Source organism: Polyodon spathula, chromosome 19 (genome assembly GCF_017654505.1).
Source record: "Polyodon spathula isolate WHYD16114869_AA chromosome 19, ASM1765450v1, whole genome shotgun sequence".
Lineage (NCBI taxonomy): Eukaryota > Metazoa > Chordata > Actinopteri > Acipenseriformes > Polyodontidae > Polyodon > Polyodon spathula.
In genome coordinates this window covers 4,386,952-4,449,720 of record NC_054552.1, presented here as the reverse complement: position 1 = coordinate 4,449,720, position 62,769 = coordinate 4,386,952, and the positions used below count along the sequence as shown (strand labels likewise).

At 37.0% G+C, this 62,769-nt stretch overlaps 4 protein-coding genes across 6 annotated transcripts; 1 reads left to right on the top strand and 3 right to left on the bottom strand.

The window, feature by feature from the left end:
- Positions 1 to 11,517: 11,517 nt before the first annotated feature.
- On the bottom strand, positions 11,518 to 17,342 carry LOC121294678 (L-lactate dehydrogenase A chain-like). Of its 2 annotated transcripts, none has more exons than XM_041218649.1 (8): positions 17,176 to 17,342; positions 16,097 to 16,247; positions 15,346 to 15,460; positions 13,732 to 13,905; positions 13,053 to 13,226; positions 12,764 to 12,881; positions 12,395 to 12,518; positions 11,518 to 12,197 (listed from the first exon to the last, which is right to left on the bottom strand). In XM_041218649.1, exons 1-8 carry the CDS (start codon positions 17,325 to 17,327, stop codon positions 12,033 to 12,035), a joined length of 1,173 nt encoding a protein of 390 aa, XP_041074583.1. In that variant the 5' UTR covers positions 17,328 to 17,342; the 3' UTR covers positions 11,518 to 12,032. The 2 variants fall into 2 exon arrangements, with proteins under 2 accessions (XP_041074583.1, XP_041074584.1); XM_041218650.1 differs by having other exon boundaries at positions 17,180 to 17,265.
- A 144-nt stretch (positions 17,343 to 17,486) lies between these two features.
- Positions 17,487 to 30,272, top strand: LOC121294677 (palmitoyltransferase ZDHHC13-like). Its single transcript, XM_041218648.1, has 18 exons — positions 17,487 to 17,970; positions 19,383 to 19,437; positions 19,982 to 20,157; positions 20,314 to 20,436; positions 20,751 to 20,828; positions 21,643 to 21,787; positions 21,941 to 22,005; positions 22,615 to 22,777; positions 23,073 to 23,198; positions 23,859 to 23,992; positions 24,799 to 24,899; positions 26,689 to 26,810; positions 27,151 to 27,213; positions 27,393 to 27,486; positions 27,727 to 27,810; positions 28,398 to 28,555; positions 29,040 to 29,137; positions 29,371 to 30,272. The coding sequence occupies exons 2-18, from the start codon at positions 19,411 to 19,413 to the stop codon at positions 29,513 to 29,515; spliced, it is 1,902 nt and encodes a 633-aa protein (XP_041074582.1). The 5' UTR covers positions 17,487 to 17,970; positions 19,383 to 19,410; the 3' UTR covers positions 29,516 to 30,272.
- An 826-nt stretch (positions 30,273 to 31,098) lies between these two features.
- On the bottom strand, positions 31,099 to 35,935 carry LOC121294679 (cysteine and glycine-rich protein 3-like). The gene is made up of 6 exons (XM_041218651.1): positions 35,830 to 35,935; positions 34,239 to 34,371; positions 33,075 to 33,243; positions 32,484 to 32,613; positions 31,804 to 31,897; positions 31,099 to 31,334 (listed from the first exon to the last, which is right to left on the bottom strand). The coding sequence occupies exons 2-6, from the start codon at positions 34,348 to 34,350 to the stop codon at positions 31,261 to 31,263; spliced, it is 579 nt and encodes a 192-aa protein (XP_041074585.1). The 5' UTR covers positions 34,351 to 34,371; positions 35,830 to 35,935; the 3' UTR covers positions 31,099 to 31,260.
- A 683-nt stretch (positions 35,936 to 36,618) lies between these two features.
- LOC121294446 (transcription factor E2F8-like) lies at positions 36,619 to 44,153 on the bottom strand. 2 transcript variants are annotated; one of them, XM_041218131.1, is made up of 14 exons: positions 43,900 to 44,153; positions 42,518 to 42,611; positions 42,018 to 42,281; positions 41,569 to 41,725; positions 41,006 to 41,323; positions 40,604 to 40,765; positions 40,280 to 40,417; positions 39,929 to 40,138; positions 39,739 to 39,823; positions 39,102 to 39,630; positions 38,645 to 38,935; positions 38,405 to 38,540; positions 37,934 to 38,316; positions 36,619 to 37,585 (listed from the first exon to the last, which is right to left on the bottom strand). In XM_041218131.1, exons 2-14 carry the CDS (start codon positions 42,602 to 42,604, stop codon positions 37,412 to 37,414), a joined length of 2,934 nt encoding a protein of 977 aa, XP_041074065.1. In that variant the 5' UTR covers positions 42,605 to 42,611; positions 43,900 to 44,153; the 3' UTR covers positions 36,619 to 37,411. The 2 variants fall into 2 exon arrangements, with proteins under 2 accessions (XP_041074065.1, XP_041074067.1); XM_041218133.1 differs by lacking the exon at positions 43,900 to 44,153 and adding an exon at positions 42,768 to 42,848.
- Between the last annotated feature and the right edge of the window lie 18,616 nt (positions 44,154 to 62,769).

Genomic DNA, 62,769 nt, shown 5'->3' with positions numbered 1-62,769 from the left:
CTCTGGCTTCTAGAAAAAAAAAACTATTACTGCAAAAGATATCAAAGGGAATGTCCTTTGTAATCCTTTTTTTAAAGACAATGAAACATCACCGTTTTTTTTTTTTTAAAAAGCAGCAAAAGATTACATTACAGAATACGGTTATGTAATGACGCAGCCACGATCTGCAAAATTCTGCACCACTTATTAATCATGTAACATAACATTTAGACAGGTGGAACTAATCTCGAGAAATAATAATGGAACATCCAATGGATAGATTTTTATTTTTATTTTATTTGGTCTGTATTTCTAATTTATCCTTTGAATTTCATTAAAAAAATAATGTGGCCTTCTACTTAAAGAACCATTTGCATAAAAAAATGACTGGTTTCTTCCAAAGCTTTGTGCCTCTATGACAGTTTCTGATGTGCCTCATGAACAAGGAGGAGGTGAAGCTGTCCATTTAAGGCTTCAGACCTTTATTTCTCAGCCAGATTGTGAAGTCTATTAATTATCCTAGCCCTGACATAGCCAAGAATTAATAGGTGCACTTGACAAGGATGGCTATTACCCTATGTTGTCCTGACAGCTGCTATTGATATTGGAGATTTGTCAGCTTACCCTTCATGCAGGCTTGATAGATGTTGTGCGCAGTAAAGTGAAGGCTGAAGGGGGATTGACTTTGATACCTAAATGTCTTTTTGATGTCAGCCATATAAATTCTAGTTAGGACTAATTCAGGTGTTCAAAATCAGATCCAAGATGAAATGTTAAGGTAAGCTGCAGATGCAGTGCAAGGTCATAAAATACCTTTTTACATCCGCATCTTGGCAGAAGACACTTGCCTGTGGAAAATAGCATGCCAGCGTCCATATTCAGAAGGTGTATTGAAGCCCTATGAACACGCCAAAGAAATCAGATAGGGGCGTATGCTTGGATACGGTTTCACACAATTCTTACTGGCTTTAAAGGATACTATTATCTCCAGTCTCAGTGTTGAAAAGAAATTGCATATCTTTTTTACAGGAGAACGAACACACTAACAATAGAATAGTATGGTGACAAACTGGTAGGCTGTCTAAAATGTATCTCTGAGACATATGAACATAAAATATATTATACAATTTCAAGGCATAATACACATTGGCAAAGCTAACACCACTGGAGCTGCCGCTTTTTAATATTTTAGTAGCAAAGCATGTGATGATTTCCATTTTAGACAGTTTTGTTTCATTTCAGAGAACTGCAATTATTGCCTTCAGATTGTTTGAGTTAGGACGGTTTTTCTTATGCACTGTCTACACCTATAGCATGCGCACTAAAAAAAAAAAAAAAAAAAAACCTGTAAGATAAGACAAATTGAAAGAAAAGTGTCAGACAAGGCTGGGTTTGTCCGACTGTTAATGTTACATTTCATAAAGTTTTTCAAATACCTCAGTTTTTATTCATACCAGCCTCAGAGATACGTGACATGATAAACTGAGATCATAATTTGGGAGGAAAAAAAAGAGTTTATCTTCCATTTATAATCTGCCAAAACACAAGTGCATATCCCAGTCATTTATGTGCCTGGAGAAAAGCCCATACATCTATATAAAAGTGCTGTGATGTATTTCGTTGCTAGCCTAATGTGCTACTCTGTGCCCTCAATGTTTTGATTCATCTGAGAGCAGCAATCATGTCGACAGGAGCCGTTCTTCAGTTCCCATCAGCAACAACTTCGGGTCAGTTCAAGGTTGCAGCAGGGTCATGAATCTAACGCAGTCGCTGATAGAAGAATTTCCCTTCCACATAACAATGGCAGTAGCAGCTGACACTCTATAGTGGCATTGCACAGCTGGGACACTGCAATGTGTTTTTTTCTTTTTTTTTTTTTTTTTTTTTTTTTGTCATTCTCACTATGAAGCTTTTTAGCCCAAAGTATGAATAACATTGTTTGTAAATTTTAAAAAAACGCTGCAAATTACACACTTGAAAATTGAATAAGATAACATTGTTTTCTAAGTGTTGCATTTTGAACAGGTACTGGTTTTACCACAATTTTTATAATATATCTAGTGCCCTATGTAAAAAAAAAGGAACTCTGCATAACTGGTCTTTGTTTGCTGTTTTGTCTATCGTGCTGTGAGATGCAGAGTGAGATGTATCTCAAACTTTTCCAGCGTAGCTCAATCCAAAACAGGAATAAAGTCCAAACCAAACAGTTTGTGCAAGGTGCACATATTCAGTTTATTAATGAAACAGTTGCGTTCAAAACAGGTTCCAATACAGACTTTAAACAATAGACAGCCCTTTTGGATCGGATAATGACTGTTCCCAATGTAGAAATAAGCATACTTCATATAACGTTATCTAGATGTGTAGAGACTCAAAAGGCTCAGCACAGTCACAACCTCGCTTCCTCACATGGATGGGAGTCAGAGCTAAGCATGACCACCAAACACTAACTGGTGGATACCCTCTATTAAACGACAGTATAAACCACTTGCAGTGCACCTCTTGTATACTGTATATAACTATCAAAAAATATTACTAAAAAAGTATACTATGAATGTTATTACTATAGTCTACTGAAGACCTTGTGTATTTCTGAGCCTGTAGATATATATATATATATATATATATATATATATATATATATATATATATACTATATATATATACACAAACAATTTGTAAAAGGGTGCAGGTTGTATTTAAAGCATTATGGAACTAGCTTTCACTGGGAATTGCCTTCTTTCCACCCAATTCATTCAGCTGTAAATTCAATGTGGCATCTTGGCTGAGTCCTCCTGTGTGAACAATATGTTTTAAAGGAAGATAAAACGCAGGTATCCTTATGCAAAGAAATTGAGTTTTACAAGAAAGAAAGGATTTTTTTTCCCTGGTGCAGCATCTCTACCATGTGGGCAGCAAACATGTTCAGAAAGGCTTAACAGATCTTGAAACAGAACAATTCTATAGACGCACACTGTACCAGTCAGCATGGTGGTACTTTTTACCAACATTATGCTTTTTGTGTGGGTTTTGTAATGTAAATAATAGATAAATACAGATAAATACAGATAACAGAAACTGAGTGTGTGTGTGTGTGTGTGTGTGTGTGTGTGTGTATATATATATATATATATATATAGAATGCTAGGAACCTTTGTCGAGAAAGAATTAGTCATCCACATAAATATAATGCTATTAAATCATGGTTCTTTTATTACCAGAAATATTGTACCTTTGGAAGGAGAACATAGCTTTTCCTGCTCTAGTGGAATTAAACTGTAGCCAAACCATGCACATTACTGAGCAAAACAACTGGACCACATAGATTCAAAGTACAATTATTGGCACTTTATGCACTGAAAGGCCAGCTTTTTATCCACAGTCTGCCTGGGGCCTCTGTTAAGGGTGTGTCGTCACCTCCAATCGCAGAGTCGATGTTCATAGACAGATGTTCTGCTGCAACTGTAATCTCAGGCATCTATAATCTATAACTTCAAATAAAATAAAAAAAATAAAAAAACAAACTACAAGTTATGTTGTCATCTCACGTGAATTTTAAAGCAAATGACAATCTGCACATAGCAAAGTACTGAATTCTTAAAAATGGTACTATATTAACAAACCATGTTTAGAGAAACGTTTCTGTTTAAAATGAACGTGTTTCTCTGACTATTTAAACGTTTTTGTTTTCACTGAAGAGCTGTGAAGCCTTTGTTCCTGGAGACAGTGCCACACATTAAACTGGGATTTACTACAATCAAACGGTGGAAACAATTCTGTTATGTCTGGCCTTGTATATGCTATGGCTTTGCATAAAGAGATGGATGTTTACCTTTGCAGTTGAGGCTGCATTTATTGAAGGTTACCAGCCAGTTAGAAAAAACCTATGCTAATATGGAAAGAAATGTTAACGAATATAATCAGTTTCTATACCAACTTCACAGCATCCTACAGATAAACCAACTGTTTTATTTTCATATCATTGGTCCGTAACCCTTTGCTCCCCAGTGCTGTTTCTGAAAAGCAGTAATGATCTCCCAGAGGTGGGGGGGTGGCAAGGAAACAATGATCCTGACACCAAGAGCCAAGACCTTGCCAGTCAGACATCGAAATATACAGCTAGTCAGGAACCTTTATACTCTTTAGAAAGCATTCATAAAACAGGTGCTCCCACCACCATATTAAATATGCCAGTGTTACAAAGAGCCACCTCTCTCTGGGAGATACTTGGTAGAGCCATTAAAAGATGTAATTGCCCCTGGATTCAGACACTGTCAGGGTCGAAAGCCATTAATAAGAGGGGAGGGTTATGTAACTGCAGTTCAAAGTGATGATCACAACTACTGCATCTAATTGTTTGTCTCTGCCCAGAACATTGGCTAGCGCAATCTAAAACTATGCATCCAGATCTCACTCTTGTATTAAAACTCCATATCTCCTGGCATGCTAGAGGGCCAGTCTATAAATTAGCCAACATTTGTCTCCAATAAATCATGTTCTATTCAGCAGGATCCAGTTTTTATTAGGGCAAGCCCCTTGTGAGAATATTTATCTAGCTCATGCTGAATCTGTGATTTATTTATTTTTTCTTGTCCAGCTTAAAAGATACAGTCCTGTTCCACCGCACAGCCATCGCTTAATTTCCCTTAGCGGCCTACAATGTCAGCACTGTGCTGGAATCATAACTGAAACCTTTGATGGGAATCTGTAAAACCTTGATCAAAAAGAATTCCCAGTCATAAAATGAACACAGCTTTGTACACCCTTAGTACAGTGCATGATAAGCCAACAAGGAATCTACGAAATTCTATAAAAACTATTTAGTAGTTCAGGACAAACCCCACGACACAATGATAAACAACCTTATTGACAAGGTTTGTGAAGCAAATGAACACATAACAAACAATTTTGCATTACACCTACTTCAATCGAAGATCCCCTACCTAGCTGTTGGACGAGGCAGGAGACTGTACTTTGAAATGTAAAGTAGGAAGGGGGTGGATTGCAAAAGGAAGGGTGAGTAAACATGTTATTTATGCAGCGGTAATTATTCAATTTAGATTTATTAGATGATATGATTAAATTAAGTGATAATTGTGTGGGTTTTCCATCCTCCTGAACCTAAGTTGTAAACTTAAATGTAAATTAATATAGCCCCCACTAAAAGAGGCTTAAAGAAATCAAGGTTCTTATTGACTTTACTGTAGTTCTCTCTTGCAGTTCAAAACTGCTAGCAAGTATCGTTATTACAAAGTGCTACATCTATTTATGTGTGTTATTTGGGCATATTAAAGGAATGAAATTATTACAACATGAAACAATACAGAGCCAAGATACTGAACATCAAATATTCATTTTATTTGACTTTGGCAGTTAAAGGTAAGCTAGGCAAAGATGATGATGATGATGATGATGATGATGATGATGATGATGATTATTATTATTATTATTATTATTATTATTATTATTATTATTATTATTATTTTTAATGTATATATATTATTATTAATGTATATATTAAGATGTGTCCTTATGTGTTCTGTATATCTTTAGTTTACTTTTCTCGTTCCTTTTCTCAAGCAATTCTCAAGCAATTCTGCTTTGACCATAACCTCTGTATTCTATTATACCTTGCTTGATCATTACTAATCCGGTTAGACATGCTGATGGTGGACCCAGACTGAAGAAGACACGCTCACTGACCTCCTGGGTCGCAGCTCAAGACTCAATTCACCAGGGAGGAGACACTCAGCACTTCCATTTCCCAGCAAAATGCAAGGGAAGGTCTTGTACAGTCAGCATCAACTAACGGCTTACATTATATATAATGTGGCTGCTGATCTATACATTACATTAAGCATTCATAAACTGACAACAGCGTGGCAGTTCTATTTGTCAGGTGAGATGAAAGAATATAAAATAACTTTTCATGAACTGATCTTGAAGCAAAACACTGTAGCACAAATACATTGACCAAAATCAAAGAATTCAATGGATGCAGTTTTTAGTGCATGCCATAGATGACTATCCCAATATTACAATAAGCTGCCCAGGTGAGCCCTTCAGCTTGAGTGGATTTGAAATGAATGTATTCAATCATTTGTGTATGTTACAAATCAGCTGGGTTTTTTTTTTTTTTTTTTTTTTTTTAGTTTTTAGACAATTACAATTAGCCCAATGGGTTAATCATATGCTGGTAACTGGGTTGTATTTCATGTGAGATGCCTTAACTCACTGTGATTGACTGGACTTTTGAATTATTGAAATTCCAATCCCTTGTACAGGACAACATCTGGCATGCTAATAACTTTGTGAGTTAATTTCACTAACAACTTCTCCTGCTCTTCCAGTCAGTTCTGCTGCATTCAAATCAAGTATTCTCTTACCCAGTGTGGAACAATACTCACTGCTCTTTGTAATTTCACTCTAGTTGACAGCTGCCATTGTTGCTTTGTCTTATTTTTCATACAATATGTTTTATAATGGAAGCTTTTAAAGCACTGAGTAGACTGGAATGGAATTGGAATGCAAGAATGTTTTTTTTTTTTTTACAGCATTTTCTAATTGACAAGTATCATTTATCCCTGTAATAGGTGTGTACACACACGGAGGGTTTTGGTGCCAAGGACATATTTTTATCTAAGCAAGCAAATACAGAAGCGATGGTGCACATGAATCGTGACAGAAATCAGGGCTTGTAATTGTTCTGCATGCATACTGGAACAGGTTTAAATGTAGCTGTTTATTGATTCACTCTCTTTATACTGGACATGGCTTTTTATTAAAGAAAGCAGATGTTCAATAGTGTTAACCAGTAATGGAAATTGACTTTCCACTAACTACACTGACTTTAGCATTAATATACTTGAATGGAAAGTGAGCCCTCAGCACTACTAAAATGTAAACTCCAGATCAATACTGAAGTTTGTTTTGTAGCTTGTGCGCATAAAACATAAAAGATTAGACTTTCCCTACTTTTTTTAAACTTGCCACTTATCAAGAAAATCTGCAATTTTTTTTTTAGCCTTGAATTTCTCTCTCCAGAAGCTGGCTACTTTTTAGGGAAAAAAATGTTAGTGGTTTTTTCCTGTCTTATGTAGGACGGAATTAATCTTTGGTATCTGTTGAATAATGATGGTTAATAAATTAAGCTATGTTATATAAATGCATTTATGCCCCTATAAAAAACTAATTAACACCTTTTATTCCCTAAATTCAGGGAGCAAGCAAAAACACAACACTGTGCCCTCATTCTGTGTAATTCACACATATATACCAGTCCCACATCATATGAGCAATTTCACTACTCTACGTAAATGGAACCACTTATAATGAGGACACCTATGAACAGTTATAATGTTCATGCTCTGTGTAACATACACTACCATTCTCAATATTAAATGTTTAAAGTGCCTAGATTAAATTATGACAAGTATTTTACCAGCAAGCAACTCAAATGTATTTTTTTTTTCTTGAACAACCCTGAACTCTCATGAATTATGAAACAGCATTTTCTTTCACTGCAAATTTCTCTATCTATTGACAAATAACCCATAGCAGTGTCTTTGTGACTCAATAGTTTGTCCGACACAAAATTAATCAAATCAAATCTTAGCAGACAGAATATAAAGACAAGTGTGAATAAAGCAAATGTATTACTTTATGAAGTGTGAAGTGTTTAGTTTGAGTTCGGTCAGTCTTTATTAAGTTTCCCAGAGCCTTTTCAACAGTGTGATTCAATCCACTTTGTCAACACAAGGATTACATCAAAAACTAAGTAGGTAAAAATGTCTTACTTTAAGCATTATTTGAACAAAATGATTTGTTATTTAAAAAGCTCAAATCAGAACAGTGATGCAGATTGATGGCACCACAGAGTTAATCCCATTGCCTGATCTCTTCAGTAATGCAGCACAGCCTCCTGTTAAAGACAGGCGCATCAGCAATCCATACACACAGGCAGGACGAGTGAGCCCCGATTAGAGGATGAGTCCACAATGGACAGACCGCCTTTAACCCACCCTGTCAACAGAATTCATAGCCCTGGTCAATTCTGTGGATCAAACACTACGTTTGTTCAATAACACACATAATCTACTTTGTGGACAAAAAAAACATGATAGACACCTAATTCAACAACTGTATGCCTAAATACTGACAAGACAACAGTGTAAAAGAACCGATATAGAATTGTAAGGTCACAGCAAGAGGGACAATGTGTAGACTAGTTTCCCTTGACTTGATACAATGGTCCAACAGGATGCATAATACTTTATAGACATGTTTGCCAATGGGAGTACAGCACCAGTGAGAAGCAATGTATGCAAGGAACTTACCGATCTACTTTAAAATGCAAATGTTATTGATGGCACCCCATGGCTGTGCCTTAGCTGAACATTTGCAATAACACACAGTGTTGGTGGTACCCAAAGTGCTTGTTGACTAGAAGGATACAATATGCCAGTTTCTGTAAATCTCTCCTCATTTAGGCATCACATGTTCACATTAACGGAACACAAATTGTAAATCTGTTTTTCAAACCCCCCATAAAATATGTATTGGTGTCCCATAATGTAAAGATAAAAGAAGAAGCTAGAAGATAATTCTTTCTGATCCTAACCTCGCATCTGCATTTGTACCAGTTATCCTTTAATTGCATTACCCCCTCTGAAACAAAATTGTAATTGAAAACAAAAAATTGACATTCCCTGATGCTCTCTCAGGCACGTACTGTTTGCTTTTTTTTTATTGAAATGTAAATTTCCCCTATTATACCATCAAAGGAGAAAAACCAAATCAAGTAAAATTGAAATGTCAATTGCAATTTCTGACATGCAGGCAGCTTTGGAAAGTGGCTAGCGTCTGGCAGACGAGATTTTCACTTCGGAGAAAAATCAAACTGCTGAATTAGCATAGCTGGGGAGAGAGGTGGCAAAAGACACTGAGGCGAGCTCCTCAGGGATATGTGTCCATCTTGTGATTGTAGTGTTGAAATATCAAAGGAGCCACGAGCTGTAATTGTTTGATGAATTAGGTTTTCAGTGCGCATTCAGATTGATGGATAAAACTTCAGACTGACAATGCTCACTGCAATGCAGCTTTTGCCAGTTATGTTACATGAACCAAATACAAATGTTATTTTCTTTGAAAACAACACACGGTTTGGCAAGGTGCAAGATACGTAGCCAAGGGAAGTGTTTATGAGAAAATAGAAATATAAGCAGATGCTGGATTTCACCTGAGGATGCAACTACACGTTTCCTCCCTGGAGAGAACAGTGATCCCATTCTGTGAAAAGCAGAGAACTACAAGCCTGCCCCATCTCTACAGCAGTTTGGACCCACATTAACAGCCATCTCATTCAGAAGGTCAGTATACTAGACACACCCTATGGGGCTAGGGTTCTCAAAGTGGACAGTTAACATTTTGAAACTCTTTTTCTATTAGTCATATTAATATTAGCCACCGCTATAAGCTCAAGTGGGCCACTGGTTGCATGACCCCTTGCATCAATGGCTTACATCATCTGTTGTTTTTTGTAGCTTGCCATTATCATTGACCAGGTCATGGTTTACACACCTGTACCCTGGATGCTTTTTTCTCCCCCCATCATGTTTTCAGCCATGACTGGAGAAAAACCTCCCCAAAATCTGGTCAATTGAGCTGGAATTACCCTACAGGCAAAATTTAAAACCCCACAGGGCACTAAACAAAGCTGATAACATCTTGAATGAACTGGCACTGCGCCAGAGTTTTAATCCTTTTGATGGACAGTTAAAAAATAACAAGCCTGGATTGATTGACTGGAGCCCTGAATTTAATTCAGATGAATTTTAGGTTCAATTTTATATATATACAGTACCAAAGGTTTGAGTACACCTGCTTGAAACCAGGTTTTTCAATAGTGTGATTGTCAATTAGTCAGAGGTGTGTAATTGAATCTCAATGGGGCTCAGCTGGACCTCAGTAGAGGTCTGTACTGTTATTTCAATACTTTCAAATACTGTAGATCCCAGCGGTGATTTGTCGTTCATCTGCGTAATCCCCAATAACAGAAGCAAAGTGGTGGTCCTGTTTAATAATTCCTTGACACCTAACACCAAATATATGGGGATGTAATGATAGGCAATGTAAAACACACACCTTGTTTTACTAATGTTTAGTATGCACTTCCGTACACCACCTGATTCGCAAACAAACCCATTCTTCTCACTCTTGCCAAATTAAACACAAATATTGCCACCTAATGCAAAGCAGCAAGCTGAGCTAACAATGGCCATGCTGTGGAATACAATGCAATCCTACAATCAAATACAATGGAGACCTCCTTGGCTCGTTACATTTCAGGATTCCCACTCAGTGCCTGTGTAAGAAATTAAATCTCCACTTCACATAGTTATGCCTGGTTATTCTTTCAAACAGATAAACATTTACTGGGAATACAAATCGAATTGGAACTGGCCTGTTCATTCACCATTCATTTTGGATAGTAAAAATAAATAAATAAATAAATAAATAAACAGCTGTTTCACCAAACAAATAAGACATCTGCACCTCCTGGTGGACAGTAATGGAATTTCAAACTGTTAGATAAGATTATGGGCATTTAGGGGCATTTTTAGGGGCTTTACAGCAGCATGTCGATTTCCTTATACACTGCAGATCAATTAACCCCTGCAGTCCCATTGTTTTATAAAGGTCTGCCTGTGTCTCTTCTTACTTTCCTCTCAGAGAATCTCTCTTCATCTCCACTGTACATTTAAAAAGTAGAACAGCAAATTCAACATGTCCAGAATTCTTGCCACCTGGTGCCATGCAAGGATAAGAAAGGCTGTTTGATTGCCTTACTTTGTACAACCCTCCCCTAGAAGTAGTTTATCATAAAGGGGCACGTTGGATATTACACGTTATGTGTTTGACCCAATCCAAGTTTCTTTAATTAAACTTAATTAGGAGCCTGCATCCCCACTGCTTCTATTATATTAGTGTCATGAAAAGCGTAGATCGCCAGGTGCAACGCCAATAAAGTTTCGTCCCACCTTCGTTAGTCTTAAGCAACTCAAAATATTATGTAGTACTGTAATTACACAGTAAATCGGCTATAGGAATTAGTCTTGCATGCAGTTTGACAGTTTATTATTTATGCAATTCCCCAAAGCTAAGAAGCTGTACACCGAAGCCACTGTCACCTTGGTGATCCAACAATGGAAGAAAGTAGACTAGGCTGGCAAGTAATGATCCCTACTGGGCACACTTCACTCTGTGTATGTTCCAGGTGGACTGTCAAGATCTATTCAAGATATCTGAATGCAGGGGTAACGCCCAAGTAACACATGTAAAACTAGACAGAATAAAAATAAAACAAGGGACGTTCTGTCAGCACTGCCACCTACTGTACAGACACTGGCATTTAACATACCAGAATTACTAAACAATGCTGCCATCTGCTGGTAAATCTGTAGCAACGGGTTCATGTTGTACCTGGTAGAACTACTACAACTAAGGTTTCTATCTATAAAAACTTAAAGCCACACATCATGAAATATCACATTTTAAATGAGACTTAAAACAGCAAAAGGCACAGTACAAGTGTATTACTGCTGAATAGCATTTCAAATTTGTTTTCAAGGATTTCAGTACAATCAGACGTTATTACCAAACAGCTTTTCTCCAATAATTTCTTAACAGCACAGTTAAAGCTCAAACACATTCACAATACTCCCCAATGGCAATCAAGCAGTGAGCAGGGAACAGCAAGCTGCACAAGTGTCAAGCTGTACAGGTTATAGTAAAACACTTTTACATCTGTAGCTAAAGGATCATCTATCCACTGGCCTTGAGAGTTTAAATATTGACACTTTAGCAGTAGCATCCTTGGATAGCCTAGTATGTTTTAGTATCGCTTTACAATGTTTCAGCGCATAACAAGCAGACAAGCACAGAATTAAAGAACCAACTAACAAGCCCCTGCATAGCAGTTTAGGCCCAGTTTAAGCACCTGTTTAGGCCTTGAACACTAAACTATGCAGCAAGCTTTCTTTCACACGGTTCGTTCACAGTTTGAGGTCTTTCTGGATGGCCCAGAGGGTCTCGCTGCTTTTCTTCAGGCGTGCGGTCTCACTTTCTTTCAGTGACTGTTTTATGATACCACAGACCCCAGACGAACCCAGGACACAGGGCAGACTCAAGAAAACTTCTTCTTTAATTCCATGCAAGTCCTGGGGGAAAAAAAAGGATAACTCCTTAAGGTGCACATAATGTTCCTTCATTTTGGACCAACTTGTAAAATTCATAAAATATGAACTAGTCGGGTGTCCTTCTATTTCAGTAAGCAGCAGAACAACAAGATTAAATACACTGGAGATCAATCCCGCTTGCCATTGCAGAAATATTGGTGTGTGGAGGAGTCCCCTACCTTGATAAGATAGGACACTGGGTGGACAATCCGGAGGTTCTTCAAGATTGACTGGGCAAGGGTGGACACACTCAGCCCAATGGCCCAAGAGGTGTACCCCTTCAACTTGATCACTTCGTAAGCGCTGTGAAAAAACATTATATATTCAAGCCAATATTCTAGTCTGGGGATTCTATATTCACCCTAGAGACCCTAATCACAGCAACCGCTTCTGAACATGCAGAGACCTGTGTATCAGAAACATGTATTAAGCATTAACACATAACTGAAACAATCACCAAAGACTGCAGACTGGTTTTGGTCAGTAATGCTCTCGCTATTCTCAAGCCAAAAAGACATGGAAAGTATATTTTATTTGAAGCTCCATACCTATCCACTACTTGTTTGTGAATTTGTTTCCATTCTTCAGGGTCATTCTCTGTATCCAGGTAAGGGTTTAGAGACTGGAGACTGACTCCAGCGACATTGGTTTCACTCCAGACAGGGACTATTGACAAAACAAGAGTTGAAATCAGAGTTTCTTTCACACCTCAACAAGGACTAAACATAACAGAAGATTGATTGTTGTCCTGTATTTAACTGTGTGTGTGTGTGTGTGTATATATAATATACAATAGGTAAGACTAATCAACCAAAACTGTGGCTAAACTATGCATACCACTCGAGTCCCCATGCTCCCCAATGATGTATCCATGGACGCTGGAGGAGTTGATCTTCAGCTTCTCTCCAATCAGGAAGCGGAACCTGGCAGTGTCCAGATTGGTGCCGCTGCCCATGACGCGGTGGCTGGGGAATCCACTCAGCTTCCAAGACACGTAGGTCAGGATGTCCACTACAGCAGCAACAGCAAAGAGAGCACAGGTTGGAGAGGTGCCCAGTTTTTACCCACTGTACCTCATTCGTTTAGCAATACAACTAAATATAAACAGAAACCTAAAGACAAGTCATTAATGCTCACGAATATTTATCAAAATGGTGAGTTATTTTATATTGTTTACTGGGCTACTTGATCATAATGCCTGATTTATACAATAGATTGCAGAGCAATTAACATACACTGTGATATTATTTATTATTATATAGGCAGCTGCTCAATAATCAAATGCATACACAGTAGCACCTGTAAACTGTAAAACACCCAGAGGATCTGATCAGTTCAAAAGACAGTGAAGAGACTGGCCAGATCAGTTCCCCTTTCATTAAAATGATTTCCAATGGGAATTCAATTCTTCCCGTTTAATACTGAAGCCATTTAAACAAATTACTAAGCTCCACAAAGTATTTTTAAAATTATTATTCTAACCACACTTGCATGGCCATGTGCCAACGTCATTTACCTGGATTGGAAACAACAAGGAGGATGGCATCTGGGCTGTATTTGGCCAGGTTTGGGATGATGTGCTTAAAGACTTCAACATTCCTCTGCACCAGGTTCAGACGACTCTCCCCTTCCTTTTGACGAACGCCAGCAGTGATGATGCACAACTTGGAATCTGCGGTCTCTGAATAGTCTGCAAAATACAGAACACGGGCCTTTAATGAAGCAACCTCATGAACTTGGAGTCTCGTCAGCTCAGTAAAGTGGAAGTTTTAGGCCAGGAAACACGTCTTCCCTGACAAACGACTGGTTGCAAACACAAAAATCTAAAATGGAAAAAAATAAAACATCCTTTTAAGCATGCGTTTACGTGAAAAGCAGGTTTCAACATAAAACCCTTTCAGTATAGCCTTACCCCACCCCCTTATATTACAACATCTGTTGTGCTTTATGCTTATCAAGTTCACTTGGGAATTGTTTTTTTTTCACTGAGCGCTTCTCATCTTTCTTGCACTCGGCACTTGGTGTAATTGACCTAGTTTGTGCAGGAAGAGCCTTTGTCACCAAGACATCTCGGCATGGATTTTATTTTCCTTTACAATAGACCAGAGGAGGCAAGAACCCCTTGCAGGTGAAGTACTATGGGAAACTATGGCATGCTTTATACTGCACCCAGGAGTGTGCTACAACAAGAGATACAGGGAAAACTCCAAGCCATTTGTTCTCCCAATACAAATTAGACACTACTATTCTTCAAATAGTACGGCATTGTGCTTACAGCCATTGATGCATATGTTGTTCATCAAGTTCATATCTGCAAAAACACCTGAATGCTTGTTAGGACATGAAAGAGGTGCTTGGGTAAAAAAACTGGAATATTCACCTGCAGATAAAAAGGGGTTGCAGAACAGTGTATGTGTCTCTATTGTTAAAGGCAGTTGAGGTATGGTGAAACAATGACTCAGCTTCCTGGCAAAGACCAACCGATTTAACGATAAGGGCTTGATTTCCTTTTGGAGTAAGATGTGTTGTGCAAGAATATTTTTTTTATTGCATTGTGTTACAGTAATCCGTCACGTATCTGCCAGTCACACATCCGCTCTAACCGTTTCTCCGCCATGATCCATCTCTTCAGCAATGTCAGTTTATTATTGAAATTAGAAGATTAGTTCAGACATTGTAGATCCTACCAAAGTTTTCGTACACTGTGTTCCATGTGCTCTGTGCGCTGCCATTGCTGGTAGTGTCCCGTGAGCTGTTCAGTGTGTTGATATGTAAGTAAATCCTGTTCACCTGCGGGGTGTATCAACTTCAACCTCCGTCTCGATCTCCTGCCTGTCACTCAGCAGCGAATGCACGCACCCACACTGCAGACGGCTACCCTGTCACAAGCATTAATACCCTGTATCCTTCTAAACAAGGGATTAATAGCAGCTCCCTAATAAAAGCTGAATCTCAAAACAATGATTGTGTGAAATATAGTCATTGTTACAGCTGTGTATAATGGTATTTAAAACATTAATGGTAATGGTATTTTATGCCACAGATTACTGTATCTATATTTATATCCTATTGCATACAGTGTCAATGAGTAGACTTTACTTGCTAGATTAAACATGATTTGCTAACTTACCTTTAGCAGCTGTGATGGTGCTCTTCAGAAAGAGGCTGCCATGCTGTAAATCCATAACTTCACCCATCAGTTTGTCCTCCATCACATCAATCAATGTAACATTATCAGCTATATTCTACAAAATAAAGATGACCAGGGAGAGTTTTAATTGAAAGACCAATTCAATCTATTACTGTTTTCGGGGATCACAAAGTCTTTTACTTTGGTTTTACTGAGCTTTTCATATTCATGAGACAGATCATTCAATCACTGTTGAAATGTTGGAGTTACAATGGGCTTGTGCTCAACGTCGATGCATTTATCAATTCTGAAATACGGTACAGCTATTGGACAAAATATGAAGAAACCATCTCAAAGTGTGTTGTTGCTATAATAGATAGTGGTTAATCGTTTGACATGAATATTAATTATCACACTTAGAACAAGTTTGAGTAGCAGAATGAGATACAGGTAATATGTGATTTTTTTGGCTTGAAAAGAATCTTAATGTTCAATCAGCAATATATCTGTATCTTTACCAATTCCAAGCTTATCTCTAAGTCAGTAAACTAAGCTCAATATAACTGGACACCTCTAACAAAGACATTCCCTAAATGAACTATACAAAATGGCAAATAAAGATGTGCAACGTACACTCCCCTTTTACCTGAGTCCACACACACAAAAGTCCCTCACTGGTTCTTTATGTACAAGATGCTTGCTGGTACTAGCAGAATTATATAACACAAGTTTAAGTATTTTACAAACTTACCGACTGAAGAATGCTGATCGCACAGGCCATCCCCACCTGTCCCACCCCTACAATAGTGACCTTTGCTCCTGCCACCACAGGCTCTCCAGGATTAACTTCCCGGATCAGTTTGTCCTTTACAGTTGCCATGGTGTTGTAAATAATATTTTGCCTGAAAATAAAACAATAAATAGAAAGATTCACCATGTTAGGGGGTTTTGCTTGATAAATTGATGAGCAGTATTCTAAAATCTATTTTCTTTCTCTTCTTAGAACTGGCTCCATTGTTTTTCTCTTTTTTCGCTAGAAATAATTTGTTTTTTGTACTTCCCTTTAATTTGGAATATGCTGATATTTAAAGACAGCGCTATAAGTAAAAACACAATTTAAAAAACTCCAGTTATTCTAGTAGTAAATCAAGCATTTGAGCCACATGAAGTTTCCTCCTGATTAGTTACCAGCAAGAAACTGTTGGAAATGTCGTTATATTATTTATTGTATAAACAACGTTGCACTTTAAAAATATATACATCTTGCATTAAAGTATTAAAAAACACACAAGCAAGCAAACAAATATAAAACCAGAAGGGCCATTGACAATGCTGCTAATACTAAGAGATTATTTACAGAAGGTTTGGTTAACACATCTTTTAGTGTTGGAATAATCAAATAGGAATCCCAACATAACTACCAACTACCAAATGTGCAACCTCAAATCAGACCATTTTTATTAGCAAAATACGCGTCTGATACCAACACCAAAATCCTTATTTAATTAATGCATTGGATCAGAGTAGCACGTTTATATTCAGAATGCTGCTCACTCCCAATGAATTTGAGGCGGCCGCAAAGGTAACGCAAGATGGCTTTTTAAAGGTATTTTTATAAAAATTTTGTAAAGGTAAATGTATGACAGTACTTGAGTTAGTAAACGCAAGAGCAGATAACGTTGATAATGATCAACTGATCAATACTACAAATGCAACATATTTCGTAAAACATATTGAATACTTACCAAAAGTTACAAAAAAAAAAAAAATCAATTTTTCTAATAGATTTTAAACAAAGTATATTTAAAGCCGTTATGTTTTAATACATACTTACGAGTGTCTTTTTCAGAGATCGGACTACAGTGGTTTGGTGTTTTCTTGCCAATGAAAAAAAAAAAAAAAACGAAAAGGAATGGTTGTTTTATGATCCCCAAGTACACCACGCCCCCGAAATGATAACTGTTTGAAGTCCCCAGAGCCATTGCTTGCACTTCGTGATGCGGAGTAACATTTCCTTCTCCAAATCCAAAACCTCAGATTAAACTATGCATGCCATTGACAGTTAAGAGCAGATTGTGCAAGATTTTGGACTTGTTGCTTCATAAGGAACGGTTAGGGGTACAGGATCACATTTGAGTGCATAAAAAAAGCATTCTGGTTTTCAGATATTCATCATTACGCTGCATGCAGCATTAGTGGAGGGTTTAGCGGTTTGAGAATGTGCTGCAAAACAATTACTTTGTCATCGTATTTACGCAGGCGGGATACCGGTTATTTTTTAAAATGTAATTTAATTTATCAAATTGTAGCGAACCTCAATTCTCGCAGGCAGGCGCATTACACAGGGCTAGGCAATCTACAGCTCTATGCTTTAGTGTGAGAGGTCCCGGGTTCGAGCCCGTCCTCCGCCTGTGTGTAGATTGCCTCGCCCTGTGTGAGGCGCCTGCCTGCTGGAACCGGGGATCGTAACAATATGTTTAGGGGTGACCAGATAGCAAGAGTGCAAAATGGGGACACTCAGTTTGTATGGGGAGGAAAGAAACCTCGTGAACTACTGCAAGAGGTATATTTCGTCAGAAGATCGTGACTAGACATTACCAAAAGAAACTGTACACGCAGATGGAGGTATGTTGTTTGCACGTCTAGTAGTTGACTTAGAGGAAAATACGACAACACATTAAACAAAAGGCTCCTACAGAGGCTGCTGAACAGAACGTAAAACAAACAGCTTTCAGAAAACAAACTGGAAAGTCATCGCAGACAAAAAGTATTCCTGTGTCGGTTGTAACCAAGTTAAATCAGCACTACCTGTACAATCAAGCACAGCTACCTCGGTTCAAACAACCTGCTGTTTACTTTTTGAACGCAGTTAGTATTTAGACGCGAATAGGCACGTTTTCTCTGTTTTGACTCGGTACTGATAAAATAAATTCCTGGATGGGACAAATAACATGACAACGAACGTGCTGCATATATGCACTTTAAAGAATGCCCTTGGGTAACCGAGTTTTGGGACTGTTTCTAATCGATTTCCACATCTGTATAACTTGGCAAAGCTTTGCCTTACACTTCCAGCCAGTTCAGTGGATGCAGACGTGCAGTCTCAATGTACGGGCAGGTCCACACCAGACAGAATGTCAGCAGTAACTGCTGGGGATATTGCATGCTTGCACTCTGTATTAGTAAGGAAGCAAGTACCACTATTTTAAGGCATTTGTTTTATAGTGCTCTGAAATATTTGGTGTATTTAATGTTTAAACAGGTCTGCGAAATGTCCGTAATTATAATCGTAATCCTTTGATGACTTGACCATGGGCATATCACTGCTTGAATCACTGCTTGAATCGGTACTTGCACTGTCTTTTTTTGCTTTTTAGTGACAGGCTGGTCAACAAAACCAGCCATGCTTGTCACTTCGCCAGTAAAACTGAAAAAAAACATATGACGCCTACCGCATCATATGCTTGCAGGTTAACGCGATGGCATAGCTGCATAGATTCAATGCAAAGAACTCAGTCAAACAATACGCCCTAAGCCAGTAGAGTATGCTGTTGCACCGCGAGACAGTATAGCAGCTACATATACGACATTTCCAAACGAGAAAATAAAAAAAATCACATTTTACTTCTGGCTTTTCAACGTTTATTCTAAAAATCAGAACAAATGGCGTCCATACAGTAAGGCGATTGGGACGCGGGACAAAGCCCCTATTAACAGGGCGTCTGGGTCATATATATATATATATATATATATATATATATATATATATATATATATATATATATATATATATATATATATATTTGTTATTATTTTATTTGACTAAATGTACTTGCTTTCCCATCTAATGCATTTCTGCGATTGCTCGTTGGACATGCAGTACGTCACAGTACAGTAAATACATGCTCTGAGCCTACAAAATGCATTAATTTCTGGCGGGACTTCAGCAATGCAGTTGACAAATTAGGGCAATGGCTTGTGGTATCCAGGAAGTGAGCAGAAACATTAAAGGTAAAACAGGTGTTCTGTTTTTGCAGCTTAGCCAGCTAGCCACACACCGGGAACATGCAGTGCAAAGAAGAACATCCAGAAGTAAGTTACCGGTAAATGGTTGATGTGTAAAAGTGTACAGCACAATTGTAGGGTTATTTATGAACTCATATTTTGTTTGTTAGCGCTACCAAGCTGTGTAAGGTTGGGTGGGTGTAGTTAAGCAAAGGTAACTGCCGTTTTCATGACCACATTTTATTTGAACTTCCAATATTGAGCTTTTACGTAAAATTGAAGGCAATCGCTCGCTTAAACACACACACATTTACGCACATTTCCACGAGAACACACTAGAAGCGAGCCCCGAGTTTCTCGTTCTTTTAACTTTCATCTATTAGCTAGATAAATGATTTAAATTGCACAATACCTGTTCATAGTTTAACAAAGTTAACCAAAATGCCAAAAAAACATATGTGTATTTTATTAGGAGAATGCATCATGTATATATTAAAAAATACATACATGTTACCCGCTATCGGTGTAGTTCCTGGTGATTTACAATATCATGAATTCGATTTTATGTGTACTTCTCTGGCTGTGTAATTACTATACTAATATAGTATAATATAATTACTATACTATACAGTGCTTCCATCATGTGCCTGGAGACATACATGGTCATGGGAATGGACACCGGCTTCGACATGGATTCCTTGAACATCCTGGACAAATGGATCAATCTACAAATGACACCACACAACAACCCAAAAGCCTTTCCTTCCTGGAGGACCAAAGCAACTGCGACATCATAAAAGCTACACAGTGAGTTCCTTTGTTTCTGTTGTTAGTGTGAGATCTTTGGTGTGGAGATCAAAATGTGGCACAACAACCTCAAGAGTGTTTGCTTTTATTAATAGAACAATGTTGAGTGGGATTGTAGTGTGGACAACAGTGTTGTGTTTTTTTTTTTTTTTTAAGGTATGGGGCACTAGAAAGGTGTAAGGAGCTTGTGGAAGCTGGTTATGATGTCCGACAGCCGGACAAAGAAAATGTTTCCCTCCTTCACTGGGCAGCTGTCAACAACAGAGTTGACCTGGTCAAGTAAGTATTTTAAGCCATTGTTGCATGGCCTTTTCCCAAGCAAGTGCTTTTCGTTAATGACACTTAACTAACAGTGCAGTAAAAACAGGAACAAATACTGTGTTCTTCAAACTGAAATGTCTAAATTAAAATAAGCCTATATAAAGAAGTATATTAGGTATTTGACAGGGCTAGGATATTTCTTAAAGACAAAGATAATTTATTTTTTATTTATTTTTTTTAACCTGCAAATCATCTGTAATGTTAAATGTAAATCAACGGGATACATTTGTCATTCGTGTTAATCTTAAACATGTTGCTGTGTTGCTCTGCAGGTATTACATTTCTAAAGGTGCAATAATAGACCAGCTTGGTGGCGATTTAAATTCAACTCCTCTTCACTGGGCTGTAAGGTAAATATTATTCCCTTTGTGCATCCCTGTAGGGTTGCTTTTGGATTGCTCAGGCTCTCATTGCCGTTGGTTCTGTCTGCTTTTAGATGTTACACTACCTCAGGGATGGAACCAAGAATCCTGTTTCTTAGCAGTTTGAACCATTCCTGGTTTTACTATGAATAAGATGCACCCAAGCTTGTTGCCTATACAGTGTGGCTAATCAAGTGCATAGTAAAACCTGGAATGGGTCAAACTGCTTTGCAATAGGAGTCTTATTTCCATCCCTCTACCTAGATTTATTGCAAATGTGTTTTCTCATCAGTAATGGACTAAGGTGGGACCAAGGTAACTTAAGTCAATGTGGGGCATGAGTTACTCAGCTCTTCTACTGCATGCACTCAACACCAACCCTGGAGTTCTCCTTCACATGGGATTTATGTATCATCAACCCCAAATGGAGGAAACACCTCCCCATAAATGAGTCCAGTAGAGTTAGAATGACAATAGTGTATTGTACTGTATAGGAGAACAAGATGTGTGGGTTGAGCACAAGTCCTAGTAATCATTTTTCTGAAGCTTGTAGTAACTGTTACATTCAGATGTGGTGCCGGGCCCTTCTACTAAATGATCCAATCATTTCAATGAAATAGGACATTTTGTAATACAGACGTCACCAAGGTTTCCTTGGTAAAACACAACGTCTTTGTCAAACACTGACATGTGATCATGGCCATCCGATCAGCAATTAACAACGAGCTGTCCAGCCAATCAGATCCATTCCTGGTACTGTTTTGCTCTTAGTTTTAATGCGTGTTCTTTTCTTTTTTTTAAGGCAGGGTCATTTATCCATGGTGGTCATGCTGTTGAAATACAGAGCAGACATTGCACTGGTAGATGGAGAAGGCTTTAGCAGTATTCACCTGGCAGTCCTTTTCCAGCACATGCTCATTATAGCTTATCTTCTTGCAAAAGGGCAGGTAGGAATTTGAATTGAAGAATGTATTGCTGAATTATTTTTGAGTAAAAATACTCCCTTTTTTTTTGTCTAACTGTTTCAGTCCAGATTTCCATCTGTAAATAATCTGTTATGTCTTATTGTGCATAAATTGTTGCATTTTATATATCTGCAGAATGTAGATATGCCAGATTTAAACGGACAGACACCTTTGATGTTAGCAGCTCAGAAAATCATTGGGTAATTATTCATCTCTGTTTATGTAATTCTACATTCATAGCAAATCCTTATTTTTGAATATGCTGGGTAAGGTTCATTGCAGCATGCACAATTCCTTGCCTAAACACCTTGGTGCCTTATATTCTTTTTGTCACATTAGGAAAGACCATTCAGATATGAGGGATCTGTCTAGCCTGGGCATTTCAATCAAGACAGAAGTGTTGAATGAGTGTATTTTTTATAAGAGGCTCTGTACCGCAGTGTGAAGGCCAGTCTGGTGAACACTGTGGTCAGGAAGCAGGTGTCTCAGAATAACAGGGTGTGCTGTGGCATTAATTCATTTTATGGTAAATGCAAACCTTGGAACAGCATTAATGTATTGTCTACATGCTGTACAAATTAAAACCTGCACATCTAAAAATAACAGTAGCCTTTTTGATTAATAAATCAAATTGACCTTTAATGCTGATTGCAATCATGTTAAGATTGTAGTCATTTTTGCTTGCAAGGATGTGTTGATTAGCCACGGTATGTCTTTAGTTCCTATTTCTTGAGAAATGCTGTGAATTATCAGCATTGGCTCTGTCTTCTATACTGTTCTTGTTTTTTTTTTTTCCCTAATATTTGTAGACCAGAACCTGCTCACATTCTCCTTAAGTTTAATGCTTCAGTCAGTGCCGTGGACAAGGTATATAAAAACACCCCTCTGCACTGGGCAGTGACGTCAGGCAATGCCGATGCAGCTCATTTTATATTGGAAGCAGGAGCTGATGTGGATGCCCGGAACGCGAAGGTGAGGCATGGTTCGTTCAGTCATACTCATGGTAACCATACAGGGAGAATCAGCAATGCTTTAGGCACATGTTTCATGCCCTGAATGTTAAAACAGTTTCACCTTTTCGCAATGTATGGGTAATTAAGAACGAGAAAAAATGTCAATCATAAACAGCACTCTGTTCATTCTCGTTGTATTTTTTGAATAATAGTACAGTCAGTCCTTATGTGTTTTAACATAGGAGCGTTACCCAGTTTATGTGGTATTTGGTATATAATGACCCTGGAACAATGTGAACTGTTTTTAATTTTAGGGAGAGACGCCTCTTGATCTTGCTCATCAGGTTAGGAACTCCCTACTGATTCACATGCTAACGCAAGCGAAACAGGAGAGAAGTAACGCCAACATGATGATTTTCAGGAGATTGCAAAGATACAAGGTAGGTTCATCATTCAGGAGTACAAATGAAAAAATATAGTGTCTTGCAACAAATAATACTAATACTCTTTTTGAGAACAAAACTTTATACTGAATATACTATTTTTCAATGTATCATACAGCATAACGTGCTCGGTCATAAAGTCAACTGAAATCTAACACCTTTCTCTTTTTTGCTGCAGGATCTGTTTTTTATATTTTATTGGGTTCAATAAGCAGCAGTATTATTAATCTATGAAATAATTTTTAAATAGCTATGAAGTTCTTATACATTGGTCTGACCTAGATATGGTGTTCCCTGTTTGCTGTCTGTCACCGCGTTAGCCAGCGATCATTCGTAAAGAGTAATGACCTTCCTTTCATTACTTCATGAAGGTGTTAATCACAGGAGGCTGTTGGGCTGATAAAGGAAAGCTGCCTGGACTTTGTTTGGCCGTCATTCTGATTTATCTTTCCCAACATTAGTCAATAATGAGTCAGCCTTGCGCTTAATAGCGTTAAGTCATGTTTGGACCAGAGTTATCTTCCCGTAAAGAGCACCCCCTGTTGGAGAGTTAAGGAAGGCATGGACACCAAACTTGAGTAATCAGAAAACCAGATACTAGTTTATAATTAAGAATCATTCACTTGTGTATGCACTTTTATTTTTTTTAACTTTCAGTTCCATTTGGTCTTGCTGTTTTGCATTTGTGTGTTGTGGGCAGTAGGATTCATAGCTGACATGAATTCAGAATCGTGGTTACTTAAAGGAACTCTCTTTGCCTGCATGTACGCAGTGCTTCATCTTGTTACAAGGTTAGTAAAGGGTTGCTGTTCGGGATAGCATCTGCTTTATGTAGTCCTGCATGCCATGCTTATGTGAATAATGCAGAAGGCTGTGAGACGAGTGCCTTCTGGCCAAATGTGGGTTTTCAGCAAAACATAGTTGTAATTTTCATTTACAGTTTTCAATAGTTCTCAGATGAGGGCATTTTTCAGTGTTTGATTTCAGCCTGATAACAGATGGAACACAAAATACAGTCAAATCTTTTCGGTTTGTCATTCATACAAGTTTGATTGTACTTTTTATTTTAATACATTTTTCAGTTGGTTTTACAGTTAAGCAGGTTTACTTGCATAGTACAGTTAAAGCATGTATGACTAATAAATTAAATAGATTCTGCCCTGCCTGAAATCTAATGTTATGTTTTTCTAGTGATTGAACAATAAAGCAACAAACACAAACGGTCACACCCTTTGTGTTCCCTAGTCAACTTTCTCATTCAATTGGTAAACATTAAAGAAAGAGACCACAAGGGGGCAGTGTGCAACTGAATTTTCAGACTACTGAAACAAGATAGTGAGTTTTATTTTTTTTTTGTTTTGTTTTTTATCGACAAAACATTTTCTGTTTATAGAGTAAATGCAGTAACAACAGAGTGAATGTGTGAAAGTGTGTGTGAGAACTACTGAAATGTAACCTACATTCTTATCGTGTCTGTGGCATGGATCAGGTAATAATGTATACGTCACCAAAAATGGCTTGATCAGCATTATATTGTTACAGCAGGTGTTGCTGTGTGTAATAAGCAGTGAACACAGTAACTGGTGTATGTTCACAGGTGGTTCATGGGATCTCCGCTCCAATCCTTCTTGCCTGCAGCTCTTCTCCTGGCCTCAGTGTTCTTGATGTTTGTGACCTGGTTCGTTTTGTTCCTGCCAGATATCCTTTTACTTTGTTTCAAAAGCATCAATAAATTCAAACTGTTGTCTGTTTTAGAGATCTTAACCGCGGCAGATCTAAAAACCCAACCCTTTCTAACTGCATTTTTTCACAATTTGTTCACTGTATTTTAATTTTATGTAGTAATGTTATTAAGTCTTATGTTCTATCATCTCTGGAGGAAGGAACCAAGAGGATTAATATAGATAAGGAGTCATTGTATTTATAATTAACACTGAAATGATTTGTTGTCATGAATGTGTTTTATTAAGCGTTAAAGAACATGTCAACATTATGTTGGTCCAGTAAATCAAATAGTATCATGGAAAATATAGCCTGCACGTTTAACATGTGTTACATTGGTTTTCTACTGCAGCAATGTTTTTTGTGTTTTTTTTTTTTTTTCATTCGGTTATAAATGGAACATACTTGAAATCCCCATAGCAACTGAAAACCCATTGTGGATTGAATTGACACTGTTCATGTTAAAGTTTAATTGGATACCACCAGAGACTTGCCTTGGGCACATAAGTAAAATAAATATGTTTTCCCACCTATACTGATTTATTATATTTTAATTATTTTGTTTAAAATAATTTTCGCCTTTGTAATATAAAGTTGATCATAATTGCACTGACAAAAAAAAAACTGTTAGTTTGTAAAAAAAAAAAAAAAAAAAATATATATATATATATATATATATATATATATATATATATATATATATATATATATATATATCATGATCTGTTAGCATGAAGTAGTGAAATAAGACGTGAATATTGTAATTCATCTTTTCAGCTTGTTGTTTTCAGCAATATTATAACAAGGATTTTTGATGAGCCAAAATGGCTTTAAATTCTTCATTTTATAATATTTAAAGTAAATAATGAAGGCTGTTTATTTTATTTTGAATGAATGCTTATTTATCACCTCTTGATGTTATTTTGTTATTTGAACAAGTCGGGCCACTTCAGCACTGCTCATGCATGTTTATTTTATGTTATCTGGCTTAATGCTCTTATATTATTATAATGGGCTATGGATAAATGTTTTTTCAATTAACTTGCACAGCGAATAATAATTAATGAAAGATAGCTTGGCTCTGGGAATTTCAGATAACATAAATGTCAGCAGTATGAGAGTTCTATTATCTACTTTTCATTTTTGAACACTGGCAGTTATATTGACATCAAACCAATAATATAGTACGTTGTTCCAGCTAGCATACTGTTTTACATGACATTACTTAGTAGGATTACTTGTAAAAGTTATTTTTTTGGATGAGGTTGTCAATAAAATGTATAATTGGCATGTCACATTAGCTTGTGTACTGTAAAATTAAATTATATAATCATACACACACACACACACATATACTGTATGTATCGTTTGCTGACTACATTATGGATAGTACACTATAAATAACGTACACTAAAAAATGTTAATATTTCTGGTTTTAATTTAAGAAAAAAAGCTGCTTTTCTAATTAATTAAAAGTATCTTAAAGGAAGCAGTGACAGAGCATAATGACTGCTCTGGGCATTAACTTTTTTGCATATTAAAATGGGCTACAGATAAATGGTTTTTCAATTAACTTGCACAAACCCACACTATTCTGGAATGTTTACTACAGAATATAGCTTTAGTAAATGTGGATATCTGTTGGGTTGCTTTAAATAACCAACCCTTTGCTCTACTGTGTAGTATTTTAAGGTAGTATCTCTAGTACAGTCAGTATTTTTAAAGATAACTGCACATACTGTAAATTCCTTAACATGGAGCTCACATCTTTCTGAGCCTGTTTTCCAGATCGCCTTTACTGTCAATCTTACAGGACTCCTGTATTTCTATTACAAAAGCTGGAGAACAGACCCTGGGTACGTCAGAGCCACAGAAGATAAGGAAGAGGTATATTATTGGATTTTCTACAGTTAGTCTATGTAAACAGTAATATTCTGAACCTACATGGTTATATTAGAGCATTCTAAATGCATAGGTTGTCTATAAACTGGCATGCAGTTATTTTTGAAGTGTGTGGGTTTTTTTTTTTTTACAGGATCCTTACATACAACAAAACAGACTTTTCTTAAAGCTGGTGGGAATTCCAGAGTGAGAAGATGCTTTAAAAACTCCTTGATGTATGTTTTGTAATAGATGCTTTGTGCAGTGATGCCAGAGTGACAGGCTGCTGATTACACCTTCTAATCAACCACTGCTGATTTTTTTCTTTTTTTTTGTTTTTTTATAGAACGTTATCACTCTTGCAGAGGCAGGCTGTCTAGAACTGGGGCTCTTTTGCAGCTCATGTCTTGTAAGTGAAGTAAAAAATAAATAAAAAGTACGCTCAGTCCACCCTCTACAAAAAAAAACGATTTGACAGCATGTATAAAACCGTATTTGAAACTTGCAGAAACCTACTCGGTTGTGCTTTTTGAAATGCCTGTTGCAGAAAAATACTATCCTGTCAATATATATATGTTTTACTTCCAGGTGCACAAGCCTATGCGATCAATGCATTGTTTTGCATGTGACAGCTGTGTGGCAAGACATGACCATCACTCTCTCTGGACTAATAGTTGTATAGGTGAGTATGATGATCACGATATTTTGACAGTTTGTGAAGGATGAAGGAGACAAAATCTAGATCTTGTATTACTATGTGGGCAAAAAATAAATTTAAGATAAATCATTGTGGGGGTGAGGGCAGTGCAGTGGGTTAGTGTGCTGGCCCAGTTTCAGGAGGGCTGTGTTTTATGATAAGTTTCACTCTAAATGTACAGTTTTTCTAATCATTTGGGTGTGCTGTTTTAATGCTCCGATTCAGGTATTGGAAATCATCGCTACTTCTTGGGATTTGTGTTTTTCCTCTCGCTTGTTGGAGGGTGTATGTTCTATGGGACCATTGTGTGTAAGTGTTTCATTTTTCTGTGGGGAGAGCTTGTATAAAATATAAAGGTATCCCAATCATCTAGTAAACGGATTAACGGACAACAGTGACAGTACCTTGTGGTGCAATTCTGTTTCATGACAGTTTTCATTGTATCTGCAATATTACATCACGCTACCAGGTTATCAGTGACAGAAAATAAATGCAAACTGATAGCTTTTGTAGGGGGGTGTATTTGATTATATTCACAAAATGTCTGCCGGGATGGTTCTTACAGGTTTCTTTATACGCTGTAAAAAATCTTAGGAAAGTCTAGGTACATCGCCGTCCCTTTTGTATGTGTATATAGAGATCAACATATGTACATACCAAATGAGAAACCTGACCAAATGGGGTTTTTTTAATAGCTGGATTTTGGCTCCCATTTTCCACTGATGGCAGTCCTTCTCCAGTTCCCCTTAGTGGTCTCGAAATGAGCTACCGGAATGAGTTTGCAAAACACGCAAAAGATATAAAGGCACTGTCTCTTATCGCCTGACAAGTGTGCCCACGGGCAAACTACTGTAATACCCAATAAAGTAAGAAACCAATTTCTTTTTGTTTTACAGATTGGTCATCTCACTGCTCTACTAACTATCAGGAGGATGGTGCGTGGGGATATGTGACTCAGATTGTTTCCTGTTCTCCCTGGGTGCTGTTCATCTTCGTTGTGGTTTTTATCCATACCGCATGGTCTTCTCTCCTGCTGTTGACACAGCTGTATCACGTGAGTGCTCACAAGAAACACTTGTGTATTGTTGTATAGCTTTTTTTTTAATTGAACTCAGTTATATTGTGTTTACATAATACAACTGGGCTTCATTTTTTTGTTTTCTTATATTGTATTTATCCTGCATTAGTTCATTTTTTTAAGATAGTACTATATTACAAAGGTATAGGTTTTATAAATTGGGCAATTTTACATGTTACTGGTCTAAAAAGTTAAAGTAATTGGTAAAGGAATATACATAAGGTGGGTCTATGAAGTGTGCATGTTTTTGAAAATTCAGCTTCTTCACTTTTCATTAAAGTAAAAACCCTTTATATAAGTCATAATGCAGTCTAGATTCGCATGCTGTGTGGATAAAGGTAGGATCTAATTAAGTGTAAGGTCTTGATTGTGAGTCGTGTCTTATCTGTTAAAATATAAGAATGCTGGATTCATCTTCGATAATAATAGATTCCAATTAAATTAATCATTTTATCTGCAGATTGCTTTCTTGGGTTTGACTGTTACTGAAAGATTAAATCTTTTGAAGCGGATAAAAAGTTCAAGGCATGCAATTTCAATCAGGCAAAACCCATACAAGTAAGTCTTTGGCTTTGCTTTGGTTTTCAACAAACTTATATATTAGCAAAAACTGCAGTAATGTGTTATTTAATACAGCATAAGTATACTGTCTCTTTTCACTAATAATAATATTACAGCTAATATAATGTGTGTTTGTGGACTTAATGGGTGGTTTACAATATAAGTGTTTTGTTGTCGTTATTTTACCCTGTTTAAATATTTTTTTTTTTTTGTTTTCTCTGTTTTATTAGTTTGGGTTGTTTCAAGAACATTGTGAATTTCTTCCAGTTGAGGTGCTTTGGCCTGTTCAAACCAAACATCGTCGATTGGACTCAGCAGTACAATATGTCTGTTCACTCACAACAGGCAGTGCCTGATGACTTGCAAGCAGTGTAAAAGGTGTATTGGTTTGGTAAATGATTGCTATTTAAATTCTAGACATTACACCTGTCAAAATTGCATTGTTAGATATTTTTGCTTTTTTTTTTTTTTGTCCTGGTAAAAGCGCAGCTGTGTGGTGTACAGGGCGAGTCATACAGCTCAGGTTTGCGTCCTGGCTGTGTGGAGTCGCCTGTCTTCACTGGGGATTCAGAAGGGTGCGTTGCATTGGCTCTGGCGCTCCCGTGGGTTATGGAGGCAAAACTGGCAGGCTGTTTCTCCTCGTCACGCTACAGAGACCCCTGCTGGCCAGGAGCCCAGGGAGCTCAAAAGCTGACAGCTCCACGGCTGACCTTTAACCTCCAGAGGTCAGTAGCCATGCTGGCATCCACTCTTTAGTTACATGGTATAGAAGAGGAAGCTGGCTCGGTCGTGGGATCGGAGGACACCCACTGAACCTTCAGAGAGGTTTTGGAGAAATAATTGGGCACACAAAAAAAAAAAAAAAAACAAGATTTTATAACATGCAGGAGCCCTCATCGGTTTGGAACCCCCTGTGTCCCAGTACTTTTACCTTCCCTTTTTTGAGGTCTGTAGTGCAGTCTGTACAATATTGTCTGCAATGTAGATATGCCTATGTGTTGGGCTGTTTTGAATCTGTTTGGATAACATTTGAAGTTAAATCATTTACATGTTCAATATGAGCTGTTTCCTGTACATTTTATACTTAATGAAATTTAAAAAAAAATTAAGACATTAAAACCTTTGAAAGTTCCATGTTCTACATTGTGTTTTCTGTGTATTAGGACCTTAGAAAGTAATAGACCCTTACTCAGTATTACTAATACAGTGTGAGAAACGAATTGGCTCAAGACCTAGACTGCAACCAATATTATCATTGAAAACATATAAAGAGCTGAAGAATATCCAGTTGACCTTGTGGCTTTCTTAAAGATTTTTTCTTAATTTGGTGGGTTTTTTTACACTGTTTTGTACTAGTTACTTATAAGAACAAAGTTTAAAAACTTTTGACTTCTAAAACAAAGGATGAACTTTGTGTTCTGCCATTTTAAGCACGTAGTATTGTTTTTAATGTCAGAAAATTATTATTGTATTTAATAACCTTAATTGGATTAATAAAAATCAATGTCTTGGTTTGCATTATGCAGTTTGCTCAAATGCAAAATGTTGATAGTCTTGCTTCTTTAAGCAAGCGGATCAAATCTGAATAATAATGAGGCAGGAGTTGCACAGTAATAGGTGCATTACCCAGTTTAAATGGATACATGCACAAATAAAGAACACAAATGAAATCAACAAAACTTATGAAGTATGGTTCTGACGTGGGGGTGTCTGGAAACTACAACAACAATGTACGCATATCTGAGCTATTATTCACTTCCATTATACTAATCAAAATTTGAGTTTGAAATTAAACCAAATATAATTGAACTGTGTATAACAAAGTCAAACTAGTTACTAAAACTCAACAAAATAAAATAAAATCACTAAAATTGATGATTGGTGTATATTATTGTTTACTGTAAAAGATTTAAAGAAGCATTACCTTGTGAAGCAAAATTAAATATATCTGACAAGCATTACATGTCGCTGCCTTTAATCAAAAAGCAAAAACAAAGTCGTTATTTAAGTCATTAGTGCAGATAAGGAGATACAATAACATTTACATTATTAAACTGAAGTGTTTTTAAGACACTTGGGGGGGGGGGGGGATACAAATGTTTGTAAATGTTTTTGATAATTTACTCTTGCTGTTCAGCACATCCCAGGTTTCCAAGGCCCATTCCTTTCGGACCGTAGTTTTTTGCATAACAAACTAGAAGAATAAGAACACATGAAATGATTAGTACCGAACTGCGTTCATGCCAATTGTTTTTTAATTGAAGCAAATGTTTGGCATACGATTTGAGTAAGCGAGTCAAAAGGCAGATTTTATGAGAAAAATTGGTAATAGTATAAAACTTGCATGAAAAAACTGAATTGCAGGATAAAGAAGTAAAATTATAGGTAAATCACTTGTGTTTTTTTTGTTTTTTGTTTTTTTTTACGAGAATTGTTATCCTCTCCACAAATATGCCTTAGAGTTAGCATTTGCCACACCTGCCCCACTATGTTAAGTTTGCTGTCTTTAATGTTTTTTGGTGTTTTTTTTGTTGTTTTGACAGGGAAACTTATTTGCTTTTCGTACCCCTATGAGTTCACATAAACAGTGGGGGAAAAAAAAAAAAAAACTTAAAGAACATGTTCAATTCTGGTATAATTTCTTAGATAACGAAATGTTTTACCTTTACAGTAGATTTCTCCATCTTTATCAGTCACTGTTGTCGATTCCAGACTTTTCCCACAGAGGGCACACCGAAAGCATGTCTTATGCCAAGGCTGAAGAGATTAAAAAAACAAACAAAAAACAAAAAAAATCTGTACGTTCATCGCAGTTTTAGTCAACACATTATGCTGTTCTTTATTTGATTATCCGTGTAAATGGAACATGCTCTCGTACATGTTTGTAACACCAAACTCAACTAGGAATAATGCTCAGCAGTGTATCTTGGGTTCTAAACAGAGCAGATAACAAGTGAATTCTCAGGATCTTAAGACGTGTTCCTGAATTTGCTGCAGTGCTGTTTATCTGGTTAGCTTTGTCAATGTGCTTTGGAAAGATGTCTTTCCAATCCTGTAAGAAGAGTGTGCACATCAGATAACAGGAGCGTGACAAACCCAGCAATACTGTAAATGGCAATTCCTTTTGAAAAGGGGTTTGTTCTTATGACACAAATGGAAATGGTTTAGAAGCATACCCAATATGGGACGAATTAATTAGGAAAGAATATTTTGCGAGTAGTTAAAGTGCCATTGAGTTTGAACTGCATTATTATATGTGTCAATTTAATACAGCCCATGCAGACTCATGCTATGTAGCTTGTGTTTCATATGTTTAGTGATAATGATTATCTCCCTTGCATACCTTCCCCCCTCCCATCATCCTTTCTGCAGCATAGACAGATCTGGAACACCGAGAGCACTTCTCTGCACCCACAAACTTCTGGGCAAATTTGTTGGAGTTGGAATTTGTTGCTGGGCGGTGAAGCTTTGTTCTTGTGTAAAAAATAATAATAATAATTAAAACAATAACATCATATTAACACTATTCTTAAACATAGACAATTCTTCAATAAGCCAGTAAGTACAACGTTCAATGTGTTATCCATTTACTAATATTTTGCAAACCGTTCACATTCTGTTAACACTTTATTTTCAGTTGCTAAATGTTTTAACAATACTGGAATGTAGTCGATACATGGTTACATTTTCATGAATTGGACCCCGGAATTAGACACCTGTAGAAACTAGCTACATGCATTGACAAAGGTTTCAAGTCTTTTTCTTCTAATGAATTCCTGGGGATTTAAACATACTTTAAGTGTTGCATACCACATCACAACCTTTGCAATATGTTCTTCATTTCACTATCTGCAAGGCATTTAAATTTGTCCACAATACTAGACCAAATAATGCAACTTGTAACTTGATGTCCCTGATGTATTACTCTACTCACTCCTGTTGTTCAATTCCCAGCTGCTCCCCTGTGTCGGAGCTCAGGGCTCCTGCACCCTGTCCATAACCATAGCCCTTTGGACCATACTTCTTCCCATAGCACGTCTTGCAGTATATTTCAGACTCATGTGCTGCTACTGTAGTGCTGTCTAGCCCTTTCCTGCAGACCACTAAAAGAAAGTTAAGAGCAGCAGATATGTGAATACTGGAACAAAAAAACAGGAATAATTATCGGTTTTAATAATGTAATGTGCTACTGATTTTCAAAACCCTAGAAAAGTAAGTGAAAGCTACACCAGATCTAGTGGTTAAACTCAACTAAAATGATCGTTAATAAAATGATTTATACAAAACAACTTGTTATGTCATAGTGTATGTAGCATTGGCATGATAAACCTGATGTTTTTGCCATGTAGATAAGGGCAAGCATTGCACACCCATTTAGAAGGGGGCTTTAGACTCTTAATAAAAAAAAACATTCACTTAATACAAGTAGAACTGTATTATAAATTCCAGGAATATCCCTTGAGATGCATTATGTTTTTGAAAAGGAATAAAACATAGAGAATGAGGGAAATCCTGCCAAGAGCCACACCATTTCTATTCCTGTCAGTCTGGGGGGGAAAGAATTTTAATTTGCCACAACTGATGGCGCAATTAGTAGAACTGCTCTAAACCTGTCCGCTGCTACCAGCAATTGCTCCCATTACAAAAGGAGCATTTTAAGGTCCAGATGTGAAACTTTTTGCCAACCTTCAATCACATTGTTGATGTGAAAATTCTTCAATGAAGATGGGGTGGAGAGCAACACGACAGTGACCCTTTAAAGAAACTGCTGATAGATTGGAAACTCATTTTCTCCTATTATTGAAACATTCCTTTTGTTTACCATATTGTAAATTTAAAAATAAATATCTCGACCTATATTTTACATTTACTTGACCAAGAAATGTTCTTGTAACTTTCTTCTGGATTTAAAAAAAAAAACAATTTTGTGTTATTTTCTATTTTAATGCTGAATGATAATAATAAAAAAATCCATATATGCACCAACTACCTTTTATACAATCGTACCATTTCGTAATTTTGGGTAAATGGTTTCACATGCTAATACAAATCGTTAGTTGCATATAAGCTTATCATTTTATAAAAGAAGAGCACTCACTGCAGATGAAGCATGTTTTGTGGAAACTGTGTCCATTGCACTGCATCTCCTCTGCATGGTACACAGTCTTCTCACAAGCAGCGCACTTCGCTCCACCACCCCAGTTGGGCATCTTTATAAAAGCAGTGGTCAGCTGGAAGGGCAAAGTACCAACCTGATGTTTCAGATACTTCAGATATGATTCACTTCCGTAGCAAAATCTACAAATGCTGTTCAGCCACTTTATACATAATAATAATATAGTCATTTAAATAAGTTGACATGCTGGTTTTTAATGTAATAGCATTTTTTTTCAAGGCATACCCTGTTTTCAATGAATTAAACTGCTACTCATTTATTCACTGTAATAATTTAGGTGGGTTAAAATGCAGTATTGTGATGTATTATGAATATAGTAGAAACTCGTGAAATAAGTAGAAACAATTTAATGAAAAAAAGATTGTTACAAATGTTTGAGCAGCACCAGTTACAGCCCTCCTATGAAGGCTTGATAAGGTATCAGGTGACTGTCAGGCTGAACATGGCTTACTTAGGCTGTTGATTAGTGACAAAGCCATTCCAAATGCCTGAAATATTACGATAAGAGTCCAAGAATAGTTTTATGTGCTGATAAAGTTCTGCCAATAATGCCCTTTCAACAATTTTACGTGACTATTACAGTACATATATTCAAAATGTATCATACTGTACTGCTGTTTAGTTGTTATTTGCTAAAAACAAAAAACGCTCTCCCAAAACAAAATATACCCTTCTATACAAAATAAAATTTTCAAATGTGCTAACTGGGGAGGTAGACGGTCTAGCTATCACTGTTTTCAGTTTCTAGTTCATGTAATAATGGTGGAGACTGTAATCGTCATATCATCTCCCTAGTCACCATAATAAAACATGTATTTTACTAGTGTAAGTTATGAAATGTGAACTAGTTTTAAGTGTTGAGCAAGGTCAGTTAAAATAAGCAATTAATCTCAGTTTGATATCCTCAATATCTAAATACTATACCTACAAAATATATTATACAGTACTTCAGTGTGTCATGTATTATAACATGTTTATTGTGATTATATTCTATAAAAAAATGAATGCATTACACTATATTTTGAGGTAGCTGCCTGCCAGAAAAAAAAAAAAAAATCTGTGATGTGATTTTTTTTTTTTTTTTTTACACACCGACAAATTGATTAACACAATCCCCAATCACTGAAAATCTTGGGTTTTCAATTGACATGTTTTGATTGCATTAGCCAGAGCATACGCTCATGGAAAAAAAAAAAAAAAAAAAAAACTCATATCAATCAATCATATTTAAAGTGACAGTTATGCTGGATTCACACAGATTTGACTGAAAGTGTTGCAACAGTCCATTTGCCAAGTCATAGCACTCAGATCTAGAGGTGAAAAAATGCAGCAAATAACACTTAGGTTAACAATTCAAGTTGTAAACACTTGTATATGTTAGTAGCACACTGTAAATAAACGGTATACATTTTTCTAAGTGTTAAACTCACAAAATAAACATATACAATAATGTAGGCTACCAAATACACTTAACTACCTTTTAGGAATGGTTTACATAGGTATGCTCACTTACTAGATACCAAGACTTCAGCTGCCCGTTAATTCCGACGCGGATTCCAGATCTCTCCTTATGAAACTGAAATGAGAACAATCTCAAACTAGACTGCTTTATATAGTGGACCTCCTTCATTAGCAGCACAGGTTATGAGTGACTGCTGTTAAAGTTAAGCAATCTTCCCAAAATAACTTGTGAGACAAAGCCTGTGTCTAATAAAAGCAACAGTGCTGTTTGGCGGAAACTGACAACTTAAACCAACATCAACATTTGTTCCTTTAACTGGTGTTTGTGTGCACCTGTGGTTACTGCATGTCTCCTAAATATTCTATGATGTATATTTTTGCAAATATGAAATCAGTGGTCAGCCATCAATTTTTCTTAACAATCCTGTTGTTTCTATGCAATTTATGGTATCTATAAGTTTTTTGAGCAGGTGGTATAACAGAATGTATACCTAAAAAAGTAAAACCTTCAGTTACAAATCAATCATGTGACACTAATGCTAGCAGGCTTCTTGTGTACCTCATTATCCTACTATGAAGTACAGTTTCACTTAAAAACACCTTGTTTTGGGTTTTTGCAGATTGCACAGCTGAAGCTATACATATCCTAGATGGTAAAAGGTTCTGACTGAAGGCCCAATCTTTCTCAAACAATTGTTCTGTTTAAAGCCAAGGCTGTACTTTTATTACCGTAGTTGTAGACAGGTATTAATAGAGTAGAGTGTCATTACTGGCTAACACACAAGTTAATAAAAATAATGCAATTTTATTTGTTGAATCAAATACTACAAAATAGTCCTAATATACAATATGTAAATTAACCACAGTACAATCCACCTGATTCGGTTATTAAAGGTATTCTTCACATACATTCACAATTTTTTTTTTTTTTAATACACCCCCGCATAAGTATTCACATGTACAACAAAACAAACAAAAACAGCTTACATATATTATAAAAATGTGCAATGCTTAGTTAATTGTTACAGCTCAAATTTATAGTAATACTTCAAATATGTTGCCCATCCCACACTTGTCAATAAAAAATAATGAAATGTATTGTTTAATATGAAAAGGAAATAAACGTATTACATTTTTGCAAATCAGTTATAAGTTGTACAATCATTTATATGTATTACCCAATTCCCAGACCGTTATGTAGGTCTTGCAATTTACTTTTTGCACTGATATCGTCAAAGGCTTAAATAAAACCGTGAGCAACTATAGCTGAAGACCACTGCTAGCCTCCACTTACTGATATGCCAGTTATGGTCTCAGCATTGCTAATGGATAGATTTATTTATTGGCACCATGTTTTAAATGCACATTTTTTAAAAACATGCAAGTATTACTACAGAAGCATGCTGCTGCTTCAAAACTAGAGGAAGGATTAAGAATATTAGTAAATTAAAAGTGTCTCAAATACTTGTACAAAGAAGTTTCACCATTACTATAGTATTCAGAAAGATACTACATTTATGGACATATCTGGCATAAGGTAAACTTACACAAGGTTTAAGAAATAACATTTTGTGGCTCAGGGAAGTTCAACATTGCAGGATTTAGCAGCAAAGCAAAGTCTGCTACCAAAGTCATTAACTGTTTTCAGTGCTGACTTCAAGTTTTCTTTGTGGTATGTAAACATTTTCTTGAGTTCTACTGGCAGTAGAGACCACTGTAGGCAGCTGAGACGAGGCAGAAACTGGGGTGTGGAAGAAACTGTCGTTGTATGCAGACTGAGATCCTTTGGGTGTTGTCAGGACAGCAGGCTGTAAATGCAGAGACATTGTTAGAATCTGACCAACAACTGAATATACTAGTTAGATTTCATTATCAGTTACACATTGTAACTTCTGTATACAAATCAAATTAATAGGGGTAAGTTATCAAAATGTAAACAAGTTTATATAGTACTAGTAACCAGTAGATCACCTCAAAGGAATAACTGATCGTTGCTTAATCTAAAGGTTATACAGCAGATTCATTTTTAAACAATACTATCAGATCAAACTGATATGTTATTAACAAAACTCAATAATCGATTATGTATTAACATTCACCATACAGACAGCTTATTACATACGACAGACAGCATATCTGCATGGTAAGATCCTTACCTGCTGTAAGCTTATCAAGGTCATGGGCTGTCCTGGTATCTGATGGTGAACATGTAGTGGGGACATTGGCTTGACAAAGATCATTCCACCTTGTTGAAACCTTAAATGACCAGTGATGGGACTTGCATGCTCTACGGGAGTGGTCAAGGTTCCTGGGCTCACAGAGGGGTGTATCCCTGGAGAGATCAAGCCTAGATTCTGCAGTGTGAAGTTAAGAATTCCTGGGCTTGGACTATTAACTTGACGTCCTGAGGCAAAGGATGGGCTAGCCTGGCTAAACAATGGAAACGAGGCAATGGAAGGAGCTGAATGAGAAACTGGGGGCTTTGAATGAGTAGAAGTAAAGGTAACATGATGGAAGTCTGGTGTAACTGGTATGACGCCTGAAAAAGTGAAAAAGCAAACATTAACTAATACAATTGCAATAAATCAAATTTTATTTAAATATACTCTTCTGAATCTAGTCAATACCTGTAATGGGGGATTGGTAAACAGGGTGACTTAGAGTTGAGGCTGTTTCACCTTTTGTTTCTGAGGATTTCGATCTTTGGCAGCTGAAGAGTGATTGGTGAGATATAGGAATGAGATAGCCTGTGGGTATTAAAGCCTGAAATTAAAAAATTAAGAAAACTGTTGTTAAATAAACAATTTGGATGACTTAGTCCCAGTTTTGTATCACATTTTACAATATTTAAATATGTGAAAGGTTACCTCGGGCTGCAAATGTGCAGGAATGGTAAATGCTGGCATTGGCACGGTTCGTACTGGGGTAAGCCCAGCTTCACTATCAGAATAGGAGGGTTTCTCTTCATTTTCCAGGAACTTTTCCACACTTTCACCAAGATTTTCTGGACCCTTGTTCTCTTTCCCTTCTGGTGTATTAATAAACTCAGGATCTAAGTGTAGGGCTCTTGGGGAAGGTCGATTTGCTATTAAACCCCTACGGGCCTTCACTCGGGCTTGGTACGTTTCATTAAGCTCTGCTGCGTTAGGTGACGTGTCCTAATGGAAAACAGAAAAAAGAACAAATGTATTTCATTAGTAAAGACTAAAATCCTTCTCACCAAGAAAACACACCTAGTACTTTAATATTTGTCAATATCACATTCTTAGTGTGGAATGAAACCTTATAGAAAGGGTTTAAAAAACAAAACAAAACAAAAATTACCCCAGAATTTGTTTGCGTTTTCAATATTTTCGGAGAACTGTTTTCTTGAAATGTCTCAGTGCAGACTCGCTTATGCCCTTTCTCTGGGGTGGTTTGCCGATTGGTTGAAGAGACATTCTTTTGTGAGAAGTCATTCTCCTTTTCAGTACCAATAGAGTCTTTATTTCCAGTAGGTGAACTGTGTAAACTATTTTCAGAGTTAGTGTCAGCTGGACTTCCTGCTGCATTATCTCCAAAGGTCATAGACCGTACTGCAAAGCTAGAGGGATTTGCCATTGGCCTTGCTGAAGAAGAATGCAAATAGATGGAATATGGTGCAACAGTTTGGTTTTGAGGTAGTATTACTGGAATAAAAGGAGAACACAGTGCTTGTCTGTATGCCTGAACGGAGAAATCTGTCTGAGAAGAATTGTTGGCACTAAGTTCTGAATTTAATGTTGACTCAACATGTCCTGTAGTTTTAGTAGCTTTTCCTTTCGTCGTTTGGGAAGGTTTTACATTGTGTGTTTTACGTTTCCTTTTACTTTGCCTAAGAAAACAAGAAATTCAGGTTATACATTTCCATTTACCTTTAAGACCACTATAAACATCTGTGCATTGAATCACAGTACGTAAAATTGTTTAAAGATGCACTTACTTTGATTGCTCATCCAACTGAACCTTACAGATTGCCGCCAATTGGGCCATTCTGCTTGGATGCACATCGGGATCAGAGAAATCACCTGAAATAAAACAAAAATGGAGATCCAAGGTCTGCTTAGTCTTGGTCTCAATACATTTGGCACACTGAAAATACTAAATCAGAAGGGCTCCTTATAAATACTTACCAAATACTTTGACAGGGCTGCTAGGTGCAGAGCTGACTTTCCTTCTGTCATTCTCTATACTCTTTGCCAATTTAACAAGAGATGGGTGTCGGGTAAAGTTCTGCTTTGTCTTACTGGAAGGGAAGAGATTTTTGGCACAGTTGTCCACTGAATTTCTGGATGCTAATATACCAGATGTAACTGAGGTAGGGGTTGTCAAAGGCTTTGGTCCTGTGGACAACAACAACATTTTTTTTTAAAGACACAAGTTTAAAGCACCACAACATGCTGAAATCAGACCACAAAAAATGTACTATGTAAGAAAGCTACAAATTAGTCAGACTAATTTTTTAGAATTATTTTTCCACATACTCTTAACATCTGGGAAGTCCTCAGGTCCTGTCCACTTAAATGCTGGCTTTCGTCCCCTCTCTTCTGTAACATGGACCTTTCTTATCAGCTCAAGGCTACTCAATACATTTGCTATATCGTACAATCTTCTGATTTTTGCTGCAAAACAAAAAAACAAGTGTTACCGATCCCATTGTGGTGTAGATTTACCCAGTACTGCTGGATTAACCCATGTACTGTGTTATCTCTTTGTCTATACGTGGTAAATAGGCCCTGCTCTCGGTTTCCAAGTGCCTAAAATGTCAAGGTGAATAAGTGAGATTTATTTAAGAATAATATACTCACTTTTGAATTTGCTCTTATCTAAATCGACAACTTGATCTTCTCCAATTAGGATTTTGGCAGCAACTTCCAGGCTGACCACACGGGGCTTAGAAACCAAGAAGAGCATTACAAACTTCTGACTCATCACTCTTAAAGATTTGTCTTTCCTGCTGTTAACAGACGCTGTCAAGAGAAACAATGGCAGGCATTAGCAGGAAACCTGCAGCGCAATATATTATACTATTTGTCAATCTTTATTCTTCTTACTTGTTTTACAATTTTGGTTTGTGTTAATTCAAAAGAATTAGGCCAGTGACACTAGGAGTTTATGGCATCTACTATTGATACATGTCTTTGGCTATTATAACTAAGAATTTGTTACTGGTCGGAAATTTGATATGATCTTTTTTATTCTTTACTCACCAGCTCTAAATTCCATCCCAGGAAGCTCCACAAAGCACATTTCCCGATGCCCAAACTCAGTTTCTGCACCTCTCAGTTTTGACAGGCATTCGTTTGCTTCTTCATTATCCGAATCAAACTCTTTCTCAGAATCTTTCTGTTTAATTTGTTGCATCTGTTCTGCATATTTATGCTCCTCGCCGACTGTCTTCAGCGTTCCAAGCGTCTGTGTAAGATTGCTACGTCCATGCCATGTGTAGCGGTTCTTTGCAAGACGACTTACCATATGCAAACTTTCCAGTACATTCACAATATCATAGATGCGTCTTCGTTCTACGTCTAGACGACAAAAAAAAAGCATTTAATTAAAAAAAATCGAAATTTAATCCAGATAACTGTAGTGTAGTAACTACCGCCATTCATTAATGTGTTAATAAAGTCCCTACGCATAATCAATGTGTACAGGTAACATTGGCTGTGGCAAGACACCTTTCACCAGTTAGGTTTCTGAACTAGACTCCCCAAAACTCCAGATTGTCTCACTCAAAACCTTAGAATACAAAATGAAATAAAAGACAACTTACTGAGCTCTCCAGCTACTTCATCAAGACAGATGTTGTTGTTCAGTGCAGGGTTGGGATAATCTGGATATCGTGCTAAGAATTTATGACACAGTAAACCTAAGCTCTTTTCTTTTCGGCTAGGTTGAAGTCTATCAGATTCATCCCCAGACAGGTGTTCCTAAAGACCAAGGAAAAGGTAGACACAATTAAGATCATATTGGAATTACTGAACTATAAGGTCAATGTGTGCATTCAAATATGAAATCATACTTGTATTGACTCATTAAAGGATCTAATTTGCACAGTATTTTAGTACTTGCCTATTGCAGCTTTATTAAATAAAGCCACACCCAACCATATTCAAATATATTCAGTTATTTTTAAAAAGAGTAAGACAGCGTTAATCATATCTTCAGTATATGATACATTTATATAAAAATAAGCTGGATGTGATCTTGAGTGACTTATACCTGAGAACAATCAGTTGCTTCTGTGGCTTCATTTTCAGTGCTCAGCTCCTTTTCCCTGTTCCTGATCTCAGGGCTAGCTGCACTGATCAACATTTTGAGGTTTGCTGTGGGAGTCAATGGCTCACCAGGAGGAGCATCTTTTCCCTTTGTTGGTGTTGTCAAAGCTCCCATATCTGGCTGTATTTCTCCCAGTATTGAATGTGAGGTAGATAACTTCAGTGGTGTTTTTATGACCCTTGTGTGGGGCTCCAAGAATACATTTTCCTGCATAAAACAAAGAAATGAGTTTAATAATGCCGTTGTTCATAACGTTATATTAAAACTATATAAAAAGCCAATTAAGAGATTACTGATTTTTACTTTTTTAAACATCGAAAACAGTTACGGTTCAACATCATGCAAAACAATATACTATATAATACTGATTATATTAATTAAATTAGACAACATAACCAACTATTACTGGAATACTGTATAGCAATAAGGGTAACTAGCCTGACCTGGTTGGAGCCCTTGCCGCCTTCATCGTGTTTGATGCTTTGAGGTCTCTCGGTTAAATAGTGCAAATTCAATAAGCCACTTGTCATTTTCCACCTAAAATTATTAATTTAAAAAATGTGTATTGTAAAATGCATTCATGGATTAATTATTACAAATGCAATTTGAAAAACAGTAAACCGTTTCGAACTAATACAGAGTAAGAGTATATTTCTACATATAATTTAAAAAGAAATTACAAATCTAACTTACCGAGTTTTTTTTTTTTTTGCAGACCAACGGATGTCATTAAACTAAGAATTGCACATTTTATTTTAATCACACCAACTAACTCCGGATTGCTTGATGTAAATGAACAGTCACACAAGCTATTCAGAAAGATAGTTTACTAAATTGCCCGCCTACTTTTACTTTTAGCCAATACAAACTAAGCGGGAGTTACTATCAGCACAGGTTAGATTGGCCCATGCTGGTTAAGATAATTTTTTTAAATATTGGCGCGGAATTCTGCACTTTATTTTGGAAATCCAGTTTATTTACAGTGTAATAAACCATCATTTATGAAATAATTACTATAAAAAGAAACTATTGACACTAATCACGAAGCTTACGTTTGCTATCACTAAAACAATATTACGGAAACGTATCTTGTTACCCTTAATTGAGTTTCTTTAAAAGCTGGTGCTTAGGTATAAAGCATTTCGTTTTTGTAAAATACAGCAATTGTCTTGACTGCTATTAAAAGCAATATAGGTGGGTGAATATTATATGCGCCCAAAATTGCATCTCATGTTTGTCATTGTTTTGTTTTATTTTAGCCGGTCTGTAGACTGTACATGTTAATAATAAATATCACTTTTTTATTTTTAATTTTTAAATAAAATCTCGATTCGGTAGTATTAAAAAGGAGCGGGTTCTTTAAATTTACCCGCGCGTCCAGAACTTTAAAAATGTTTATTCCCGCTGCAGCACGAGAACTGGCCGTTTGTGTTTGAACCCAAACGTTGGTGTTGACAAACTTCTAAATGAATCTTAACGGTAAACGCCCTGGTACTAACACACAATTAAAAAGTGTACATAACCCGGTTTATTTGACTATAAAATACTACCAAACTGATCAATTGTTAATTTTTTGTGACGTCAGTAATACTGTGTATACAGTTAACTCTGTAGTTACTGGTGAAAAACAGGTCAAGATTTAGATTTCCGAAATAATATACTGAACCCATTGTGCTTTACACCACATACTTTCACAGAGAGAAGTAGAAATTTTAACTCCGTATATATATATATATATATATATATATATATATATATATATATATATATATATATATATATATATATATATATATATATATATATATATATAATTAAAACTTACCCAGACTCAGAAGAGAAAAACTATCAATCGATCCCTCCAAATTACTTAGGTTTGCGGGTTACACCAAATCCAAATGCTGGTGAGCCATACAGATTTAGAAAACAAATCCTTGCTGTGGAAATACAGTAACTTCTACACCAACACGCAAATGTTCCAGATAATTCTGATTTTCAGCGAAAACTAAACGATCAGTATTATCGGTTATCTTACGTGTCTAGATTTTTGTTTAAGACTACTATAGCTAAACTACTATGTAAACCTACAGTAACTTGTATGAAATGCGAATCGAATTTATGTCAACAATAACACTAATTAATAAACCATATACAATCACTGTTATATATATATATATATATATATATATATATATATATATATATATATATATATATATAATTTTTTTGTGTATTTTATCTAACCAGGAACAGTATAATTTAATGATATCTCCGAGTTAACACGGCAGTAAGTATGTTAAAATTTCAATGAGTAAAGAAAAAACAAAACTGCGGTTCTCTGGCTGGCTACATCCCGCCTTGCGTAACTAATTCATTCATCGCGTTCTGGAATCCGCCCCAAACTGTTTTTCCGGCCAATCAGCGCTTAGTAAAACAAAAGAATGCTATTATATCTAGTAAATGAAAACCCTGCGGTACTGATGGTTTAGAACTGTGAACGCAGTAAACTGCAGTATAAATTTACTATATGGTAAACATGAAGTAAATTAGTTAACCTGAGCCAGGTTAACTAATCTCTCTGGAAACACTGTGCTACAATGTGTAATATGCATGTGTGTGTGTGTGTGTCTATATATATATATATATATATATATATATATATATATATATATATATATATATATATATATATATAAAAACACAATCGTTCATCAAATCATGAATCGTACTGTTTTAAAATAAAATGACTTACTGCATCAGCGATCTGTGTATCTTGCACAACCCAAGTTTGTTAATTACCGCCACCACAGTTTACACCACCGCGATTTTACTTCCACGTTTCCTGCTGTGTAAACGCTACTGCAAATACAACCCTGCGCAGCCCGGTTTAAAAACGCAATACTTGGATTGACTCTTAAGGCATTTAAGACGTAATGGGGGATGCTACTTCATTACAATGCTTACTAGATGCCCTACTATTCTTTTGACTAAGCAGTAGCCAAGTTACTGTGAATGGCTGCCCTAAATAAAACGTTATATACTTACCAGTGTGTTTTAATCAATAAAATTCACTTTACATTTAAAATATATATTTAATTAAAATCTCTCTCTCTCTCTCTCTCTCTCTCTCTCTCTCTCTCTCTCTCTCTCTCTCTCGCTCTCTGTTTAGCTTAATGTCAAACATGAAAGCAACAGAAACAATTAAGATTATTTTACACAAACACTGAGTTGCCAAATTTAAGTTTAAAAAAATGGCAGTAATAAGTAGCCGTACAAAAAGTTAAGTAAATAACCAGACTATATCTCAGATGAACACTAATACTATAGAACCCCAATATTGTCTTATCCACGAATGGAAAGCTTAAGAAAAGGGTGCATATTATTTAAAATTTATATAACCATCACATTATAAAATCGGTAAGAAAATAAAAAAAAAAGTATGTAGAGATGTTCTGTATTAAATAAACCACTTAAAATATCTGTGGTATTTATGTTTTGACACTAGAGGGCACAACAAACTTCTCCCCCCCCCCCCCCCCCCCCCCCCCCCAGAGAAAACGGAAAGCAGCGCTCAAAAACCGGGAAGAAGACTGGCGCGCAAACAATGACGTAATTGTGATCGATTAGAAGAAGGGGGGGGGGGGGGAGGTTCGCGCGGTGCAATAATGCTCTGGCTGCCTGCAAGAGAAGAGAGAATGGAAATTGCATGTGAATGGAAAGCAGCCTGGCTGCAATAGGACTTGAATGTTTTGGGGATTATTTTTTTTTCGGGGGTGAGTAGTACTGTTTGTTTTAAAATATGTTATTTTAAATACAATAATGCATGCCTAAACGAAACTAAGGAGTACAGAGATATCTATATTGCAAAATTAATGTTGTGTTGGGTGTTTCGGTAATTGTGCGAACTAATAGAACCGTATAGTGTAGCGCTGCTGAGGAGAAGGGGCTGCAAGGGGACGTGAGTTGTCAATGGTTTTCTACGTGGCGTGAGTGTAAGCAAGCACAGGTGCACCCGATTTAGCAGTGGTTTATTCATTTAGCATTTAAGTTAGTTTGGCAAGTAAACCAAATATTATTGGAGACGAGGTGTGTTATCATCACAGAATTAACACTTCTACTCAAAATATGTCTAATATCACACAGTTTAGAATTAATTGTAGTTTTTTTTTTTGGTTAGCAGCTTCGATACAGTTAATATTGATTTAAAACAAAAATGTGTGGATGATAACTATTGTGCAATACTGTATCTATCACAGGGTTTTGCAGGGACTGAACGTGCAAAGTGCGGGTAAAAAAGTGGAAAAGCGACTGACTTTTACAGTCCAGAAAGCTAAAACTGAAGACTTTGACTGGAATGGAGTGCAGGGAACACAGACATCTCCAAACGATACAAATACAGGCTATCTGAAATGTAACACAATTTGCTTTAACACAGCGACGTCAGTGTAGCAATCACATACAACCAAACTACGGAATTAGGAAAATATTTATCTGTTTAAAGCGCGATTGGTATTCCTCTTTCATTAAAATCCAATGCATTTCCACTGCTGGGAGGGTGTGAGAGGCGAGCTAGAGGTACAGTAATAGCAGTTTCTGGGTCAGCATCAAGGGCCTGGATCGATATATGACAGGTTGGCTGGAAAGATTGAATGCAACCAGCTGTACAGTACTTCTTGACATTGGGATGGGGAAACAGTATGCAAATGTATATCACACTTTATTTTTTATTTTTTTATTAAGGCTATAAAATACAACTGTGCATGTTTAAACGCCAAATGATATAGATAAAATATAATAAATATAATAAAATAATATTAAACAGGTGTCTCTATCGTTTGGCTCATAACTTACAATGATATGACCAAAGTAGTACAATCCATTACCTTGGAACATAAAAGTACTGTGTTTTTTGGAATCTCCAACCAAACTTGAAAGTACAGAAATTGCAGTAAAGTAATACAAAGGTAAGCAATGCCAATAGGGCAGCACTTTTTTTTTAAATTGTGTAACAAAACATTAAAGCAAAAGCTTTGAAAACCACAACAGTAAAGGGTAGAAAAAAGGGTTTTGGAAATGTTTACACATGATTGAAAAATTGTATTTTTACAAAAACTAGTATTTATAAAATAAGGTCAGCTTGTTGACACAGCTAATGAAATAAATAATAAATATGAATCAAGTTTCCAACATAAATATTTACACTAACTACTTTTTAATAATTAAAAAAAAAAAAAAAAAAACAGTGGATCCTCTGAGGTTTATTAACTGTGCCATCTGTGAAACTGTAACATTCATTCAGTCCTATATAAGAACTATCTCCAAACATTTGTCAAACGGCAAACAAGTTTAATCTGCAAATATTTCTGTTGGAAGCTGCATGCAATATTTGATCAGGCGTTATTTGAGTGTTTAAATAACTAGGTAATTGCATCCGATTGCTGCAATAAATCTCCAGCTACTCAAGCCTCCTTTTTAGTCAAGCATGTGAGAATCATTTTGATATGAATGGCTTGGGTGCGTTTCCCACTCGGTCTGCATTTTTTGTCTAATCTGTTCTGTTGCGTGTCAGGTTTGCCATACTTCAAAAACCAAACCTCAACCATAACGATCTATATTTAATGCTACAGTACCATACTAAATGGTTTGATTTCTTTTTGTGATGCGGTTACAAACATTCTAATGGCATGTACTAGTGATTATAACCCTCTAGCTGAGCCAATCAGAGTTCAGGGAATCTTTGCATTGAAGTATAAATGTGATTTATAACACCCAATGTTTTGGTTCTGTATGGTATCAAAGTGATGAAATGGGTGGTTGTGATATTGTTTACTGATTGTCACTTACATTTTAATTTTTCAGGTTTAATTAAGTAAAATGACAACCGTGCATGGAGAATTGCATCTTGGGATATGTGCTGCTGGATTTAGAAAGGCAATTATCAGCTTTCCTGTGTGATATATTGGTGTATAATGGCAGCAAGGTGGCCTTGTAAAAAGCTATGCTGATCATATCAACCCAGTGGATTAAATGCACATTTACAACTTTATTGACGTATAAATTACTTGAGGCCAGACTGCAATGGAGTACATGGTGCTTTAGCAACGATGAAGCACAAACCACCTGCTTTTTGCCTCCCTGCTGCTTTCCTTCCTTACAATACGTGCTGTCTCTGCTGGAATTAAACTCAAGTGAACAATGATGATTTGGAAAATGACTGATCAGTAAATAGATGTTGCTCGTCGCGCTGTGAAGGCATGCCAGCGTTTGTGTTGAATTGGATGGAATAGTCAAGGGTTTAAAGGACTGCTTGCTATTCTTTCACTTTGGGGTTGTTGGGTATCTTTGGGAAAGAAAAATAATCTACTTAAGGAAATGGAATCGGGAGCCGAATGTAACCAGCATCAGAGGAGAAAGCCAGTGACACATGGATTAGAAGATCAAAAAAGGGTAAGTGACAGCATTTCAGAAGTCTTCTTTCTTGGTGCTGAGCTGAAGTGACAGTTTTAATTTGCTGCTTGGACAATGCACAGAAGCCCCATGAACACAAGCTGGAAAGATAAACATCTACTTTCCTTTTTATTAGTTTTGTTTCTTTTTATTGGCATTGCTCCACTTATCATTGTGAGGTTAATGTTTTAATTTTCACGCATTAAAACACTACAGAACTATACAGAAAGTTGTTCCATAAGCAACATCCAAATAACCTAGATTTGTCCAATTCGTGACATTAAATAAATAATCTGTATATAAGTTATTATAATAGCACTAATACCCTGAGTAGAATTTATCACCACAACATAATTGTCCTTGTCATCCTTTACTTTTTATGTAAACAGCATGGCCGTGCCTATGGAGTGATAGTATTCAGTGTTTGGAGGCACCCTGGCATTTCTTAAATGCATTCGCCTTTAACTTGACAGACTGTTACAGTCAGTACACTGTAGTGCCGACTGCATCAGGTCTTATGTAAAGGGCATTCCTTGTGCAGTATTGTCTGAAAATATTTCTACAGCTTTCTGAGTGGTTTGTAGATCAATAACCTGTTTTTAATTTAGTCTTTACTATTTGTATGTTTTTATTTTGAAGAAAAAAAAAATCCATATCAGCATGGTGGAGCATTCAGGTATTCTAAACAGGGAAATCATGTTCTGTCATTGAAAATAATTCATTGAGTTTTCCCCTCTAACCTGAAGCATGTCCCTGCCAGATTTGCAGTGCCTTGTAACCCTTTAAAGGGTTGGAAGTTAGGATGGCTATACCTTAAGAGCTCTGTGGAAAAGGTTTCTTTCTTTTTTTTTATCTCCCCTCCTGCTCAAGTGACATACAGGAGAAAGAGTATTGTACTGGTAACAAAATGAATATGCAGTCCGACTGTTCGCCTGTGGTGTTGATGGCAATGGAAGACTACATTTCCCATCATTTTTGACCAGAGTGTCCTTGTATGAAAGCAGCATCTGAAGGTCTAATATAACCCTTGTGAGGAGACGGCGGTAGCTGGAATAACATCAGTTGGTTACGCTTTGATGACGCTGGTTTTAACTTGAACTCCATTCGTTGCGGAGATTGTTCCGTTTATAATGGTGTATGTAAGATTCCTTTTGATGACACTTCACGCATGGGCTAACCTTTTCGCTTTTGTGTTGGCAAAATAAATCTTAATGTAGGATCGAATTTCATTTCCTTTTTTTTTTTTTTTTTTTTTTTTTTTTTTTTACGGTCTTAGCCAATTGTCTGACTCTCTTGTCTGCACACGTCCTTTGAAAATGTGGAATTAATCGGAAAGGGGATCCTTTTTTCTATCGGATTTTAGATTCCGGCTTTGTTTTTACAGGTACTGTAATTGTAGATATAGTTGGAGGCCTAGGTTAACCAACTTTTCAAATTTCTTCCAAAAGGTAAATTTAATATTAAGATTAAAAACAGCATGACCTTTCCATTGCCTTTTTATAGTAGGTCTGAGAATACTTGTATTTTCAGTTCTGCTTGGCTGCTCCTCTGCATCTTGTATTGTTGGTTCAGTGAGCATCTCAGGCACTGTTATCTTGCCAATTTCATTGTCTGCCTCTGGGTCATTAGTGTTTGCCTCTGTGTCTCTGTATTATTGGTGTGATTTAACACGTGTTTTGATTCGTTTCTAAATACCATTCAGGCAAAAAGTAGATTTTCCAAGATTTATAGATTAGTTCCTTGGTTGCTTGACACCATGTTTTTCTCATCTTGCTTGCTGTACAGTAAATTGCTTAGTGTCTACACATGAGAGTACACATGTCCACATTTAATTACATGAAAATCTGCAGAGACATTTAATACTGTAGAGCCATAAATATTTGCGCCCAAAATATTTGGCGAATCACACCCATAAAACCTATTTTGCTGCAGAAATGTTGGTGACCTGTATCTATGACGTGTATATTGTAGTATAGTATGTAGGCTGTAGTTAACATTGGCTGATGAGGAAGTGCATTTTGCTGACCCAGGAGTGTTAACAGGCAAGACCAGTGTGGGGGTTCTTAGAAATGACCCAAGCCAAGTGGATAGCACCTAGTACTGCAATACTCAAATCTCAAACAAGCTCTGCAAACAACCTGCATGTCCATTACCAAGCATGGAAAACACATCCACTGTAGAATCTCCTACAGCAGAAAAATATTCATGCTAAGTTTTATCTGAGGTAATAGTTCCCAAGATACTGTACAGCCTTCAAACGCACAGCAAGAGGGTCTGAGGATATCCTTGCTTTTCCACAACTGGTCCGGAGGCCCCCAGCTTATCCTCACAGAATAAAGTGCTGTAATACAGTCCCTTTTGAACTGGCGACGTTGATGCACATTAGCAGCTCTAGCTAATTTAAGAGCCAGCGCTCCTTCATTTGACTTGGTGGCACTACGGTAGCTAACTTTGAGGCGTGGAGGTTTTTCTAAGCAGTGATCTGTCAGTTGCAATAATTGTATCACCAGACACTGAAATGAAAAACTGAAAGAATGCACACAATTAATATCAACAATTAGAGTTACAGCGAGAACCAGTAGTATTTATTTGTGCAGTGTATGATAGTGTAGCTTGCTGTTTTTACAGCATGCTAGGTGTGCACTGTGCGCACATTAAACCCTTTAGATACAATCTAAATATTTTAGATGTGTTTTAAATAACACGTTGGGTGCAATACTGTAGCTGCATTTGCAGTGCAACTACATTTTATGCCCTATTATAGTGGGTAAGCTCATGGTTTTTGTCTTGCATTCATACCAGTTGCAGATGCCTCCCAGTACAGAATTGTGTACTGGTGTCTAGTGCAAACTCTTGTTTTTCACGAGCGTTTATTAAAAGACAAATTGCTATTGCATTAACTGTGCAGCTGGAGCAAGATGTCATTAGAGTCGATTTGCTAACTTGCTCTGTGTTTTACTGTAGCTCTTGAATTGTGGAATGGTGTACAGCAAGTTTACTGCTGTTTTTGTTGAAATTAAAATACTGAGCATTTGCTCAAATTCATGGATGTAAATGAGTTTTCTTTAGCAAATTGATATAAAAACCAATACAAGTCTCCTTGTCCGTGCAGTAAAAGCTAACTGGTGAAGCCAATGCTTTTGGGACTCATTTATTTTCTGGTTGGTGCAGAGTTCTGTGACATTTATGCTGTGCTGTAAATCAAAGTTTGGGATTCTAGTGATAGGTTAACTGTAGCCTACTGTATATTAACTGTACACAGCTGTGTAACTGTACAGTAGTTGACATTGGATGGCTGGTAGGGTTTCAAGTTGTCCCGGGTACATTTTTCAATGCTTTTAATGGCAAGACCAACATGGTAAAAGCTACTAACGATACTTGTTGGAACATATCCCACATCCAGGCTGTGACACTAATGTACGCCGGGTGATAATGTCATACAGCATGTTTCATTAAATTTGTAATTATTCTCAAACTATGGTCTTCCTATTAATGAGTAAAGCTGCCTTTTTGTCCTAAGATGATCTTGAAACTTGCCACTGCTTCAGCTAGTTCAGACCCCAAACTGATGGGCTGAGCTGCTGTTCAAACCTGTGACCCTGTAATGCACAGGGTCAGACTAGCTCACAATAGTAAGTTAAGTCACTGGCTGCTATTCTTCTAAAGTTGTATGTTGGGTCCTTTTGTGAACAAAGAAAAGGGATGGCCACTTAGCAAGCATAGAGGGTACATCATTTGTCTAGAGCACTATATCATTTAGTTCTAAGGTTCCAGGTAAGGTTAATTATTTTAGTATTGGTTTAAAAAAAAAAAAAAAAAATTCAAACGTGTAGCAGAAACTATTATTAACCCTAATCAATAGTTTAATAACTACAAGATTTCTTTATTTTTTTTTTCCCCTCCTGTTTGCTGGCGGACTTCCAAGTTAGGCTGAAAGCAAGTAGTTGTCATCGGCTCTGTACGTTGATCTATGTGATTTTGTAATGCATTCTACAAGCCTGAGCACAAGACATTTTATAGCTAATGGCCTACTGATGAGTGTAAAGGGGAGAAGTACTTGGTATAATGACCAGTGCTGCTTTATGTACTGTTTGACGTGATTTTTTATTTTTTTTTTTTTTTCTTTTTTTTTTTTTTTTTTTTTTTTTTTGACACTAGTCACAGCTGGAATACAATTGCAAAGGAAAGAGAGTGCGTTACATGTTACCATATTAATTTGCTCCACGTATAACTCATTTTTAAAAAGAAGGAAAAAAGTATTGAGGAGTGGTGAAGCCTATAAATTGAGAGATCCCAGCTTAACGAGGAGCGGAGATACCAGATAGACGGGAGGGAGGAATGAGCAACAGTGGGCAGTAGGGGTCTGAGAGCACATCCCATCTGTCAGCTGGTTCTTGCAGAAAACTAAAGGAGAGGTAGAGCAGGTGGTACACAATCACATGGAGCCCCTAGGCAGTTGCCAGAGACTGGAAGGGTGGAAGGGTAAAGTGACCCAAGCATGCTCAATAAGTGGCAGAGTAGTAGGCAAGATGCTGTTTCTGTTTATGGTTCAGGTCCCATCATGCATTGCCAAATTGTTTGGGTTTAAGCCCAAGATGAGGTGGCAATTGCTGCCTTCATGTGCATTCAACATCTATTAGCCATGGCACTGAAGACCACACATACTGCTACAGTAAAACCGCCTTTGTTGGTGTAACTGCTTTGTATTTGTAATGCATGCAGTTGTTTTAACTTTCCTATCCAGTAAGCTCCAGTATGCAGAGTGGGTAGAGTCTGGTTGGACATTGTGCTGTAACACTGCAAGCCATTGAGAAGAAGCCCATGATGCACAATAAAGCAGAGCGTTGTCATCTTTACAGGGCTGCTCCTGCACCAGGAGTTGACAGGTGTGACACCTACTTTGTCCTTGGCTCAGCTGGGCTCCCCCCTTAGCTGTGGCCTCACTTGGCAGATTGATGGTGTTTTCCTGTTATTGTATAGTAGTCTCTTCAAGCTGTTGACCTTACTATTCAACATAAATGGCGACCCCATGCCTTTCTTTTTGTACATATCCACAAAGTGAAATCCTACAACGTGGAATCCCAATCGTACTGTAGCTAAATAATTTCCATGTGCTATTCTGGACAGTCATTTAAGTACAGCCTGATTTAGAAAGTATGTTTAGGACATCAATGATATGGTGTGTTCTAATCACCCTGTATTTCCTCTGAAATACCTATGTGTACAATATTTGTTATTTTTACTCTTGTCTCTGTGAGGGGACTGAAAGGGACAGGAACCTATTGCACTACTGTACACAATTACAAATTAATTCTGATTCCTAAACCTACAGATTTGAGATCATATACACAACTCTCCAAATTAATTTTACACCTCAGGAAATTTCTCTTATGTACTGTGTATTATGTATGTAAATACTATACCTACCCCCCCCCCCAAAGCGCTTTATTAGATATTCCCAGTTTTCCTTAGTTGTTAGTATGGGGCCGTGTAGTTTTATCACTTGAGGTGCAGACATGGCACTGATAAAGAGCTGTGACACGCACTTCAGGTGCCGAGTCTGTGTAAGACTGTTAATGGAAAGTTGAATGTGCTTTTCTATATGAAACAGCACAGTGCATTGTGTGATGGAAATGTGGAGTGTATTATGAATGGAGTCGGCTACAGCATTCACCGAAAATAAACTGCATTTTGTAAAGCCAAATAAAAAAAGCATTCTCGAGGATTGTTTTATTGCAGTGCTACTAATTTTTGTGATGGATTTGACACGTATTTTGAAGACTTTCTTTCAGTTAATTCAGTGATATTCATAACCCTGTAACAACCCACGAAGGATATAGGAAAGCAGGTGGTAATTTGCTTGTGGATTATGGTGTCTATCTGCTGTATGTTTGTTTGGTACTGATCGTTTTTAGTGTTTTGCCCATTCTGGACTTTAAAATGATTGAAGGCAGTGTGCTGTGTTGCACTAATATTGACACTGTTATGTGCTTTCCATGTTACTGTAGAAAAGCAGCCCTTGCATATCAATAGATTGTTTCTGGCTGCATAGTCCCAGGTATCTGCTTTGCATTTCAATTAAACGTGGAGAGCTTTCTGGTGTATGATAGAATCCAGAGATCTGTAGCCCCAGGAGTATGAGATGCTCAGTGAGATCAAGCAGCAGGTTGAATACTGTAGCTTCACCAGAAAGCACAATACTTTTTAACCAGATTATGGGTTCCTCTTAGATTTGCAGCCCTGAAACTTTCAATTTTTTCTACTTTCCCAGTATGCAGTTCTTCCTTTCCTGTATTTTTTTTCTAATTTAAATTTCCTAAACAATTTATCACTGCCTTGAGCTAGTTAGTATGCCGTTTTCAGTTCCTGTACAGTATTTTTCAATATTTTTCATTTTGTTCTCTATACATTTGCATGAAATATCCTGAGGAGGAGGAGGAATACATCTAGTCTCTTTGTTTGTTAAAAAAAAAATCAGTGCTTCTGCTTCATAAAAAAGATCTGGCTAACATACTAAAAATTCTATTAACTCAAATTTTAATCAAATAGCTGATGCTATTTTTGAAATACGAAATGTAATTTGTGGAGCATAAGGAGTGGATTATGCATTCAAGGCGCTTAATGCGGCTGATCATTTTCTGGGTTATTGTATACTTGTATACATTTAAAATTGCCGGTGTCAAAATGGACAAAACCGACAACTTTTGCCCTCCCAAATTGCCTTGGTGTGAATCCTAATGGTTGGCTGGGCAGGTCACCACGTCACCGGGAGCCATGCCCTGGCAGCCTTCATGAAGTGAATGTTATTTTGTTACTCTGTTCACTCTTTTCTTATATGCAGTTCTGAAAGAAGCACATTTCGTTGCAACCGTATTTTCATTAAAACAGTGATACTACATCAGGTGGAAGGCATGCAAACAGATTATTTTACGTTCATGCCTGCGCTTTCCTGGTGAGTGAAATTGTTCTGACCCCCCCCAATTTATTTTGTGTCATTAACCAACCTGCTGCATTCCCAAAGAGCCAATGACATGCTTTGTCCCCAATGTGGAAATATGCAAGCAGAACTTTCTGCACTACAGTAATCAAGAAGACTAATGTTAATGCCCTAAGATTACTGTGAGCTGAGGGGAGACTTGCTTCACAAGATCTCATACTACTGCGATTGGACTGAAATTTAAAGGTCATGTGATAACTGTCACTTGAGTGAAACCACTTGAACTTTTCCTGATATTTTTTTTTAGTGTCTGAAGTGTCATTTCATTTGTACAACATGCTTTGTTTTATGTTTAATCACATTTGGTCCTTAAAACATTTCAGACAGGCTTGCCTTTTTTATACGGTGCAGGAAACACTGACAGCTCTTTATAATAGGCCAGTATTGTGCTGATTTGTCATTGTTACAGTTGTACATTAGTGCATGAAAAGTAAGACTTCATTTTCAATTGAAAAGTGCAGAGATGTCTTTTGACGCACAAGGATGTTGCTGAAATGTGATCTTTGTGGCTAATAGGTCATGGTATTGACTGGATGGGGTAACTCCTATTATATTTTGGATGTTGCCCTGGCTTTCATCATTGCTCAGATCTCAGTCTTTGCCATAGCATAACAGGAGAATAAAACACGTATCCCCTTTTATTTCGGTATACCTACTGTAGCATGCAAAAATCGAATTTCTTAAATTATGGAATGTCAAGAAGAATAGTTTTCATAAATTCTTTTGTCATGCTATTGGGGTGGGATTTAAAAAAAAAAAAAAAAAAAAAAAAAATAAATCTTACTCCATGTTTGTATCCTTTATAGTGCTCTGATGAAAGGGATCATTGATACTGGAAGCTAAAGTATATTGGAAGTGCCTTCAACATAATTGAGTAGCATGCAAATTACTTGGATCATGACCCCAGAATTATAATGAAGGGTGTATTCTCTGTTTGGTGGAATGCATTTTATTGTTTAAAAAAAAAAAAAAAAAAAGGGGGTCATATTTAAGATGTGAGGTTATCCTCATTCGAGTCCTGGTACTCCCAATTAGTTTTTAACGCACTGTATAACTGAACAAAGGGCAAGATTTCTTGTCAGCTATGATCGGAATTATTGAGTGACTCTTAACACTGTAGTCTGCAAGGCATTCCATTAAATCTAGCTGTGCCTGTCTCTAGTGAGTTTGTTGAAAACCAAGCCGAATGGTTTATGAATGTGATCAATACCACTGTAGACATCTTCTGATCATCCACATCAAATATTTACATGCTGTCTAAATATATCTTGCATTCAGCTCTCCACTACTGTCCATGCCAGAGGTTAATGTGGGTCACAGTATTTTAGATAAGGATTTCTTTCGGAGGAATGATTTGAGACTGGTTTAAGCAATGCTGAAAAATGTGTGTGCTCTCTGTGAGATGTGAGTTTAGGAATGTGTAACTTGACAGGGTTAAAAGTCACACTGGTCTAGTCCTGGGTTTCATATCTCCCCTGCTATGTTACTGAAATGACCAGAATTTAAGTCTTTAAACTATCACAGGGAATGCCTATGGCCCCTGCTAACACTTCTGATTGCATTTAAAACTAACTTTACGAAAGCAGCTACTGTAGAATGGAGTAACGATGTATCAAACAGCAACTTTTTAGCTTAAACTCCTGGCAACTGATCTCAAGTAATATACTAAACCTGAGTGTAGTTCTGAAACCCAAGACTGGGTGTAGGACTAGAGGGGGTTCCTTATCCAATTACTTTGTCAGAAACAAATCAGTTGGATTCAGTTGGATTTATGTGTTTTAGTCGCCACTGTAGACTGGTTTGGTTTTGTTTTTTAAAAAAAACACATGCTACAGTAGTTAGTTTAGGTTTTAATATGGTTTATTTTTGTCAGTTTGTGTAATACTCGTTTTTCTGATTTTATTGTCCCATCACTTGTATCACATGCCTGACTTGCCTATGCAGTTGGTTTATTCACTGCCCTCCCTCATTTTCTCTTCCATTTAGCTTTCTCACACTTGCATAAGCATTGTCAGGAGGCTTCCACTTGGTTTGCGACTTCATTGCTTTAAATTTTACAAATGGATTAAATTTGTACTTATAACCCTACTATATTAATCTTAGTCTTGATGACAAAATGATAGTAATAATTGCATGCTGTGTGGTGGAGAGAGATAAGACTCTGCTCTAACTGAAGCTGACCTGTGTCAAAGCAGAATTATAAAGAAGTGGAAGGAGGACAACGGTTTGTTTTAAGTGGAGGGGGTTGCACTGTATGATAAGCTGTGTTTCTGTCGCATTATTAAAAAATTTCATTAACGATCCAAGTGGGCATCAGTCTTATAGTTCTGGTCCCAAGCAAGTTCTAAATTGCATTTTATTTTATTTTTTTTTTAAATGCTCCTCTCCTGTTCAGAAAAGCAAACGCTGATTTGGTGGAGCCCTGCACAGCTCTGCCTAACAGCACCCCCTGCTGAGAGAGGCAAGACTTGCAACAGCTGCCAGGTTGCCTTTTTCAGCACCTGCCTCCTTATTTCTGGTTCAGCTTTGGTTTTCCTCTCTTCAGGAGAACATTCCCCTCTCTTTCACCTTTTCAGGACCCCCACAGACTCTGTGCTTGGGTTCAATGCTTTTATATGCCAGCGTTCTCTAGGCAGAGTTTTGATTTGCATAAGCGTTATGCCCCTTTCCTGATCCCAACTTCAGCATGATCTCCTCTCTCTATTCTGATGAACGAAGGCTGTGAAAACTACCACTGTCCCCAGTTGGGGAATGGAAGACTCGCATTGCATAGTAGTTTGAGCTTTCATGCAATGCTGCTTTTGCAAAGGGAACGCGCAACTGAGTCTATAATAGATGCTGTAATAACCCACGGACTAAAAATGCACTCTACAGTAGTGGACAGTTGGAGGCACAGTGTAAATCTCATATAGCAAGGCTAATACTAAAACCCAGGTATGGTGCATAATCTTCAGCACTCTGCTCCTGTAGGTATAGTGGCCAGTAGAAGTAGGTGGTGACCAATAAGACCTTGTATGAATGGGGGTTTATTGAAAATTGTACAGCATTGTTTCAAGGTGGAGGAAACCCCTTCCATACCTTTACCTTTAAACCTGGCAGAATATGTGCAATACAGGACAGTGTTCTTTTTGAAGGAATAGAATTATAGGCTTGTAAGCTCAGCTTTGAGACTTCAGTTGAGCGTTTCATAATTGTGTTTCATTGCAAGAATGGGTTTTCACAGTATTTCTGTGCCAGATTTAGAATTACTGTTTGTTCCTTCTTAAATAGGTGTGCTTCACATAATTTGCAGGTGTTTACAGTAATTTTTCCCTCAGGGCCACTGTGAAGCAAGCTCAGCAATTTATCTGTCCAATAGGGTTCCTTCCTTCCTTATTATTATTTGTTGATGTATTTGTTATATATTATAAGAATGGAGGTGTGTTCTGTAGTAAATAAGATTTTTGGCTGCTGCCAGTCAGTAAGATCCACTAGGAGCATGTTTTATGGAAACGCATTTATCACATTCCCTAACTGAGACCTTCTGCAGAGTTTTGTATAAAAATGGCAAACGAGCCTAATTGGCCAGCACCTGTTCAAGTGGTACTTTCTAATAACGAGAACCGTAACCATGCCTGGCGCCCATCAGGACAGCAATGCCAGTTTCTGTGAATACACTCTTGTAATTTTTCAAAATGCAGCTTTTTGAATTGACTTGTCATTCACATTTTCTTTAGTCATCATCATCATCATTGTCAAAAAAAAAAAAAAAAAAAAAAAAACTGGAAGAGATCGTCCATGTGCTTTGTATTCTGGATCTTGGTGTATGTATTTTGGAGTCGTATGATTGTGTGCTCTATAAGTGTGTAAGTGGGGCTTGTGAAACTGAAGTGTGACATGTTACATGCTCGGCTCTTCTCAAAGTGTGCATGGCGTGCCATTCTGATTAGCTTCATGTCCTGCGGATGTATGAATGAATATACAAATGTTGCCATTTCTGACCAGCTGACAGTCTAAGGATAAGAGCCTTGCTTGCCGTTCTAAGCCTCTCCGAGCTGATTCTCAACATGCCCTGATTTGTCTGTTTTATTCTTTCCTCTCGTGAGGTGGACACAGGGATAATCCACCATAACTAAGCCAATCTGAATGTAATGCATCTGGCCATCTCTCTTCCAGATTCAAATACTAGCCTCCTAAGGGGACATGGAACACAAAGTCAGATGTCGGCATGGTGTTTTTTGTGTTTGTTTAAAAGGTGGTGTTGCAAGTCTATTGATGTAATTTAGCAATCTGATTTTTAAAGTTCCTTTTAAACTGAATGAATCTAGTGACTGGAATATAAACATGTACAGTACCAGTGCAGTTGCCTTGTACAATATACTGCATTCCGATGACTTTTGTTTTTAAATTAATACACCCACACCTCGTTATATCGCCCCTCGCTATATGCGGATTCGGATACATCGCGGTCCTGGAGTTGGCTCCCCATTTTTACTGTCTAACTGTGCATGCCTTAGCTGCAGTATACACAGGCACTTAGAATTACTGTTTGTTTTATTTTGTACTGCACATCACAAACAACAACATACAAAACAATTAAAAACAAAGCATTAATATCGTACTGTTATCATATACACATGTATTGCACAATAACACACAACTAATTTAAATATCTACTGGCTGAATTGGTTTTTATTTTAGCCAGCTAGGTGTTCACGTGTGGCAGCAGTGCACTAGCAAAAGCCTCTATGTTGGGAACGGATTCTTTCAATGCAGTGGGTTTGTGCATTTGAGAAAGGAGAGGAAGACTCATGAAATTAATTGGAGACTCAAGTTGATGAGAAGCAATTACTCTCCGCTTACGAATTAAAACGGTGTGCTGCTTTTTATATGAAAAATAAGAAAAAGCAGGTTGAGGATTTATACTGGACCCTGACAGCCCTGATAAAACGAGGGAGTGGTTGTACAGTATTTATTAGCCTATTGGTTTTTCTATGGGTCTCTCATTATATCGTGGCCCTCAATATATAGCGGATTTATATTGGACCCTGACACCCGCGATATACTGAGTGGGTGGTGGAGTACAATTACAGTTCTGAATTCTCTAAACCCTTAGAAGTCACTGCTCGTACACTGTTGATGGGAAACACAGTGACTGCTGCTGATTAAGACAGGGATAGTATGTTTTATTCATACAGTGTATTCATACCAACTGTAAAACACCTATTCTCCATTTTAGAATTCAAGAACCATTGGGTGAACTACAATGAGCTACAATGCGAAACATGCCTCTATTAAAAAATGACGCATTATGTAAAGAAAGACTCAACTCGTCTACACAGTGCATCGTTCCACCCTCATGGAAAACAACCTCATATTTCTGACAGGAGAATTGGACTGTCCCGCATTTTAAAGTACAGTTGAGTTTTTTCTCCAAGGCATTATTAATTAGCTAGTAGGTAATAAAGAATGTGTTTGGCATGTAGTCTAATTTAAAAATCAATTTACAATATTTATTGGTTTATTAAAATTCAGAATTCATCCCATAACCAGCTTGGCTCAAAGTGCAACAATAAGCAGCCATGGAGCACCTTGTGTTTGGATTAATATTTCCATGCTGTCTGCACACAGTGTTATTTAACAGTAGTTCATTTATTGCATATTATGAGTATTTTGCTTCCAGTGTTGCTGTAAATCGAAGAAGATTTAGTTGCAGGGCAGGTATTTTTCTGTTTGCTGGAGCTTATCACAGAAACAGCAGAGTAAAATGATGATCTGTGAAAACTGAAATAGTTAAGTCAACAAAGCATTGGTATAAATGAAGGTATTGCCTGGATAAACATTTGTTAAATGTCTTGCTATGTTTAAAAGTGTAGCAAAAAAACTCCAACAAATATTGTGGCATAAAAGACCTTGGTTCAAAATGCATAGGATGGTTTAAAATCTTTTTGTTTTTACAAGCCACACCCAGGTACAATTGAATAATAAATAAAACGTGATTTGCTCATTTCCGCCTCTTGTGTACTCTACTCAAGACACCCCCTAGCTAAAGTGGTCTGTTTCTAGTTAAAAAATTGATCAGTTATTGGAGTAACAAGGGGTAGGGGGAACACTTATGGAAGCATTTAACTGCAATTGAGTGAGATTGGTCTTGTTATTTTCTGTTCTAAGCTTCATTAAGCTAGCTCGGTAACCTCTGTTTGGAGTGTTTGTTTGCTGTGTTCACTGCTTAGCAGAGAGATGCCCATCATATTGGTCAGGCTTTTGTATTCAGTGTACTCCGCTGCAGTTTTAAAATCCCACAACCATGTTGATCTTGGAAGACCAGCCCGCTTGAGAACACCGCTGAAACATAATTTCAATTCTTTGGAAATGTCAGAAGCTGCTAGCTCTTTTTAAACAGCATTATATAAGTATCCAGTCTAAAAAAAAAAAAAAAAAAAAAAAAAAAAAAAATTGTAATAAAACAAAATGTGCAGTAATCTGCCTTGGAGGTAATGTACAACCTTGCCTTTATGACCCAGTGGTAGGATTGATTTACACTGTGTGTGTGTGGTTTGAATTGCAGATCACCTGGTTATGTATACTGTTGACTTCTATGCTACATTTAATACTGTATACAGTACCTTTTTCTTTTGAAGCCAATTATGGATCACACTCTACTGACCATCTTAATCTAAATTTGCTTGCGTTTGACTGCAATGCTATGAGATTAAATAAAATCCATGTGGATGTACATTTAACAATGTGATTTGACTTAGTACAGCAGGGTTTGTTTCTTTGTTTCGATTCCCATTGTCACATGCCTGCCCTCCTTTCAAAGCAAGATGTGAAACACTGCTTTCTAAACACATTCACTAACTACAATGCAGAAATCCAGTTAATAGGCAAACAAATTTCGTCGCCTTCAGTCTTTTCTTAGTTGCCTTTTTATAGATATGCACAACCAAACATGCTTTGATTTGTACTGGCGTTGAATCTGTTGTGCAGCAACAGTGTAAGATGGGGGAGATTGGGTGGAGAGTGTGTTTGATAGACCTGCTGCTGTAGGGCAGTGTCAAATGTCTGTGTTGCGAACGCCAAATTTATTAACTGACCAGCAAACAAACGCCCCACTTTCAGCTTTAAGCATACAATCGCTCAACCCTGTGAGCAATGCAACCAGATAGGCACTGCTGGAAGTGGCAGGCTGGAAGTGCAGGAACGATTACTGTACCAAGAAATGTATCCACAGAAAGAAGAGGAAGCCTTCAAAGCAAGTCTGGCTAATTT

Bases quoted from the DNA above. Each gene is read 5' to 3' on its own strand.
- LOC121294678 (XM_041218649.1), bottom strand. From the start codon at position 17,327: ATGGCTCTGGGGACTTCAAACAGTTATCATTTCGGGGGCGTGGTGTAC. The intron at 16,248-17,175 runs GTATGTATTAAA...TTTTATTTTCAG, and splicing joins TCTGAAAAAGACACTCGTAA to GCAAAATATTATTTACAACA. The intron at 12,519-12,763 runs GTATGGAGCTTC...GTTTTTTCACAG, and splicing joins CACAAACAAGTAGTGGATAG to CGCTTACGAAGTGATCAAGT.
- LOC121294679 (XM_041218651.1), bottom strand. From the start codon at position 34,350: ATGCCCAACTGGGGTGGTGGAGCGAAGTGCGCTGCTTGTGAGAAGACT. The intron at 33,244-34,238 runs GTGAGTGCTCTT...ACTTTCTTTTAG, and splicing joins CAAAACATGCTTCATCTGCA to TGGTCTGCAGGAAAGGGCTA. The intron at 31,335-31,803 runs GTAAAACATTTC...TTATTCTTCTAG, and splicing joins TGGAGAAATCTACTGTAAAG to TTTGTTATGCAAAAAACTAC.
- LOC121294677 (XM_041218648.1), top strand. From the start codon at position 19,411: ATGCAGTGCAAAGAAGAACATCCAGAA. The intron at 19,438-19,981 runs GTAAGTTACCGG...TATACTATACAG, and splicing joins GCAAAGAAGAACATCCAGAA to TGCTTCCATCATGTGCCTGG. The intron at 27,811-28,397 runs GTAAGTGTTTCA...TTTGTTTTACAG, and splicing joins GTTCTATGGGACCATTGTGT to ATTGGTCATCTCACTGCTCT.
- LOC121294446 (XM_041218131.1), bottom strand. From the start codon at position 42,604: ATGACAAGTGGCTTATTGAATTTGCACTATTTAACCGAGAGACCTCAA. The intron at 39,824-39,928 runs GTAAGTATTTAT...GTTTTATTTCAG, and splicing joins CAGCCCTGTCAAAGTATTTG to GTGATTTCTCTGATCCCGAT. The intron at 38,317-38,404 runs GTATTGACTAGA...TCACTTTTTCAG, and splicing joins TTACCAATCCCCCATTACAG to GCGTCATACCAGTTACACCA.